Consider the following 72089-nt stretch of genomic DNA (forward strand, 5'->3'; position numbering starts at 1 on the left):
TCGCTTGTTGCAATCGCGCACATCAGCAGAGATGATCGCGCCACAGCAAAGCATCACTGCCCGAAGACTTATCTCTCGTGTGGACTGGACTGGCCAACCAAATGGGCTTCACTCACAGAAAGAAGGAAAAAACGGCAATCAAAGTTATTTATTTGAAAAGCGCGATGATTCAATCCGCAGCCTTTCGATGAAGCAATCAAATTCGGAGTTTTTCGGATGAACAGAGAGATATTGAGATGCAGCGGGCGTTCGAAAAGGAAGACGCTTTTAGACGGTTGAAATTAAATTTATCTCATATTGTCAAGCTTATACGAGATAAATTAGGCATCTAAAAGAGACTCCAAAGAGAGAAGAGAGATGTGTTTGAGTCGGAAGGGAGCTGCAAAAACCGCGTGACGTTGCATGATGTTCGTCGGAGGTGTCTTTGAAAAAGGAAGATTATCATTATTGGTTCGATTTCAATTAAGCTAATGATCGTGCAAACGATTTCCAAACCTGCTCAAACATTCACTGTGTCATCTGTGTCACATCTGTGCGATTGCTTAGTCACCGATTTTTAACTGCATTCGGCACCCAAATGACCAGTCAACGCAACCTAACCGCATCCGAGCGAATAATTGTCTGCTTGATTAATTATCGAGAATGCAAAGCACACAACCACCGCTACACACACACACGCCGTAAACCTGCACCGTCATCCGGTTGTGTGACTGCGAGGTTTGTTTGCGCAAAACGCGAAATCCACTCTACTGCTGCTGCTGCTGCTGCTGCTGCACAACCAGAGAGATGCAGATCTTTTCAAAGCACAGAAAGCGAAGAGAATCCCAAAGACCGACAAAATAGCCGAGAGGAACGCCAGCATTCTTCGCCCGGCCGGGGACGGTTCCCGGAGTGGAGGCCGGTCGAGGAATGAATTATTCACTTAATTAAATGTACATGCACTTTTTGATTGTTTGCATAAATATTTATTATGTGTCTTTGTAAACAGCCGCCATTAATTAGCCGCCCCGTCGGTTCTTGAAGCCGCGCCGAGCCGAGGGCGATGCGGCGCGGGCACAGCAAAACAAAAAGCAAAACGAGAGCAACGTGAAGGCAAGGAGTGCGCACAGGAACGCAAATAGTTGAGCGGCAGAATCATTTTTCGCATTCGTTTTGTTTGCTGAGGAAGGGGGAAAAAAGAAGCCAAAGGAGATGGTTTTTCACGAGAAAACTTCCCCGTTTCTGTCGGTGTGCGGAAACAGGAAGGAAGGAAAATTTCCTGCGCTAGAAATGGAAAATTTATCATATTTCGCGAACATTCCGTGCTTAATTAGCCGACGCATACTGTCGCATACTGTACGGTGAGCAGTAAAAATGTTGCATTTTCATCGTTTGCAGATTTACGATGGTGACAATAAATCATGCTTTATTGTATCCGTGGTCCGTTGCCCCATGGACCAATAATCGCTGCCGGGAGGGGTTACTCTCGACCTAACACTCTTGACCACTCTTCGCTCGCTTATCATATTCTAATCGTTTGTTTACCTTTCTCATTACGCCTCGGGTTTTCATCTCCCTCCCTACTTGATCACACCAAACGATCGAGAGCTTGATTTGCATTAGAACGATCTTTCGTCTCCACTTTCGCAAAACCAGGGAAAACCGGGCACGAAACCCCAACTTTCTTTCTCACTCTCTCTCCCGCTCACGATCGCGATCTTGCCCGTGTGCTGACGATGTAACTCAACTCCCAACTCCCAAAGCAGTTCCACTTGCACCACCCCCCTTCCTCCTCATGGTTTGCAATATTACGGCCACCTCTTCTCAGTTGTGCGCCGTAATGCCGACTGCTGTTCCTGCTGCCACTACTGCTGCTGCTGCTGTTGCTGCTATGTCGTGTAATAAAAGAGTGATGCCCGCGGACCACCCAAGACGCTCGGCTCAAGAGCGCTGCTCGGCTGCTTGGCGAAGCAGTTGGCGCATGACGCGAGCCGTACCAAAAGACGCAAAGCAATGGGTTAGTGGGGGGGGGGGGGGGGCGAGGGGGAGAGGACAGGAGCGGAGCAAAACACTCGCGAGAGTGAAGGAGCAGCATAAGATAAACGGAACAGAATTCAACCCATGTCACTCGTACGGGTTCTTTTCCAAAACGGCAACGGCAAGGAGGGTGTGTGTGTGTGTGTACGCAGATCGTGCCAAGCATCCCCGGCTCCAACACCCTCCATTGCCCTCCAACGGGAAAGGATGGTTACAAGGAAAATGCATGCAATGATGCTAGCGGGCGCGAGCGCGATCGCTCACAAACAACACACACCGTTAAAGGATTAGCGTCGATTTTAAGCCGTTTTATGAATGTATTTACTTTTATCGGGGCTTGGGGAGGATTTGATGCAATGGACGATGGATTGTTTTGAGGGAGCAGAGAGAGAGAGGGGAGTTTGAGCTCGATGGATGACTGGACACGTTCGGTTCATCAGATCTGGATGGATGGATGTTTGGTGAAGCGATAGCCCTCCGAAGACCTCTGAAGCATGTTTGATCTACAAATCGGGGTAGAATGTAGCGTTTGGGAGGTGATGGAGGACCAGGTGGAAGGTTGTGGCAGCTTTTTGCGACATTGATTTTACAGCCGAGTACGGAATAAACGTTTCATGAAGAATGACTGTCGCATTTTGCTAATTTTGATCATAAGTAAAATAATAATTTCAATATTTGTGGCAACAATTCTTTAAAAAATGTCATACTGTTCAACACAATCTGTGTCACAAAACTCGATCATTCGATTTCTAATTAACCCTCTAGGGGAGGAATGTTTGCCTTTTGCTGGGTTTCCATTTCAACATATTTAGATGTTTATATTATGTTTATTTTGATTCTTTCTCCTCTCTCTCTCTCCTTGTTCTCGCTTACCCCACTGCTTCTTCCACCAGACAAGCAGCGCGAGAATGTTGATGCAACTGGCACCGAGGGACCAAATTATTCAAAACAAATCCTCAAACGTCAGCTTAACGCGAGCGTGTCCATCACGGGACCGCGAGCATAGCGACTTGAACAACACCTTTCAGAAGAGTCCAATGCAAATTTCAGTGCATTTCTGGTGCACACTGTTGCACAGAACCGGGACGCCCTTCTTGCTCTACTGTTCGGTTCGATCGAAACGTTTGCCGCTGTTGCATTTAATGATGGATAGACTGATCTTCGGTAAGCTGGTAGATTATTAATAAAATCTGTGTTTCTTTTTGCTTATTTTGACTGTATGAGGATAGGAATTACTTCATTTAAGAAGTGTTTGGGCACATAAGCAGATTTTTTTTTGATTGAAGGGAACGAAGTTACTTGCTCTCCATATGATAAGTCTTACAAATGATGGTTAAAATTATCCTCAAAAACACACACTCGCAGTACAATTGTTTTCCTAAACGATCAATCTGTTAATCAAACAGAATTACAGACCTTCCTTACATCCTTAATCAGCCTTTCCTTCGTTGACAGAAAGCCCTAAAGACACCACACACACACAGCCTTCGGTCACTCATTAGTTGCGTTTTGCTTGTGTGAAGTGTGAAGTGAAGAGCAAACACTGGCCACTTGTCGACGCCTGGCCGCATGGATGGACTGCCCGGATCGGTTGGGCCTCGGCCCCAAGCGGGATGAGCCCTCACGGCTACCGGTGCCACCTTGAATTATTTACTCGCAAAACAGCGCCAGCGTCCACAGGCCTTTGCAAACACACTTCAACCCGGCTTGCTTCGTTCCCTGCTGCAGCGACTAATTGGCTGTGGCCACCAGAAAAGGGTCACCATCGCCATTGGACCGCGTCCGGTGTCTCTTCTGGTTCGTGTGTGCGTGTGTGTGTTTAAGTGTGTATGGCTGTGTCGAACTGGCGGTAATCGTGCGTGGCAAATTGTCTAAACAACCGAACCCCCGAAATGATCACTAATTAACATGTAAATGTGATGGACCACCGGGCGCACCCCGGGGTGGCCGCCGTGCGACCACGGGTGGACAAGTGTGTTCGTCGTGTTTGGCGACGTTTTATCGCTGGCGACCCGGGTTTGTCGCCGTGGTCGTGTTCGTCGTCGGAGCACGCGGTAATCGGTAGCAAAGTGACACCTAAAAGCTTTTAAGGCGACGATCGTACACAGGCGAGCGATCGTGCGAGCGCTTTGAAAGTGCTGTTGTAGCGAGATATGCGAGTGGGGCCAGTGTGGAAGCAATGTAAGATAAAGGGGATTAGGAAATGCTTTATTGGTTCAATAGAATGATGTATTTTGCCGTACGTTTTTAAATTTCAACTCAAAGCACTTATGCTTCATTAGCGAATAAATTACATTCAAACAAACAAATCGACATTTCTCAAGCATGTAAACAGTGATGTAATACGCAATGCGGGGAATTTATTATGATCCGAGTGTAGTTTTGCCGAGAGCCTTTTCACTATTCAAAACGAACCGACCTTTTCCCTCCCTTGCTGTCGGTATACAAAAAGAGAAGAAGGCAGGCAGGAGGGTGTGTGCGTGATAAAATTATTAGTCATGAATTTATTAAGCCTCTCGTTGCTAGAAAACAGTAATTTATCACGACACCATTCTCCACCGTCACCAGCGCCACGTCGATCGGTGTGCGGTGGTGATCTACCGCCTAATCCTAATCTTATGCAACGAAAAGCCGCTTGGCAGTGCCGCTCCCAGCTTTCCGGGGCCAACTTCAAAGGGGAGTTTCGAGGCTCTCTGTGTATACACACTCTCTGTGTGGACTATGGTTCGCCTATTCAATTAGATCAAGAATGGAAACCGTTCGTTTCGTGATTTCTTTCGCTCCGGATACCGCACGGACCGGCGTGCGAAAGAAAGGTCTGCGTTGAAATATGACACCCGGTCCCTCCGTCGGCCGCTCCCGGGTCCCCGGGCCAATTAAATGCTCCAGAAAGCCTGACACAAGGATTTAGGCTATTGAGCCGAACGGGCAAACAGGCGTGTCTTGTGTGCAAAAAAGGGGTGCACGGTACAACACAGCAACAATTATCCAACACCCTCGTGCAGCATCGTGCACAAACTGTACCGACCGTACCGTACCAGGATCTTTCCTTCTAGTGTTGTAGCCTATTCAATCCACTATCTCCCTTTCTCGCTACATGGTGATATATAACTATATCACGCGCAACATAATCACATTAATATTCAACTTAACAACACTTCGCACAACGCTTTTTCCTTCTCCGCGTGACGCTCCTAGTCGCCCACGAACCACAAACAAAAGCCAATCGGTCTAGTATCTAGATCGAAATAGGGGGGAGGGTCATTTGTTGCACACACGCATACTTACACCATTCCAGCGCGATCTGCAACCTATCTGCTCGAGTGCATCTTGTTCAGCAGGGTGATGCAAAACAACAACAAAAAATGGCGAGATTTGCTTCGTGTTCACAGCGATACACGCAGCGACGAACCTCATAAATAATTCGTTATTAAATTAACGCCTCTAAGCGCTATGATTTAAACAATTGAATCATATATTTGTTAAATGATTACACGATTTTGCTTGCATGGTACATTTACAACCCCGTGCCTCGTACTCGTCTCATTCAATACCGAGAGAAGGAAAGGGAGACATGAGATGAAAGACACTCCGTTTTGTTGAACCGTTTTGCATTAACCTATGTTTATTTATCCATTGCACGATGTATGTGTGTGTGTGATTTGGTGTTGTGATGGAGTTTTTCTTTTTATTATTTCCCCCTCGATCACCACCTCCAGTATGATTCATTTTACGCGATCGTGGAATCATAGATCGCACTGCACCTCCCAATGTACTGCATTTCCCATTCTTTTCTCACCACTTGCATGCACACAGAAACATATTTTATCATTGATTTTATGTTGTCCCCCCCCCCACCCTGTTGCTAAAATTGTAGCCCCGTTTAGCTCCAACACGGCCGCATGTGTATGCGCTTGTAAACGCAGTGAAAAGTGTCCATTTGTTATGTTTAATGTGCTGTTTCACATCGATTTCACACCGCCATCGGGATCGCGGTCTCGATCTGTTGCCCGATCGTGCCTGATTTCGTGTTCGGCTGGGGCCCCAGCGTCGAGGCAAATGATGGGTGACGAGCTGACGAGCCGACTTTACAAGCGTGTCAAGCGCGGAATGAACTTTGCCTTTTCGTTGGTCAGCGTTGGTTGAGGCGTTGTAATCGATCCGCACCACCGATCGACGTGATGATGGGTTATGATGATGCGGGGAGTTGTGCCTTTTTTTGATGGAAGAAGAAAAGACAATGACTCATAAACAGTTTTTTTGGGTTAATTGGGTAGTTTGCTTGCTGCAACACAAAAATGAAGCAATGAAATTTAATGTCCCCGGGGAGGATATTCAACCTTCAACCGCTCGTTCCTTGTACAATGCTAGGCTTTGATTGTTCCTCCCGCCGATTAGGAGCATTCCAGGTTTAAGCATGGCTCTATTAAAAGTATAATGAAATCGTTACCCACTAAACGCCGGCCATAAATCGTGAGCAACGAAAAAGCAAAATGGATTCCCTCGAACGTTATTGCGCTCGTTCGTTTGCTGCTGCCTTGCTATAAAAGAAAGTCGTTCAGATGCATAACAAACAAGCTGTAATAAAACGTTACCTTCATACACTTTATCTTTACATTCCACAAATATGAACACGCCAAAACTCACTTCATGTAACGTTGGGCCCTTCGGGGCATAATTAATCACGCACTGATTTTTGGTTTCTTTTTTCTTCCACGCACGCTCTTTGCCCTGGGTCTGCGCTGGGGGTGAGAGAAATGTTAACCAAAAATTTCAACCTCACACATTACGGCTGCTATGGCATGTTCCAAATTTCAGCAAGCCGCCGAAATTTATGCTCCAACTCCCACTACCACAACGGAATGAAAAAGGGGGAAAGAAAGATCGTTGAGTGCTCGCGTTCTTCACCAGCGCGTTGCGTTGTTGTTGATTCGTGCTTTCATTTGTATGCAATACTTGGCGGAGGGGAGTGAATGGGGGGAAAAACAAAATGGATTCCAAATGGCACCCCATGCATAAGGCGAAGGCGGACCAAAACTGTCCATGTCCCAATGGGGCTCGATACCATAAATTCATAACTTAATTTTGTGCCCATTTCCGTTGACGGTGAGACGAAGAGTTCGATTGTCGTTTTCGCCTACACGTTCCCGTGCTCGGGCTGTTGTTTAATGGCAAATGGACACGAAAGCTACCTACTACTACTACTAGCCCTGCAAACCTGTGTAATTGGAATTGGAATACTTTCACGTCACCAAGGAGTCTTAATCAGCATGAGCCGGCGCGTCAGCAGCTTATCGGGGAAAATCGATCCGAGACCTGGCGTCGGGACCTCCTTGCGGTGCAAACGAGACCATTGCGTGTTAAGTGACGCTTCGAAGGAGGGCTTAGTATATGTTTTTTTTGCAAAAACCAAACACAGTCACAGTCACCGTCAAGTTGCCCTCTAATAAAGTAATTGCTATCGGCAGCCCAAGTTCACTGTGTTTGAATTTCTCAAATATTTCCACTCCATTCGACGTCGGTCTTTTATGAAGCAATTCCAGCAACCAATAGAATTTCACTTGATTTACCAAGCTAAATGGGAAAACGATTGATTGATTGCTTTATTGAGGAAAAAGAAATGCCGCTCAATAATGCAAAGCCAGAAGGTTCAAATTTCGTAGAAAAGATGCCTTTAATCACTTACTTACCATGAACTTTCTTTCACTTGCATGTTCAAGTTTCTCATGTTCTGTTTGTTTGTTTTCGTTCTCAAACATCAACACACGCAACCGCAACCGGCTTCGAACAGCTTTTAATTGAACTATGAATATTTTATTACTTCCAAGTTACGGGTGTTTGCCTCCAAACTTGCCAAACCACACCAGCCAAGCAGCAGCAGCGCCTGCAATTTCTTGCTTTTCTCGTTTGCCTGCACTGTGCACCCAACCACGCGCTGTAATCAAACGCTTTCTTTTCGCTTCTGCGTTGCCTCGGTTCTGGAAGGAAAGGATTACATTCAACGGATGATTGTGCTGGTGGTTGTGATGGTGGCCTACACTTTTCCACACGATAAGGTAAAAGTTCATAGAAAGAGACGAATTTCACAAACAACACAAGTTTTCGGGCCTGACTACCTGAACATTCGTGATACCGGGACTCCTTTCCAACTAGATATGACTTAATTTTGGTTTGCGTTTTATCGCTCGGAACGCTTGTTGTGTGTGTGTCTGAATAATAGGACGATTTGGTTTTAATAAGTTCATTTACAGCAGGGCTAATCGTGTTTGTATGGTCGGGTTTAGGTTTGAGGAGAAGAAGGAGCAGCTTTTCCTTTGCGTTTCTCTTTAAGAATAATAAATAATAATAAAAAAACAGAACCATACACTAGCAGCTAAAGATTATCTGTACACACATTGCCCACTGCACTGCACGGAACACAAGGGTCAAACATATGATGTGCCTACTTGCTACATGCCATGGTACTAGTCACTACAGTAGTCAATTATTTAGTTATCACAGATATTTCGCTTCTTGCGCACGCTTGCGCTACGCTTCATATTGCCATGGTTTCTCATGCGTTCTCCTCTTCCCCTCTCTCTATCCCTCTGTTATGCACCTACATCTCGCGGACCCTGGGAGTACGATTAATAAATAGTGTTTAAAGTGATGCAACAAAGGAGGGTTTTTGTCAGTCCGATCAGGGTCCGATGCCCTTTGTGGAACGGAGATTACGCATTCGCTACCGTCGCGGAAGCTGCCGGGCCGGCCGATCCGGTGCGCGATTCGGCTGCCGCCGCTGCTGCCGCCTGCATCTCCTGCAGTTCCTCCTCCTCGCGAGTCAACGGGACGGTCGAGTGATTGTACAGACCCTGGGCCATCAGCTGGAGGGCGAGTGGGTTCTTCTGGCCGGACGATTTCTTGATTTTGGCGCGCTTGTTCTGGAACCAGATCTTGATCTGTGCCTCGTTCAGCCCCAGCTCCGCACTCAACTGCTGGCGACGGCGCTCGGTAAGGTACCGATTCTCGGCAAACTCGTGCTGGGTGGTGGAAGGAGAAAGAAAACAACAGGAAAAGGCAAGGTTAAACTGAAATTCCACACAATTCTGTTCCAATTATAATTATGAGTCTAATATGAACGTTTAGCACATTTTTAAGGCAAGTAGCCTTAGATCACCGTTAAGTCAACCTCAGCAGAACTGGAGCGTTCGTTCTGGAGCATTTCAACCAAAAAAAAGACCACCAAATTGCTTTCCTAAACAATCCCCAGTTGGTTGCTGAAGAAGCTCCCAAAAAAGGCTACCAACCATTTTCCACCTCACTGTTACATTTCACAGCAATTAAAGTATTTAGTGGTCTAAATAAAAAGTGAACTCCCCCCTCAGACCTCTTACCTTTAATCGTGCCAGCTGGGGCCCGCTGAACGCCGTCCGGGGTCGCTTGTCGTCGGCGAGGGCCGCCGCGGAGGCACTCTGTTGTGCCGGGCCGCTGCTACTCTTTTCCGCCGGGCTTTTCTTTGGTTTGCGCGTCCGTGGACCTTTAACAAGAGGGGAAAAAAGGAGGACAGGAAAGATCTCGTTAGTAGGGTGCTAGGGAAGCGGCACGGCGCTGCTGGGAGGGATCAAATAAAAGGAGGCTCGTTGGGAGCGCTCGCTGCAGCACTTCATCACGGACCGATGCGAACGAATAATCAAACGGTAGCGATGCGTAATAATTGATGTACAAATAGCGTCTCTTCCGTCTTTGGCTGGGTAACAGGGCTATTAGAACCTTTCCGTCTGTACAGAACTCCGTGTGTGTGTGTGTGTGCGACTTGGAGAGAAAGCGAAAAGGGAAAACGGAAATTGACCCCCCACCCCACCAAAAAAAGAAGTACGTCTGTCTGGCTGGCAGCTGTGGACCACCGGGATAGTTTTGGGAAGATTTTTCCCGCGCACTTTCTCAAGTGTTGCGTCAAGATGCTCGCGCGCGAGACACCGGGCACACCGGTGTGCCCTATGGCGCCCAAAAGGTGGCCACCTTCGGGCTTTTTTTGTGCTCCCCTGTCCCAGCGCTTTTCCCAAGCGCCAGCTGGGAACGGTTTTTACACCACACGCAACTCCGAACCCAAACCCAAACCATAAGGTCTTTAACACTGGCACTGGAGACAGTTTGAGTGGCCAGAAGAAACTAAGCGGGTTTGCGCACAAGCGGGTTAAAAGTCGTAAAAAAAAGAAGCTGACACAGTGAAGCCAGTCACAGGGAAAACCTCGACGAAAGACGCATCCATATGAGCCTGTCGTCATGTTGTTTGCGCTCATGTTGTTATGGATCGTTTGTTGTTTGCTTTCCCTGCCAAGATGGTACACCCGGAGAGGCGGGGAGGCACTTTTTCTTCCCTTTTCCATGTCTTCCCCAACAGCTTCACCGCACAGATGGTACACACGGATTGCGCGTACACGGGAACAATAACTCGCCCATTTGTGGTATTTTTGTTTGTTTATCGTATGCCACTTGAACCCATCGCGCCACATCGTACGGATCCGAAGAACGGAGTCCACGGGAGATTCTATGCTTCACCCCAGGCCCTCATCACCGTGATTTCGATCGCTGTGTTCTCGCAAAGACCTTCAAGTATCATGTCGTGCATTATTTTATGATCGCGATGATGATCATCATCATCATGACGATACTGGTAGTGTGTTGTGCTGCGTGACTTCGGGCATGTGTGGAAGTGTGCCAAAGGGGCTTTTTTTCCTCGGAAAGCTCTCCACCCAAAGGGGGAAGAGTTCCCAAGGATCTGAAAACTCCTACTCTTCTCGTCTTGGGCTAGACGCCACCGGCGCTGCATACGCTCCGTGCCTTACCGTGTGTACGTGTCTGTTCATTTGCCCTTCAAGAGTGATCCTCTTGCTGGTGGCTTTTTAAACATCCAGACACAGTTCAAGAGGAAAGAGAAACACTGCAGGGAAGGATGTGGAAAACTAGTTACATCAACAAAACGAACTAAACAAACAAAACACACCAACAAAGGTGTGAATGGATCAAGACTGTTGTTTAATATTGTTTCAATGAGCTTGAATCCCTATCGTTTGCATCGGATTTGAGAGAGCGCTGGCCGGATCCGGGCACTTAGTTCGATGTTCGATTGATTGAGTAAAGCCTGATCCTAACATTGTTTCGTGTCGACGGCAGCCCCACCACACAACTGACCAAGGGCATAGAAAAAGGCATCAGTTTTTCAAAAAAAAAGGAAAAGGGCAAACGCCTTGTACCGGAAATGATCGCCAAACAGCGAAGAAAGCGGGCGATGCATGAAGGTGATAATTTTACACCGATCCGCAGTCTGATTGCGTTCGTCACGATGACTTTGTCGTGCGAGATCTTTGTTTCAAATGGGAGATTAGCTGGAGAAGATGGAGTGCTTCAAGATGCTTATCATTATTAAATGTTGGACACGGTCAACGGTAAATACAAGGGGAAGCAAAAGGCATGGAACAAACATTGTTGTCGTCTGTTGGCTGCTTAGCATCACGTAAGCGTCATGGGAAAATGAATGTCACACAATTCATACAAACTCTTTAACTACAAGGGAAACAATTTACGGCCTCTACGACAAATGGTGTTCGAAATGTGCACCGTTTAGCAACAGCGTGCGGTCAACTTTCGTGACAAAAACACGATCCCGCTGGAGCTAAACGATACCGCATACCCCATCCTGTGGCTTTTGTCACAAAATAAATCTAAACATACTAACTTTACCCCACTACTGCAACTTCATAAATCAAACATTCAATATTTTACCCACAGTTCGTTCGGGCCCCAGTAGCTGCCAGCGGGCCAGCTGGGAAAAACTGCTCCACTCCGTTTGTTATGATCCGCAATTGCGCAAAGGAAAAGTAAATAGAACCGCTCGCACGCACGCACCCATTTCCTCAACACCAGAAGTACCCGGGGGCCCTCGGTCCCGTGTGATCGACTGTGCAACGGCCCATAGAAACACAGCCAGCTATGCAGGCAGGCAGGCAGGCACGGCTGATCGACTGGACTGGCTTGCGCTCCTGGTGGGTGGTCTTGGATGGGAAATGATGCCGGCTGTCCGATCGTAAAACTCGGCCAATTAGCATTCCTTACTACCGATCGCGTTCCTTACCACGCCGCCCCAGCTGCCTCCCCAACCAGTAGGGTTTCAGTTTACCAACCGTAATTAATTGTTTTTGAATTCATAAACGATGTTTTATTACTTCATTCAATTAAAAGCCCCGTCCTTCCGGAACGCTTCACACAGTCGCTCCTCTACGCAAACGCTCGCAAAACGCGCTCTATGCGCCTAAACAAAGATGCGCCTTGAAAGAGTAGGTGTGGTACACTGCACTACCTACGCGAAGGGATCGCCGCTTCCCTTTGTGCTGGTGGGTTTGTTGCATTTTTGTGGCAACACAAGAAAAGGAATGTGATCAAAACTCGCTTAGAAGGCTTCGAGCGTCCGTGTTTCCCCGCTCTATTCTGGATCATGTTCACAAACACTCGAAAAAAGGATTGAACGCTCTCGCTCGCCTGTGTTTACTTATTCCTCTGCCGAAGAGAGGGGCGTTTCAAGAGAGTGTTAGAAAAAATACACTTTTGCACTTCTTTCCCCCATTCTAGATCCTTTCTTTTTTGTCTATTCAATAATCTAACACGAACTACAACAATGCCCAGAGTGGTGTGGAAAGGTTGAATAAAAATACACTCCGCATAATGTTTTCATTTCCCCCTTTTTATGATCTCGATCTGTCGATGACGTGCGTTCGGAGTACTGACTGGTGGAAAAGGTTATGTTGTTTCTTTGTGTTTGAGCCCCTTCGTTTTCGAAGATAGACCGATTCTTCGATTCTGTTGCTAATGTTTGCTTTTTCTTCCACTGTCCCAACATCGAAAGGTTATTAGAAGAATGATCGGTACGAGCGCCGTGCAAACACTTCACCGCGGTGACTCATGCACACACGATCGTTGAGTGGTGCTGGGAGGTGATTGGAAGTGGGAAGAAGAAAACAGCAGCAAAAGAAGGGGACCGCACAAGCGACACAAGAATTCAAATATGCGTCAGAACGACAAATTGGAACACATTCAATAAATATTTATCACTGTTTTTAAATCAATTTTGTTAAATTTTCACTCCTTATTCATAATTTAGCTTCTTCCTCGTACTGTTTGCTTCGCTCACGAACAAATTCTTTCCTCGCAAATAAAACTCCCATCCACATTCCAGCCCATTTCTTTGGTTTGTTTTTTTTTTTTTCTCTCGGTCAACTTCCATCATTTCACACACCACAAAGCCTCTCATCTCTCATCGATTTCCATCACATCTTCTCATCCTTCATCGGTTGGGTGCAGCAGCAGCAGCAGCAGCAGTAGAAGCAAAAAAGACACGCACAAAAAAATGGTCGAAATAAAGTGCCACGACCACGAGCAAAATCAAGATACATGCCAACCAGGACAGCATCCCGACAGGCCCGATGCCAATACCGTCGTGGGTGGTCCCGGCCCCAGCAACATTAACCGGAATTTCTTTATATATCGCTTTATTGTAATTGCTCCTGACGGCTGTGGAGCGTTTTGCACGTACCGGTGAAGGGAGAAAGGATCCAAAGCGATACAGACCCCTTCTCTCCCCACGTTCCCCTCTTTGCACCAGTTCTTCCCACCGTTCGCGATCACGTTCGCTATCAGGCACAAACTTTGAGCCACATGTTGCATCCATAAGCGGGACACACATAACACACCAAAAGAATCCAGCCAAGCCAAAACACTGCCGAGCTTTTGGAATTGGTCCCACATTTTTGTGTCAGCGAACCATTTAAGAATGTATGAAAATGTATGCCAGCATCCTCGCTGTGTCCGTCCCCCGTCGGAAAGTGCTTCTTACGCGATCGACAGGTTCCCCCCCATCGAATGGATCGAAGACATCCATTTTGTTTGATTTTGTGGGCTCGTGATGGAAATGAGATTGCCGTCGGATTAACGCTCAAGATCCTTGAAAGAAATGATCCTCATTAGCTCGGCTCTTGCCCAGGCTGCCCGGAGTGAAATGCAGTCGATTATTTATCTGGTATGAGCAGCTACGCTATGCGCGAAAGCAGCACAAAAAAAAACGATCCATAACTCTGAAACTGAAACTGGCTTAAGCCTTTAAACTCGGCCTTTCAAAACTCTCCGTCCCGGTGTTGGCTAATAAACGGTGATGTTGCAATTATTCCACATTTCAGGATAAACAGCGAATGAATTCGCCATTCTGTTCTCCCACCCATGCTGCAAGCTTTCTCGAGCACTGCAAAAATAATCGATAATTTATTGATTGTTTGACCTGCCGGCAGTCAGGCAGCGGAGGGCAACTCACTGTACACAAATAAAGGAAATAACGTTTATATCACGGCCCATCAGCTGAGACGGGCGCCAACAAGCCACCGTAGAGCGGGGAATGAAACCATCCACTCCCTTCCCAACAAAAATCATCCCCTGCCCGAGCGATGGAATTTTCTAATTAAAACTTAAAACAATTAATTAAATCGAAAACTGTTCAATTTCAAGCGGCCGCAACCGTTTGCAGTGCCATCCGAAGAATGTGCTGCTTGTCATTCTAGCTCAAGAAGTTGGAAAACACACTCCGAAAACGGAGCAGTTTGGTTGGGTAGGTTGCACAGAAAGCTTCACTCTGCTCAATATGTCTCAATCGATTGAAGTGTTTGACCGAACGACTAAAGCTGCCGAAAGCCAACAATAGAAGGAGCAACATCCCCAAAAACCGTCCAACTCGTCTCGGATCCAAATCATTTAACTAACATTCTTGAGCTACAGCAAAAAGACAGAACAGTATGTGAGCTTGATGTCGATAGAGCAATCGAAGCAACTTCTTCCAACCATTCCCAACACAAAACAGTTACAAATAGCACAATTTTACCAGCAAACTTTCCTGCCAAAAACCTAATGACATCTGCAACTGTCAAGCGGCACAAAATTGAAACCACAAATAGACGTGTAAAAGGGGCCAGTGTGTATCCTTCAGGAGGAAATGGCCCCATCAGGACGCTTCGAAAGTACTCTTCAAGACATGCACTCGGAGGAAGGTCTAGAAATTCGACAGCTACACAAACGCCATGCTCCTGAAGACGTTCAAAATGGGCCTTCACTGGATTGGCATGCTGCCGTGGGTGAGAAATTAGCTACACTTTTACGACGCCCCAACCCAATCCATGCCGTGCCACAAGAGCGCCCCTAAAAACACTGGGACAACTTTTCGACTCCTTTGTGCAGAGCTGTGAAGAGCTGGAGAGTTATTTTAAGCAGCATTTCCTTTTCCCCCTGACCCCATCAAAAGTGACCCAAAAGAGGGAAGCAATGAAGTTTCAACCAACCTGGCAACCCGCTTGGAGAAGCTCCGGACGGTTTGCTTCCAGTGGCAATTGAAAGTAATGATACTCGTTCGACGTTTTGGGGACGACCGTAGACGAGCTGCTGATTCATGTACCGGTGAGTTATTTGGCTAAAATTTAAATGCTTAATTGCTTTGTGAGCCCCCGACAAACGAACCCAGCGTACCGTACCGCACCCTGTACTGCATTCCTGCACCATCTCTCTCTCCCACCCCTGGAGCTGGACCGGAGAAGTAATGAGCAACATAAATCTTTCCACCGTAAAATCTAACAACCTCGTAAATGGATGGTTTGTTAGGGATGTTTTGGATGCGGGTTACTTTTGGGTAACGAACTCCCGGTACCGACTCAATTCCGAGCTTCTTGTACTGCCGTGGGAGACCTCCCCGTCGACCAACCGTCGTTCGGAAGCGTGCGGAGCGAGCGAATAGCAAAAGTTTCAAATTTAGCTCCAACAATTTTCTCAAGAGTCACTCCAGACCGCACAAGCCCCTTGAAAACTTTCCTTCCCTGGACGGGGTTGTGCTGCCGTGAAGATGTGGTAGATGTGGTAATGGGTTCCGCCATCGCAATCGCGTCGAGTAAGGTGATTGGGATCAGGGCACCGTAGGAAGAGGGCCCTTCGGATCGGGGCATAAATAATCATCGGCTGTAAAGGAAAGAAACGAGGGGTTCAGGACAACCACTCCATAAGGTTGCTTTTGTTTTAAACCTCACCTTTACAGCAAAACACCGATTTTACCCGAAAAGTGGGCAGGTGGGAGGCTTTTCCTTTTTAGAAAGAACACACGCGTCACACCTACACACGCGATGATTGCGCTGAACGCTCTTTCGGAACTGACAAGGTTGAGTCTGCGGGCGGGAAAACAACCAACGCGATGGATGGATAAAACAACACGGCTCACGCAACAGAGATGTCAAACAAATCACACGAATTAAGCCATTTTATATGCACAACAACAACACACACACACACAATGGCGGCTGATCGGACCACCAGCCGTGGCAGAGGTGTTGAATTTGATTTAATTAGCGATCGAGCTGCACTGCCAATCAAGGCGAAGGGAATAGGCAAAACTCGTGTCACAATTTGTGCTGGGAGATTCCCCTTCATCGTTCCCAATCTTTTCCCGTGTGAGTGTTGCAGCAGCAAATCAACATTCCACTCCCGTGTTTAAATATGTCAAAATCTCAAATGCACTCCCAGTGTACGCCGTGTGTGACATGCCATTCTACAAATCCTCTCCCAAAAAAAAAAAAAATCCTTCACACAAACACAGAGCGCTGTCGTGCCGTCTAATCTTTTCAACCGGCACGGGAATGTTTCACCATCATTCATATGCATGTTTTTCCCGAGCTCTGTGTGTGTGTGTGTGGAGATGGCAAAAATTTCGCAAATCATTCATACGGCTGCACGAAATTCGTACAAGTCGAGAGGCGCACCTTCGGCAAGGGAAAGGCCATCCGTGACGTACGAGCACGGCACACAAAAACCCAACCCAAAACTGGGTGAATCTAGCTTCTAGCTTTAATTAACATTTCAGCCAACGGCTAAATTGAGCATAACAATTAGCTCTCTAGCGTTTTTCTTTCTTTTCTATGTTTCGTCCCTTGTGTACACAAAAAAAAACGTTGGTCAATTGCGTGACGATCGCCAAACGTAACACGATGACACTTGTATCGCTGAATTATGAAGCGTTGTAAAATGCACACACCCACTGTAAGGTATTCTCTCTCTCTCCCTCTGTGTGAGAGGGATGTTTTGCAAACTCTTCATTCCCATTACAGCGAAAACCGGGGTTTTGCAAAAATGCGAAATTAAGAGCACCGGTGAAAATGGATTAATTACATCGTCTTGGCAGCTCGACAACGATCGTGCTCTGTGGCTACCGGGAAAAAGGGGCAAGAGTCTCGTCCCTACTCCCAATCGTGACACGAACCCGTGATGCTGACGTACTGCGACACATTCACCAGTAATTAAGCAAATGCGTACTGCCAACGCCAAACTGCTGGTTCGTGAAAAGCTCCCTGCCAAGGATCGGACCAATGCACTAATTGCACCGGATCGGCTGAGAGGGGCAAAGGGGCCAACGACGGGGAAGCATCCCGTCCCAAGGGAAACGTGCTGTGGCGGTTAAAAAATGGTGTTTCATCAACACGCACCCAGCGCGAGCACGACCAAACAGGAACCAAATATTATGGTGTGCTGCTCCCGGTGCAGTGCCACGCTGTGTGTGGTCCAACCGTTTTGCGTCCCGAGAGCCCGCTGCAACAGCAGCAGCAGCCGTGTGTATACGCGGACGGACGATGACGAAACGGATAAAAATTAATTGCGAAAGGAAGCGGCAATTATTGACGTTGACATTTTCTCTTCATCTCCTCGGTTCAAGTGGAGCAGGCTGGTGCAGCGTGGCTGGTGGTGAAAAGTCACTGTCACTGTCACTGAAACGGATCGTTCACCGTGCGCTGATGCTGATTGCACATAGGATGCACACACACAAACACACACGCACACTGCACGCCGTCTGGAGGTGAGCAATCGACTGTGAAATTATCGCACCCAGGTCGAGCCCCGAAGGTTAAAAGGTTTATTTCGACGTGTTGTTGCTGCTGCTGCTGCTCTGGTTTTGTTACGGCCTGTGAAGGGTTAAAAAACCAAAAAACAATATTCAAAATGTCAAAAATCAACCCAAAACCGTTTTGTTGCTGATCTGATGCACTTAAACACCGTTAAGCTTACAACATGAGCTTCCCTTGAGGTCAGTTGCAATAAGAACATCCAAAACAGGTTTCTCCCATGTGACGCACCCGTGACGATCGTGATCACGTAATTACGGGCGGCAAATGGGAATCGATCGTTTGGTGTAACAGGAATAAATGGGGGGGAAACAACCAACAGCAAAAAATCGCTCTTCCCGCCCAGACAGAGAGGTGACAAAAAATTTACACTCTGGCCGACCGCACCGGATTGGTAACTCGATACGTTGACAATTTTGTGATGTATGACATGAAAGTGATATTTTATTTTTGCACATTAAGGTTGCCCCCCTTCCTGCCGCACGATCGGCGATCGAACCGGCGATCGTGTCCGTCAATAAATGTGTTAATGTACTAATTAAATTGGATTTTGTCGCCCGGTGCTCGCCCAGAACGGAGAACGGTTGCGGAGGAAGCAAATGAGCTGCGGGGGAACACCACAAGGACCAATCGTACGAATGCGACTGCCTTTATCGGAAGTGACAACGGGATCACACGTTTCTGATCCCGTCGTCGGATCGGGTGGCCTTGCGCCCGAAACCACAAGCGAAGCGAATGGGAGGAGACGAGGGGCTTCGCGATCGTTGTGCTGATCCGGTAGGTAATCGATCTGTGCCTGGGTGTGTTTGTGAGCGGATTTATGGCCATACAGACTGCCACTCGCTAATGCCATTTGACAGCTTCTCCACAGGTGATGGCTTGATTCCGCAATCAACACCGATTCGGGGACGCGTTGGGAACAGAAGGAAGCAAATTCTATACTTACGGATAGACGATACTATTGAGAATGGGTTGAAGATGTCTTGCTTTGCTCATCGAGTACTTACTTCTTCCTGTAAGAGAAATAGAGAAAAATAAGTTATTATTATACATGTTCTAGACAAAACTCTTTAAAAATACGTTCTATGCAATCTCCTCGGATTTAAAGTCCTGAACCATTTCTTCTCTCCTACTCCTGCGTACCAACACAAACCAAACATTATCTTTCTGCATGCCTCCCTCCAAAACCTTCGCACCCCAAGAAGTCATCAAATCCCGCACTCTATTGAGCGGAAAGATATTACCCCGTTCCAAAGATGCCGTCGTGCCCGTTTACACCCCATTCACCACAAATTGCTTGCCCATTTTAAATGGAGCTCTCGGGCGGAATCGTTCGACTCAATGTGCGTTCTTGAAAGTTTTCACCCGAAAATCCACTCCAAAGCATCCGAGACGAGACGGTGTGACCTTCAGACCGGGAAGCAGAGCGAACGTCCGTATGCTCGGTGTAATAAAGCAATAATAATCCTCAAATTAATCCAATAAAAATCATTCTCCTAGCAACCGAAACGGCAGCCCGATTTCTAAAATTGCCATTCTTCTGCGGGGACACGACACTGCTTCTTCGGAACCGGGGAAAAACCTGTTAGCAGCAGTAGCAACAAATACCGTTTTGCAGGCAGGAAACCCATCAACTTCTTGCTGCCGAGGGTGCACCACGGCCACAACTGCGAGGGAACAAATATCTTTCTTGTAGAACACGTGTTCCCAGTCCCTGGCGTTTATGTCGGGGTTTGGGATAAACAAACAGATCCAGAGGATTTAAAGTGTCATCAGGACACTTCCTCCGCGGTAACCGAGAAGAAAGGAGTTTGTTGCGGGTGTGTGTGTGTGTTTTTTAATCTTTATTGAATTACACGGGTATAAAGTGTCAACAGTCGGCTTGCTGGGACGGGGCTGATAGTACACACTTGTTTCCTTGGGGTTTATCAAGCTATTCACACCCTGTACTGCAGAGGATGGCACTCGGAAGATAGGTTAGGGTTATGATTTTTTGCCCTCGCAACAGTCCTCAGACACAGTCCACTGCATGATAAGCCAGCGAGCATCCTTGAGGAAAAAGGGGTTGCGTGAGCTAATAAATCAACATTCGATTCGCTCTTCAGCAGAGGCAGCAGCTTGCCGGTGGCAGTTTATTGGAAAAGCTAGAAAGGCCCATTCCCGGTGACGTCTGTGTACAAATTCTTTATTTGGTGCGCTTTTTTTTTCTTTCTTTCTTTAAAGTGTCAATCCATCTTTAAATCTCGCTCAAAACTGGAAGAAGGGCGGCCATGTCTGCAGGCAGTGAGATAGAACCGTGCGGAGAAAGAAAATAAAACACCGCTCCACTTTCACTGGTGCTCTTTTGGAGGATACAATTCACTCGGGCCAAAAAGCGTACGTACGCCCTTTATTGGTTGGAAAAATCAATGATCTTGAAGCAAAGCGCAAAGCGGGCAATAAATCTTCGTCTCCATCTTTCGCCACTGACAGGTGGTACGTACGAATCAGTGTGCGCGCTTTTTTTCTTTTGCTTCTTCTCTGCCATTCCTGCTCCTCGAGTCCCCTCAGAGACTGATTGGTATTGTCTTGTGCGGTGAAGAATTTTATCAGCCCGTCCAGTGTGTCTGTCCTGTGTGCCTGTGTGTGTGTGTTGTGAGTGGAATATCGATTGTTTTCTGGCCCCGAAAGAAAAATCAACTCCATACCAAAAATGAAGCACGCTCGATAATACGCTCCGACCCAAAGCACGGACACGCCGGTTCGATCGCGTTTGCCGTGTTTGGGATGGGATGAAAAATAAAATGGCGACAATCCGTAGGTGTTGATTTATTGCTTATTGATTTTACACGGGTAACAACGTCGTCAACGCCCCATCTTACAACACTATCAAGGTGGTTGGATTGGAAAAAAGGCTCCGGTGATGGAGACTCTTGGAAGGCTGGCTTCGCATTTTATAGTGTATTAAGTCAAGCAATCAATTGAGCAATGTTTTGGGAGCTTTGCATAAATTATGTAAAAAATTGAGTTTTGTAGTAGGAATCCAATTTTTGTACAATATTAATTTTGCCTAACTAATGAAGCTTGTCATCTTAAAAATCAATAAACTTGATTTAGATAAAAAGACAAGAAATTCCTCCACTCTGTTGCGTTTGATTCCATTTTATCTTTCCCTCTACAAGAGCTTGTTGTTGTTGTGCCTTTAAGACCACAAATCGATAATCGTCACTCAATTTCAACCAGCTCCGCCAACCATCATCATCATCATCATATCGTTTTGGCAGCATGTCACCGTTTGACAACCAATTGATATATTTACTGCCGATTTGGTCGTAAAAAAGGGTAGTTGGTTCACCCAAAGAAAAGCGGCGTTTCCCGTTCCCAGTCAACCATTCATTCTCTACCGGGGCTGATCCATTATGCACAAACTCAGATGGAAGGAGGGGTTGAGGAACGCACATACCGTAGGGGGTCAACATAAACAATCATAACGATCGGTGGCGGTACGGAACGTGACGACGGTGAATTCCTTACGAGACAGGTGGAATGTCTTTATGAGCAGCCTACTGGCTGCTTCCTTCATTTTGGCTCTCTGGTAGGAACAACGAGGACAAAAACAACCACCCATTTGGGACCTCCTCCTCTGCTACGTAATGCTGGGGCCTTCCTGAAAGGTGAGCGAAAACCGCCCGTTCGGTGTAGAAAAAAAGGTAAATAAATAAAGCACAACATCAACACAACAACGAAGTGGAGTTTATGGGCCCAGGAAACGACCGATTTTTCGTATCGATTTATTCGAAGCATAAATCTGCGTGGGTGGATCGTAAATAGTATGAATTATGAGTGGCCCGCGCCGGGGCTGTACGATAGCGACCAGCGTGAAGCATGAACGATCGATAGAAAACCGTGCCGAATCGAAACACTCTACCTCACACGATCCCACTTCGAACAGCCATTAAAGGTCGTTGCGAGGGCGGCTTTAAGAAGGCCTTTTTCAACCTCGGACGCCTGAGTGCAGAAACACTGGTCCAATAATCCAACACCTTTAAAACATGAGACGATTGTTCGTTTTGGAAGGAAGAGTGGCATAGTATTACAGCAAAGAGGTGTGCAAAACAAACAAATCATACACTTATTTTGCTATTTTTGAAATCAAAATATTCTTCCAATTTAGAGGATTAATTAGCAAAGTCGCAACATGCACTCCAACGCACCTGCTAAGTGAGGTAGTTAAGCCGCTCCGTGTGTCTGTCGGATACTCTGCACATTGTTTGCAGCAGGATTTATTTGTGCGAATTACACATTTCGCTCCGGACTCGCGCCCACACACTCAAACATCTGTTTGCCGCAAAATGTCAACCGTGCCAAGGGAAACGATGATCATACATGCGCAAATGATCAAACACACACATATCTCCCCATGCCCGATCGCAGGTCCTGACAAATGCCAGTAGGCGGCGCAATAAATATCATACTGACAGTTTAATGGCTTTATTTTTGGTCGATTTGTTATTATTTATAGTGGCACAACGGTTCGCCACGGGTGTGAGTGTGTTTGTTGTGTGCTTATTGTCTGCTGCCTGACCGCCTTCAAGCATTCCTCCTTGGTAAAACATATTACCCCAACCAAGGCTCCAAATGGTCCACAGCACATACGTGGGAGATAAAGGTAGCGAACGAGAGCAAGTTGGTGGCTTTAGTCCGACTTAAAGGTAACGTTGCTGTGTGTGATCAGGTTTACTTTCGGACAGGAAAAAAGGATTTAAACGCCATTCCGCCCGGGAAGTGGATTTGCTTATAAATCACGGATTAAATGTATCAAATATCGGCCGCGTGCGTAGTAAGAAGCGAATTTATGTCACCCGCTGAGTAACGTTGTCGAAACGGAAACACATTTAAGCACTGTCGTCATCGTGCAAACGTCTTCATAGCGTGTAGATTGTGTAAATTGTGAATAATTTCAAGCTGCTGTTCAATTTAAATAACTGAAAATTGACATTAAAATAGCATTCCAATAGGACAACCATGGTTCCTCTTGCGTCAATCAAACGAATTGAAAGCATCGAATAGCTCAGAATTAATTAATGCCCAGTACATGTCAACTCATATCAACATCAATCAACACAAACAGTCCGTGGAGCTCATTCGCAAAACAATACCGGCATTCCATTCAACAAAACACAAACGTTTAACATCATACTCACTCCTATTAACGGGCCAGTTTCTTCACACCAGTATCACGCGGTAGTGTGCCAAAAATATCCCAACATTGGCACCAATTTTCCTAACCTAACCGTTCCGACATCCAATCTCAAGAAGTGCGGCTAATAATAAAGCAAATCCTTCCCAAAACCCACCGGCCTTACCCAGGAAGTAAACACGGTGCGAAAATCACTACCGACATACATCGTTTTTTACAAGAAAAGGGAAACCCCCACGGCCGCAGCATAACAACATCGTCAAAATCTTAATTAGACATAGTTTAGTAACTAATTATTTGTATTTTAAGCAGCTCAACATGCGCCCCTTTCCCTTTGCACCCTCCTTTTTGCAAGCCGAAATGATCTTGTTCTTCCGTGCTGAGAATGTCACTACAAGCTCTAAGTGGGCGCTCTCGCTCCCTCTCTGCCTATCTTTGCCCATCCGTCCGAAAAGCGCCAATGGAGTTTATCCCTACGAGAAGCGCAAAAAAAGCACACAAAACATCTACGCGCAAACACTCAACCCAAACAGGTAGTGAAGAGGTTGGGATAAAATGTAATTTCAAACTGAATCTGTCATGTTTTTCCGCTGCCCGTGTTCGCTGCCACGCTTTGCCCCCAACATCCCAAGCTAGTGGCCATGCCAGCTTAGACGCCACACTATTGCAGATTTGAACATTTAATCCTTGTTCGCCTTGTGGTCCATCCTGCCTCCGGGGCGAAAAACGGCAACATCGAGCCGAATGTTCTTCCACCTTCCTCCACGGTACCGTGGTGCGCGAAACGAATGCTGGCAGCCTCACTCAAACTTCCCCCGATCCTTTTCCCTCCTGAATTCAATCGCCACCGGTTTTCATTTCAAACGTCACATCTTAACAAACTGTCATGAAGTTAAATTTAATTAAATCCTTCATGTCGCTGTGTCTGTTCTGCTGCTTCCCGTCCCGCTCTGTGCCATCGCCACGCTTTGCCAGGGAAAATGCCAACATTTTCGATTCGTTCCGTGGAAATTCGTTCCAAACTGTAGCGAAAACAGCGACAATCCGGAAGTGGGCGAGGTGGGATTCGTGCTAAATGTTGGATGCATTTTTAGAGACAGTTCCGAGTGAATGGGATATTATCACATTTTACACCAAACAACCGTCCGTCAGTGGAAGGCGTGAATGAATTCTAAGCTTCCTGGTGAGTGTATTTTGCGTGTAGTAACATCCTACGCCCCCTAAAATGGCTCGAGAGTTCTAAATTTACAGCGAAAGTCACCAATCATTCTACCAGTTTCATCAACGTCAGCACTACTGGACAAGCTAGCTTAGCAGTGGATACAATGTGGGAAACAATTACTGCCCCAAAAGCTACATCCCGAAACAAGAGGGTGTGTAATTTAATTGTGTATTTATTTATTATTCCAACCACACAAAGAACGATGTTTCCAACACAAAACGATGTGGCGCATGGAATGGATCTGCTGCGGTTTTATGTGGTGGCAAGAGAAGAGTTCGTTTAATTATGATAACAGTCTCAAAATAGCAATACAGCAACACACTCAACGCTTTCTTTTATCGAGTGGGTTAAATCACAACTCTAATGATCCTTTGTCCGCACCATACGGACGCCCTCGGACAGACCAATAGCGTTTAATTGAATAATCCACTCACACTTTTAGCTAAATTGCTTTACGACCGAATGGTGGTAGGATCTGCTGCCGATGATAAGGCTAATCGTGTCCAATCCAGCCCAGCAGTCCTTCGTGCCCTTCGTGTGAAATTGCCTCCAAAAGGGATGCGCTCCTGTCCGCTCCCCCTTGGGCTCATTGCCGTTGATGGAGGGGGAAAAAAGCGGTCATATAATACCGAATTCATGAACTTCTCGTGCCAAAAGTGAATCGATCCGTTTTCTGTTGTACGGCACTCCTTCGACCCATCGCCGTTTGGCCCGCACCGATTCCATTTAATGGACGATTGCTTCCGATAGCTTCTTCAGCATTCAGTTCCACCGTTCCCTTTACCCATCCCATCACTTGAGTTTATCTTGCACAACATAATGCTTTTCACACTCACGAGCGCGCGCGCCACAAAAGCGCAACGAGCGAAAACGAGATGCACTGACAAGTTTTCCATGTGCTCTGTCTCTTTTCGTCCCCTCTTTTTTTACAGCACAAGCATTCCAACTTGAACGGTGGCAGAAGAAAAGCATGAAATCGTTTCGACACTCTACCCGCTACCCCTCCCAACGCCGAACGGTGCGTGGTAAACGGCAATGATTTTCAATTTTCCTCTCTCTCTCTCTTGTTCTCCTCTCCATAGCAACGGGAATGCCCTCACTTTAGCATTTCAGCCGGCAACGCAAGGAAGGGAAGGGCGACTTGGACCAACTTGGAAAAATTAGGGCTGTTGTTACCCTCATCCTTCGACTGGTTTATCCAACGCCCAACAACAGTATCCCTTGATCCCATCGGGGGTAATCATCTGGCTGGTGTGTCAGCAGTCACTTCACACCCTCACGCCGAGGCCCGAAGTGTTTTACTTTTATTAAATTTTTACGCACTTCCCCCTTCCGCCACGCCAAAAAGGACGACCGGATCCGGAGGTAGGTTCATGGTGATGTTTGTTTTTCTCCTATTTTGCTTTCGCTGGCAGAAAATTAACACCAACTCCTGCCCACACTCGCACTCTCACTTTCTGTTTATCGATAATTGAGAGCTAAATCTGAAGAGCAGTATCGGTTGAAGTGTCCACACGCTTCTCACAAGGCGCATTTTTATGAGGCGAACCGAGCTGCTGTGAAGGGATACAGATAGGAAGCATATGCTTACGTGGTTAGTTTGAGGTTATCGGTAATGGTGCCAATTTTCGGACCGAAACCCCTGGGCGGTCTGAGATTTTGGCCTGCGTTGGGATAAGGCTGACGTTGATTGAATTGGTTTTTCCCTCGAACGTTCATGAGCCACAATTAGCTAAAGCGTTTAGGTGTTGTTGCGTCATGTTGGGTCCTTTCCTAATGCATGCCATAAACTGCGCCCGAGCTTTGATCGACCATTCCGATTCAACGCTCGTAGTGTTTATGATTCATTGCTCAGATTCATAAACACTTAAAGTGCCGTGGCACTCCTCGCTAGAAATCCTCTTCACCGGGAGGGGATGGACGATTTAAAAGCTATAATTTTATGACCATTTTATGCAACGCTGTATCCTGCTGCATGGGTTTTAGTACAGACAGACGAGCAGGGTAATAAAAGCTGCACAGCACTGCGACACAGGAACGAACGAGCATTAATGTTTTACAGCTCATACAGCGCTATTACTTTTCAACCCAATGATGTGTGCATGTTTGGTTACAGAATGTACAGAATCACTGTTTTATGACTGCCTTGTACGACGATGTGTCGTGTTGCTGGAATGTCGTGTCGTTGCGAGATAATTGTGAACATTTGTAAGTGATTAGATTAATGAAAATGATTGACTTATGGTTCATAAAACAGCATCGAGCATCAACATTTAATTCTAATTAGCGTTACGTTTTGAAATTTGTATCTAATTCCATTTTCTTGAAATCGACACATCCATCCTACGATTGAGACATTAAACAGCTTCAAAATAACCATCCCCAATTCAACCCTTACGCCGCCGCCCCGGCAGGCTGCATAATTGAGCGGTAACCTTGAATTAGCATTGAATTAACCCTTCGAGCGCAAAGAAATCCATTCATCATTGTAAATATGCTAACAAAATCCATTCAAACGGCCAGCCAAACACCTCCCAAACGATCCATTGTGTGGCGGCCGTTCTCGATGACGTGCGCGTCTGATGTTTCCGCGAATCACCAAACAACTCGCGCGCGTGTGTGTGTGTGTGGCGACGAAAGGAGCGATAAATAAAAACTTCCCGTGCGTTTGGCAATTTTTGTTTTTTTTTTTGCTTCTCCTGCTGGCGTTTCCTTAAGCTATTCCATTTCCGCACACCTTCAATCAATTTTCTTTGCCCAGACGACAATTTCGTTCGAAGCTGTGTGTGTGTGTGTTTTTTTTTGTCTCTTTTCGGGCGACGGTTTAATCCACCTACCATGACGCTTGTTCATCAATCATCTAATGGAAGATTCATGAATTAGCACAAACCACGCACACTCGCACATAGATTTGCGCACACAATGGAGGTCACTGAACTTGATCGCACATGCACATGCGGCGAGTGCATCATACCGCGCAGGATGACATTTCAGTTCGCTGTCAATATGCCGCTGTCAAAAAAAAAACGCTCCCACCCCGGTATCCATTACACAAAAGAGCGCCAAGAATGTTTGGATGCTGTTCGTTCGTCTTCCCGGAACAGCACACCCAGCGTGGCCGTCTCCCTGCGTTCGAACTAATTAAGACATTAAAGTTTGGCTCCGTACATCAATCAAAAGCGTGTACGGAGGGGAAAAAACAAGCGACCAAACACAACGGCCACGGTACGGAACGAAGTGAAACGAACGAAGCCGTCGATGAATTCGGTAACCCAACGGGCACCACAACATGTACACCCCGATTCTTTAAAACGTGCGTTCCACCGTTCAACCGATCCGCCGGGAAAAGAGAAACGATTGACGCCGGTTTCATCACAATGTGTACATGTATATGCTGCCAACCCCAAATGCCCGAATGAAGACGATTTTTGAGTAAACGATTCCACCGAAAAAACAGCTTCCATCAGACAGCAGCAAAAAACAAGACTCCCAAAAACCCATTGATCAAGAGTCAAATCTCATCATCGACCGTATTCTTTGCATTGTCTCCCTTTGATTCGCCCCTCGCATCGCACCGTTTGCCAACGTGCAGCGGCAACACTGCAAAACGGACAAAACGCATCATCGCTTATCGAACGATGCAGAAGGCCCCTCGGGTCGCACAACTCCACACAATCGCGATTCAAATCGAGCTGTCCATCCGATCGATGGTCCGTCAGGGCGTTCGATATTTATTTACGCTCTGCTTATGTGTGTAAGTGTGTGTATGTGCGCTTGGGCATGCCCAACCGATCGTCCAGATGATCGTCGGCTCAGTTACGATCGATGGCTTAATTGATTTATTTTACAAACAGTTACACCACCTCTGCCCTCTTTCGCGCTGCTCGGCTTCAACCGGTGTGTAGGCATGAATGACGCTTCGAAAGCCATGCCTTGTATGTCTGTGTGTGTGGCTGTGGGCCAGCGAGCACAGACGATGGGCGAATCCGTTTGACGGATGCATACCTCCCAAGACGATGTGGTTCGCTTGCCGGTGGACACATGGTGCGAATGGCAGCAAAGGGAAAATGCAAAGCTGCTGGGGGATAAACGTTGCAGAATTCACTACATTTGTTACAACACTTTGGAATGAGATCTTTAACATAAGACATCAATTAAGGAGAAAGCAGGTGGAGTTTATAGACATCATTCTAAATCTCAACCAAAGATAAACCATAAAACATATCAAAAGATTTAAAAATGCTAAACAAACACATTCCCCAAAACACATGACACAACGGTTGATGGGCTTGTACTAATCAAAATGCTGCGAGCAAGCAAAAAAGAAACAAAACTTCCAATGTGGCCCAAAAACCAACAACCAAATCGTTCCCCGGTGGGATGAAAACGGCAGGCAAAGAAGCTGAACCGCCCCAAGGCTTTGCTTGATTTTTTCGGATCAAACTGTAATATCTTCATTTTCGGGCCGCATTCGGTGACCACATGCGAGGAGGACCCGCTGGAACGCACGATCGCGAGCTCGATCTACCGCAAACACAACACCGTGCCATGGCTTGCCAGCGGCAGTAGCGATGCTCCACATATGTTATCATAGAAGGCCGTAACATACGAGCACGAGATTAAAGCCGGACGATCGAAGACGAACTGTGTGTGTGTGTTTGTTTGTGTGTGATCCTTCCGATAGCAAACAGCAAAAAATCGCTCTCGCAGGGTACAGGCGATGACAAATTTTGGTGACGAGGCACATTTGCCAAAAAGTTATGTCCTTCTTTGAGGCAACAAAGGATGCAAATCAATACTGAGTTTTACTTTTTTCAAATAAAATATGATCATAGAATTAATTATATTAAAACTCAAAATTAAATCACTATTTTGTGACGCATTGTACGAGACTGGATGCAGCAGAAGCATGCCAAAACAAACCCAAACTTCTGGCTCCTTCGTCCCTTACCAAGTCTCTCCACAATCTTTCTCCAAATTTTCGCTCCAATTCATCCAACCCCAGAAGAGGAGTGGCTTTCCATTCTGCATCGCTCTGTCATCTCTCATCCGCCCCGCTCGATGCACGCTGCCCCATGTGCTCCGCGCCCGAGCCTTCCTTCCGAGCAGGGACCTCACACATAATCCAACACGGGGGGCCCAATTAAGCATGTTCACGGCATTCATTCCGCTCGTAATGCTATAATGTTCAGCTCTAATGTGAACCGTACACCATTTATGTGATTTATGTATGACGGCGAGTTCAACATTCGCGCGCGCTTTTTCGCTGCCGGTTCTCGTCGTCCTCCCGGAGGGGAGAGCTCCACTCCGTCGTACCACCCGACCCGTACCCGGCTTTATTTAATTCCTTCGCTTCGCTTTTGCCCATATTCGACGCAATCTTACTATTCGGCTCATTATGCAGTGCGGCGCGCACACAATCGGTGTGGGATGTGGATGCGAGCGGATTTTTGGCGTGCTTTTTTGCGTTCATTTATTTGCATATACGCATCATCGTCGTCGCCCTTGTCATCGGTTGCGCATGACTGATAGCCGGTCGCTCGGAACGCATCAAGCAAGAGGACGGGGAGAGCTGGATACTGAGCGTTGCATTGTGACTTCTTGTGACGGATTTTGTTACCAAAGCCAGTGCCAGGCTTGATTCTGGGAAGGGATACAGCTAAATTATCTCGCAGTAGTGCATCAAAGTGACAACGTCACGGTGCTCGTCTTTCATGTACCGAGCGCTCCAAGAGATCTTCTGACCTTAAAAGACAGCAGCCGGGAACATATCACTCAATAGATCCGTCTAAAATCCATTCCAACACAAAAAGCCGTCCTCTTCATTAGCTTCTTTTTTCTTAATCTAACGCAACAGTACGAATGCCCTTCGTGCTAAAAGTTGTGATCCTCCTGAATCAACACAGACGATCAACAAATCTCTAGATCTTCCCTTGCCCCTCTGTGCTCGCCCCATCCCCAACGAGCTGCTGATTATTTATCACAACTTCACGTCTTTCGTATTCCTCCTCGCATCAGACATTCGTTTCGCTTCTTTCCCTCTGGTCTGGGGGGCTTTTTCTGGTTTTGCATTCCTATCTCTTCTGGTTTGGGCTCGATGCTCGACGATCGCGTCGGCCCGATCGCACACGACGGGAAAACCGAAACCTAATGAAGACATCTTAAAATTCAAATGAATATAGTAATCATTTTAATGCCCCCATGAATAGTTTTCAATAAAGAAAAACATATATTTATTAAGTCGGAGGCGCGCAACCCTGGTCCCAGACCGTGCCGGTAGCGAAGTTCCCGCGGGCGGAGGGAACGGTAAAAAGGAATCGACACACACACACACACACACACACACACACACACACACACACACACACACACACAGTATCCCATCGACCACCGTGCGCAACGATGGAGGTCTGTCTTCTGGGATGTTTCTTCTATTCGTGTCAGGTTGTCTTGCTCGCCTGGTCTTACACACTCTTGCTCTCTCTATGCCCTCCTGTCGATATGCAGAGGTTAGGGCTTTCTGGCGAAAGAAGCGAAACTTCCCGAAAAAAAAACATAAGACAACGAAAAGATCGCATGGTCCAGCTTGTCTGAACTTCTTCACATCTGCTCTATATACCCGCGAGTTGATGCGGGCAATTCGCGTTTCCAGCGTGGTGTAGGTCTCCCTGAATACGACTCCACTACAAAAACAACGAAATTAAACGCACCCATTCAGGTAATGATATTGTACTCGCAATGCTCCGGACAGATTAAAACCTACAATCAGGTTCGCCGCTTGATGACCGTTCAAGAACTGTCGCTTTGCTGGAAGAGGCTCCGCCGCTTCGTTGTACCATCCAGCACGCCGCGCACGAAACAGCCCGTCAAGGTCGTGTCCAAAGCTCTGACATCTTCATTGGAGCTTCGTTTGCTCGAGGTGCTTCGGTTCTCTGTTCTTCTTTGCCGTAAATCCTCTTAGCGAGTCGATGACTCATAACCGTAATGTGGTCATAAAGCCGGAGCTTCTGAAGAGGAATTTGGAAACACTTCGTTGCGAGGAGGTTGAGAATTAGATTAACCCATTAGACCGGTGGTTCCGTTCGGATTCCTGTTTGATGGATTTACTGACGACTATTATGACAGATCGCCACGTACAGGTGAAATTATCTAAATGTTTTCTTTTCCCCGGGGCGCCTACCCACTTTGAGGATCACTTGGAAGAAGTATGACCGGTTGGGGGATAATTCCTCGTTGGATTTCGGCGACAAGGTCGATGCAAAGGAGTGCCCACCCACCTTGAACATGGCTTGCTGCTGCAAACAGGCCACTAGCATTATCTCTCCCCGAAGAACTAACAAATGTCCTCAGAGGCATCTCTTCCCAGCAGCAGCAGCAGCAGCAGCATTTGCATAGACGCACGTGGATTAATGAACCTTGAAGATCGGTTACCCGGGTGACGCTAATCAATTTGATGGATCGTCCCACTGATTAGCTTACGGTTATGTGCGTGTAAGTTTAATCGTCTGGAAGTCTGGTGGCTTAATTTTTGGCAGCCCTTTTCCCACCCGGCCCCTTTTTGCGTCTCCGCCGGAGGGTTGGGATTGATTTAGATATGTTTCCTTTTTGTTTCTCCCAGTGTCTCGGGCGAACCGGGCAAATCCAGGCCCACCAACGACGCGACTCGTCTCGGTGGCGGATTCCACGGCGGCTATGATCAATGCCTAGCGAACGCGAAGAAAGCAAACAGATAGACGAAGTAAACGAGAGAAATAAAGAGAGAAAAAGAGAGCAAGATTGCACACAACTTGACTGCCATGTAGAAAAAAGGGCAGATCTGCGATCGCGCTGCCTTTGCTGGGAGCTTATCGTCAACCGATAGTTTGCCCCTTTCGCTCGGACGAATCACTCCCAGCTCTCCAACCTCTCCATCACTTTACATCGACCCACAAAAAAGGCACATACACATAGCCAGAGGGAAAAGGGAAAGAAAAATTAGCGGTAAATTTGATTCCCGTAAATGTCCACCGGGCGGCGACAGGGCGCAAGGGAAGGCACCAGCGTATCAAAGACCTTCCGGGCCTTATATGCCGAGCCTTGGGTACGGGGCGCACATCAACAGAAACGACCCCGCGCGATGAAGACCCTCGCGCGCAACGAAGGCCGCCGACGACGAACGGAAACGTGGAAAAATTTACAACTCAATTAATTTACACCTTCGCAATGGCCGAACGTTTGCAGGCTGCACCGCTTGCATATGCACCGCCATGCGATGTCGTGCATATCTGGTTTTGTGACTGTGCACGGTGCATGCCAATTGCCAGCGTGCTGGCCACCCACGTCGCAGTCTCGGGTGCTCGGGTGCATGGCAACAGAAGAGAACGAGCGTGAAAGAAAGGCAACGACTTGAGCGCCCAAAGACGAGCGTTTCGAGCTGCGCGTATAAGCACGTCCCGAAGGGTTGGTTGGCCGGGTTTCCTTCGTCGGCCGGGTCTCGCCGTAGGTAACACGTAACAAAGCCAAACGAAACCGATGCAAAGACGATTTGGCGAATTGATGTCCGAGTGCGAGAGATTTGTGGCCGATTTTATAAACCGTAATAAGCCATTTGTAGGGTTCGCGTTCGAATCGTGACACATGCGAGAGGCGAACGGTTGGACCCGTGCAAATGAGGTGATAAATTTTACTCACGCGGGGGATATTACATGCCTGCTTGTTTGTCCCACTGGAGTAGCGATGAAGTAACAGGTTTGGTCTTTTTTTTATTTTGGTCAGTACACAAGGAAGTCATTGTACTGTTTGTGTCATTAGCTTGTATCGATTCCACCGGGTGGAGGTTCCGGAGTTAATTGTACACCGTGGATTGTGTTGCCTGTGTTTAATCGTCTAAATGTCATGCGTTGCAGGCGATCAATGTCATGTTTGTTAGATGTCATGTCTTGCAAGGTTTTGTTTGTGATCCTTCAAACTATTTATATCCGAATCCCACCATCGAAACATCTGGAATGTTCGGAACTTCAGTATGAACGAAATCTCACAGAAGCAAAAAAGCAGCTTGAAAAGTCAGAGGGATGGAAATGTACACAAAGCATTAAAAACAATACAAAATTGCAACATAAAACACACAAAACAGCGAAGAATTGCATCACGTCGTGAGTTTGCCTCCTCTTTGACGGTCCCTTCCTTCCTTTCGCGATCCGAGCGCGAGAGCTTCTTCTTAATTATCATCTCACATTTCAATTAGCAAGCTCAAAGCAAATCTAATAAAACTCCACCAACGTTCGCTCCCCCCACCCTCCATCTGTTGGTCATAACTCGCGGCACGTTATTATGTTGTAAATGAAACGATCAGCTTCTCGCTCCTAGCCAGCCCACGGGCTGCAACCGCCCGCTTGCACAGTTTCCCATCGCAGACGCAACATCAAACACACCATTCGCTGCACGGCCTCTTCCACCCGAAACTCCCCCGAAAACAGCATTGACGAACTCCTCATCTTCCGCACAAGCCCGGGCAGCCAGATCCGTCTGATGTGTTTACGATTCAATTCCGCTCGCTTGCTCGAACGGAACGCGAGCGCTCCGCACAGCATACGCCACCCGCTCTCTCTCTGCCTGCCTGCCTGTACTGCAGCTTCACCCGAGGGGTGTTGGGTGCGCTCGATTTGGGTGGTCCCAAAATGGTCTCCATATGTTGGCTGTTGTGTTTTTCTCCCTCGACTGAGCGCGCTTTTACAGCCGCTGGGGCCATCGGTGTGGTGTTGAAGGTTTATAGAAGGCCCAACACAACAAAGCGGCCTCAACAGCGGCAGCAGAAGCGATGAAGCGAGCCGGCAACCGTGAGTTACGCGAATGTGAGCGCGCACGGTGGCAAACACTTCTGGTTCCCAACATGGGCAGCCGCTTTTTGTTGTTGTGCTGCGTTGTTCCAGGCTTCGCGTCTTGGCGTTCTCGCACCACTGCCCTACAGCCCTAAATCTCCGGGCTCTTGGCAACGTGCTTGGAAACGGGACTGGCGGGGAAAAGTCCCACCGGATATAAAGACATCGGGTGCCTTCCAGACTTCCAGCAAAAGTCTTTTTGAGGTTTCATTTTCAGCCCAGTACTGAAACAGAGCTCAGAGCTGATTTGTCACCGTGTTTCGTGACAGTCTGGGCCAAAACAACAGCCTGCCTCTGGGCCAATTCCAATCAAGCCGCCCACATAAGGCAAAAGGGAAAAGATTTCGATCTATTTGTCTCTATTAATGTCACGCCAGCAAGTGAAAGCGTCCGTCCTGGGTGGAATGTCACCACGCGACGCCGTTGGCATCAGTTGCACGTGATCGCGATTGAAGGGTGCGATACTTGCGCCAATTGCGCCGGCTTCGCCAGCACGCTTCACCCAGTGCGTGCGCCAGGGAATTGAGCCGATCCGATCGGAAAGCGATCCCCATTTCGGGTCATTTGTCCGTAACAGATTGAAGTTTGATGGGCGTCGAGAAGTGATTACAAAATAGATCCCTTTTCTGTGCACTCTGTTTATGGCAGCGGGTGCATTTCTTCTGCCGCTCGATCGCTCTCCTTTTTGGTAGCTATCATGATCGATGGCTAAAGGAATCTTAATAAGACGGAAAGGTGTTTTCGAGAATCTTTCCGCAGTTCCCTGTTTGGAGAGACGGCCAATAAACCCATCAAATGGTATTCATATTCGTAGTCTAAAACAACTGCAAAATGACATTCCATTCCAAGTGGCTTTATGTTTGCCTAGATGAGCGAAACACGTTCGACCGAACGTGACATAACCTACAAATTGCTGTAGATGTAGTTCGAAAATAGGTTGATTGGGCTTGTAAGCGTCCACTGGCTCATCAAAAGTCCTCTTTTATTGCAATCTCGGGCTTAATCTGCCGGGAGGGATAAATAAAATGAAACGATCTCATCAGCCAGGGTGGCCCAGTGTTGGATAAAGCATCCATAATCTTCCCTTATCCAACGTCCCATGCTTCCCCGTCGCTCTGAAACAAGCCGACGCGATCAATCGATCATTCCTCGCTCGCATCGCAGAGGGGAACGCCGGGATCGCAGGGCAGATCAAGCTCGTCCAAAGCGCATAAATGAATAATGTAGGAGTTTTGCGACGATGTTTCCAGCCAATAAAACGCACAATAAAATCAAACGCATCCACGCACCACAATCAATCAGTCCACGATCGGGTTTATCGTTTCCCCCACCGTTCCTTCCCACTGCGCTTGGACCGCTTCGTCATCACTTGCAACGCAAACAAAACCAAAGCCCGTGGCCGTAAAATTGTGACACTTTGATCGTAAAACGTTTCAACGCAAACGCGGGGCGTGGGGAAGAAATTTGATCTCGGGGTCCCTTTTCGATCCCTACCCGCCGCAGCACAACGACGCCGGCTTTCCTTTGCGCTTTCACCTGTGCGCGTCCTGTGCGAATAAGACTGGCAACTGGCCACAGTAACACTCCCTGGCTTCGAGCGTTTAGTGGCTATTAAAAACACATTTAATGGGACAGCAAAAAGGGTAAGATTTTGCCATTTGATAACACCTGCGATTATCCGCGATGTCCGCTAACCACGCCGTCAAGGTTGTGTGGGTCAACGAACGTGCGGTGATGCTGTGTGTGTTTTTGTGAATTTGTTTGTTTGGATACAGATTTTCCTCTCCGATCACATTTAGCACACATGCTGGCAGTGTCTGTCATCGTCTTGATAAAACCACACAATGCTCGGAACATGACTCATTAAGCCTTAATGAAGACATCAGCCCGCAAATGATTCGCAGGCGGCAAACAGTACTACATACAGCTCCATCAGCACTGTTATCAGCATGACGTCTAATTAAATCGCTTGATTAATCAACGCACGCCCCTTCCGTGCGTCCTGATGCTTCCGTGCTCTCACGCTCTACACGATCAAGTTGTACGCGGTGGTTGCTTTTTTCAATTTCCCTCGATCAATTAGTGTTAAACAATATACTCCAGGCTACACACGCATTTGCAGTAACGAGTTTCAGCTGGATAAATAAACATACGAATGGAAAGTAACGCACATTAATTTCGTGGTTTTGGTGGGAAAAGGGAGTTTTTCATCTCATCACACTTACAAAAAAGCGTTGTTGAGGATCGGCGACATCCTCGGTGCGTCAACAGAGGATCAATTAAAGGCGGTAAAATCTTCGTCAACACGCTGACACGTGTAAAGAGTAGAAGTGGACTTAAGCCACGAACCCAACACTATCCTGTCGCACAGTGAAAAGCAGCTGTGTGAAGAGGCACTGTCCACAAGCATGATCGAGCGTGGAAAGTGGGAAAAGGATTGTGTAACGGTTCAACAAAAACGAACAACGAACAACAACCACACAAAACAACCTGCCAACAACGTACGCACCTCCGACCGGGAGGGCCTTTGGAGTATATTTTCTCCTGCTACCTCCTCTCCCACCTTCCCGTGGAACGCTATCGGACATCTTCGTTCGGGTTTTGGCCGACCGTTGTCGTCCGACCACTAATTAACTCATTAACATTTCTATTTCCTCCACCGCACCTGTCACAGGCTCACGGGCACACCGGGAGATGACGCTCCTCCTGTCCCGGTGCTGAAGCAATTGCCCGTACGAACGACATTCTCAGCTGGAAGGAAAACATGCCCGATACAATGCTACTGTTCACCGGCTAGGGCTACCGGTTTTTTGTTAGCCTCGTCCCGCGAACGGCTTTAATTCCATGAATTTGGGGAACAAAACCACCTTTACCGCCTTCCCTGGACGCGATGCTGCTGGATCATTGGCTAAGCAGCGTCGCGCGTTCGTCCCCGCATCTGGGTGACATCAACGAGTGTTGATCGCCCCGCACAGCCTGCCTCGAATGACGCACTGCAAAACCGTTTCCTTCGTGAGAATGGAAACCTGTCGCCAGGGGGAAGCCGGCAACGACAACGACGAACGAGAAGAAGACGCTGCCAACGACACGCGCAAATCGCAACCGGGAGTGGTCAAACCCTGTACCTGCTGAAAAAAATGGACAGCAATTGTGTGCAACAGTTACAGTTGCAACGAAAAACACCAACAGTTAGCAGGCGACGAACCCGAAACCGGTCGACAGACTTCTCGCCGCACACCATCTTGTTCCCGGCGAGGCTTCCTCCCCGTGCAATGGTGGAATTGGAAAGGAAGAAGAGCTCAGGGTAGGGGAAGTAAAAATTAAAATTTATGAAGTGTGAATCGATCACGATAGGATTGAGTATGACCATTTCCTTTCCAGTAATGTCTCTTTTGCTTTCTTCCTTCTTGTTTGCGGAAAATCTTTGCTATGTGAATCAATACCGCATTTTTTGCTTAGCAAAGATCTCACATTTTATTACAAATTTGATCCACAATGCTCACAACCCCCCTTCTGCCCAACAACCACTGCCTAGAAGCGCGTGATTAATCGATAATCGGCGCGTAGCTGAACCACAAAAACACGACTACGAGATGCTCAACCGCCCCTTGATCGTGCTGCTGCGCCTACGCGCCTACAACCAAACCCACGGCCGCACGATCCTTCGGGCAAATCGGGTGACTTCATTCGGGAGGATTTATAGGTAGAGCGTGTAGCTGTGGCGTAGCGGCGAACCCTCCCCTTGCAAGCCCTCGCCAAATTCGGGCAGGCGAAATGAGCAGAACCTGCCATATGCGCGAGCTGTGGCTGTCGTGCGATCGTGCGATCGGGTGTGGGTTAGCGCTAATGTGGTGCGATCAATTCGCTTCGCTGCGGAATGCGTTCGCCGGCCCCATTATCGGGAATGGGCATCATAAAGTGCCTAATTCTGCGCACCAACCGCTCGATCGAAGCCGACATTAATGTGTGAGCAAATTATCACATCAATCTGACCCGGCGGTGGTGCGTTGAAGCGCTTCATTTTGGTCACTTCTGATGGTGGCAATGATTATCGGCTGGGTTTGTCGGTGGGAGGATGAGCTCGATTGAATGTTTCGTGAGTTTTTAAAGATTTGTGTATCTATTTGAGAAATTTATGTCCGACTTCCAACACGGGAAACGTGTCCGAAACGACTGCACTCAACCAAGAAGCACCGAGAAACGATTTCCAGCAAGCTGGTTTCCAAATCGAATAGCAACTTGTTCTATGCTACGTCAAACTCACCAACCTTCAGCGACCCCTCACAATCACTGATCACTCACGCAACATCGCTCCGCAACCGCAAACGCTATTGCGTGAAGGGCAGCTAAGGGCATTCGACCGTAGATCAGAAAGGGCATCGCCGCTGACGCTGACTGTATTTCCCTCCCCAAAACCACCCGCAGCCCCGGCCAGTCGGTGCATTTTCTAAACGATTTTCCATTCTTACGGACAGGTTCGATTGGGGCTTGTTAGCGCAAGCGCTCACGGGCGAAACGGGTGAGGAAACGTGCCGCGTGCTAGTTAAACAAATTGACATTATAATAAAAATGCAAACTAGACTCGGATTCGCTCGGATCGCCCGATGTCTGTCTAGCCCGTGCAAACAAAAAAAAACCGCTCTAGACGGTCGGGTCATCGGGCAGGGCGCAAGGCAACAGGGGACAGCAAAGTATCTCGCGGTGGAAAAACGTAACGCAAAGAAAATTAAACCTCCAGTCAGCTGTACTGGATCTATCTCGCTCTCTCCAGGGTTTGGTCGCTGCCCAAGACAAGGGAAGAAAACCAACCAGTGGAGTCGGTGGAAGAGCAAAATGGACAGTTTAATGTCTCACGTGACGTAAAGAAGACGGTTTGATGCGAGGGCAAAGAATTCCACAACGAAAACGAAACCCGCCGGCCGGACGACGAACCCCCCGTCGAACCCTGGGGGCGACTTTTCGTACGAAAGTGCATTTTCGCGCGCTTTACTCGAACGCATCCGGGATGCAGGCCGCAACGAGGGAGGTCCGCGCACGGTTGTGTGCATAAGGCCGCGGATACATTCAATTGTCAGAAGCTATTACTGGGCAGTTGGATTGATTAATTTGCGAGTAGGGAAACGAGCGCTAGTACGAGTGGCGTTGTTTGGCTTTGGGATAAACGTTTTCCCCCCCCCCCCCCCCCCCCCCCGATGCTGCATTTGCGGTGGATGGCAGCCCAGCAGAACCAAAGCGTAGACAAGCTTCCGCACACGGCGCGGTGTGCGAATGTGAAAACAGACGGAAACCGCGGAAAAAGAAATGGATGACAATGGTGAAGCGAAAAAAAGGGAAGGTGGAATAGGAAATTGTCTTACCGGGGAGAGAAACATAACAATTGAATTTTGGTTGTGTACAGAAAGTGACGTAATTTCAAGCACAAAACGTGGAAACAACTCAAAGTTGAAGGTTTGTTTAGTTTTACGGTACGATTGATTTAACTCTAAAAATCAAATAAAACTCTTCTGCCCATAAAATACCCTTCACAGTCGGCCATACATTTATGTTCAAGTGTGATACTGTCTGCATCATTAGTTAATTGGATACCTTCCAGCGGCTACAAATATACGATCCTTTCTTCACTTTACTTTAACAACCGAAAGCTCCCGCCAACCTTAACACCGTTGTCAATTATCTCCTTTCGTGCCTTAACTAAGCACACACTCACACGCGCTCACACACGGGTGACGATTTGCGTCGATTCGTTCGCTCCGCTCCGTACAAATGTGATAATTCTTCACCCTAGCGCTTAATCATCGTCTACCTAGCCTTCACTAAAAACCCTTCATTTTGATCCGACCGCGATTTTGATCTATTTATGGTGCGGGAGCCCTGCGGTACACGACTCGACTCGTCACACACACACTCACACAAATCAGCATCATCACGACGCACACGGCGACACTCGCGGCACATTCATCTACAAAAACGGCTTCCTTTTCGGAGGCTCTCCTTTCCGGCCTGCTGCTGCTGCTGCTGCTACTACTCCAAGTGCTGCAGGTGTCGGTTCGTGCCGGTGTGTTGACATTCGAAACACATGGACCGTGAAACTGACCAGCTCGATGGAAACTGGTGCCCAAGTGTAGGACAGTGGTAGAGGGATGAGGGAAGAAACAGTACAAAAACCGCAACCAATCTTCGGTCAGTTGTGTTTGCCGATAATAAATCGTCGCGATAAAATGGCCAATAAAACATTCGAACACACGATAACCGCGACACACCGTTAAAAAGGCACAAAAAAGGGACCGATCGGACGCTTCCGATCGTGTACTTCCTTTTCGTTGCGCTGCGGTCTCTCCGTCGTTGTTTGGGTCATCTGACCCAGTAAGCAAATCTTCTCCCAAGCAACACACACACGCACGACATTGCGCATTCGTGTCAACCCACCCCGGGAGTGCCCGGGCTTTATCTCAAACATTCGACCGCCCAACAGCCGATGCGCTACTGTGCTTAATTAATAACTAATTAATTATAATCCCGTTCGGGGCTATCTATTGGAGCGGCCCGAGAAGCACAGCGAGAGCCCTTGAGCGGCGGTTCTTCTCTCACACTGTACCCTGCTTTCCATTCCGTCCCGGGGAACCCGAACCCGGGCAACCGAATTCCGAACCCGACACAACCTGTGTGCGAGCTCTAAATTGAGCCCTTAAACGGCACCGGCGCGGTAGGTAAATTGATATGTTCCGATCATTTCGGTAGAAAGTATTGCCATCTCTCTCCTCTACAGCGCATATTCTCGCTTTCTCGTTGCTCCGTTTGCGACTTTCCGTCATCAATTTCGTTTCGTTCCAGCTTCATTCATCGCCCCCATTGACCTTAGCCGCGCTGGCACGTGAGAAGCGCCGTTGGAAAAAAGGGATAAACAAAAGAAAATACACGCACACACACAGGCGGGCATGTGCGTGGCTAACACGAACCAGCCAAAGATAAGAACGACGAGCCACAGTCAGTAATTAACGGGCTGGATAGACGTAACCCACGGGGATCGTTATGAAGAGCCGGCGAGGCTGGCGCACTTGAGCACCCAACAACAACATAATTAATTAAGATGTCTGGTACGATAAGCGATGTCACCCGAAAAAAAAGCACTGTTCGTACGACCGCAAATGAGGACATCCCGTTGGAGGTCTCACTAGGGTCTTGCGGTGGGCACAGGAAACACTTCCGCCTGAGAGGCTTTCCCAGGGACGTGTTGACACCTCTTGTGATCTAATTTTTATCATCGACTGATTGTACTCCTTATGAATTCTATGCTCTTATGTCTATTATTAGACCTTCGTTCCAGAATCAATCGACAACATCTCTTACATCAACGAGTATTTTTCATCTTAATCACCCTTTTTGGGTTTCACATTCGCAATTCTTCGCAGAGCACCACCGAACTGTCAAACTTGGCCAGGGCTTCTCAAGTTCCCGGCAGGGGGAAAAGGGAAAGTGAACCTCCACCCAAAGACATAGCAAGAGAGAGAGAGCGAGAGAGAGAGAGCGATAGAGAGAGAGAGAGAGCGAAAGAGCAAGCAATAGGGAAGTCAGCATTCCCTGTGCCCTGTGGGGGGAAGGCACCCCGAGGGAGCCCCAAACTCTGGAGCCCGAAGCCTCGGACACACAACCACCGGTGCACGCTGGGTGGTCCGAGATGTCAGATGTGTGGTCTTTATTAATAAACTTGTACCACAATGCTTCTCGATATCATTCTTCGTCTCCGGCGCTGGGCCCGTCGGCGTTCTGGGGTCTGCTCTGGGACGGTTGTTGCTGTTGGTTGTGTTATTGTTTTTGATTTGTTTGCTTCTCTTTCTGTCTTTCTGCTTTATTCGCTACGTGTATTCACTCTGCCGCACTGGACATTGCCGTGTGGAGTTGCTTAATATCTTATGTTTTTTTTCGCTCTATCCGTCGTTTTTTTCGTTTTTTGTTTGCATGTTTTGCTTCCCGTGCCTTTTTTTGCTTTTTGTTTGTGTTTGTATTTGCGAGTGTTTGTTGTGTGTGTGTTTTTTGCCTTTTTGCGTGCCTTTGTATATAACTGAACCTGGAGAACTGGAGGATCGTGGAGATTATGCCTCCCGGACTTCCTTATTCGTGAGAGACGCTGGCCGCCCCAAAGGCTCACAAAATTAAGTAATTATTTTCTGCTGCCCGGGCCGTGTTGCATTACAAATTGTTTACGGCCGAACGAAGGGATTTATAGGGCAAATTTCAAAAACCAACATTGAATTATTGTAATCATTGCCATTGCAGCCGAAATAAATGTAGGAACATTTGAAACAATAAAACAGTCCACGCCACACGCAACGGCCCCCGGTCCGGCGTGACTCACCGGTGGTGCTGCTTCGGGATATACCCAACGGGCGAGTCGGGCGACGTTCGTCTCAAAACAGAATCGTCAAGAAGCGCATTCGTAGCGCTCGTTTGGAGGAAGTATCCAAACTCCGGGCCGAACGTTTTGCCGGATGAACGAATAAATTTCCATCTAACTGATATCAACTAATTCCGTCCATCGTTCAAACCGTTCGAATTAGGCTTTAACGATCCGGTTGGTGAAGTCAAGCGAACCACCCAAGTGACAGGAAAGGGAAAAGAAAGAGAGAGAGAGAGAGATGACAATATAGCAAGAGTTTTAATTAAACAGTTAAAAGATTGTCAACAAATTAAAGGTTTTCAGGTTTCATTAGTCGAGCTTAAGACGATCGTTCGAGACTTTACAGAAAAGTTGATTATAGTTATTACAGTCGTTTACAGCTTCTTTCAAAACACACCGTAAATAAAGTTTATCAACAAACCGACTGAAATCGGCAATTATTTCTCTTGTGGTCTTTTCTTTAATGTCCAACGTTTTTTTGTTACAATCGTTTGCTTTAATGCATCATGTAGTTTTTCGTCTGTAATTTGATAAATGCGTTTAATGTCTTGTACTACAGAAAATTGATGTTTCAAAATTAAGACAAAGACTACCGGTCACGGGGAAAATGAATCCCATCGATAAACGCGGCCTGGGCAGAGGAATAACCACTCATGACAAAAAGGCAGAGAAGGAGAAAGCCACCCATCCAACATTATCGATCGTAATTGTTAGCAGCAATTAATAATAATTATGATTATTATCGCACTAATCACACACATACACACTCGCTCCCGCGTACTCCACTGAAGGCGGCTACCGAAACGTCACGGTTGGATTTTGACGCTTGGTGCACCACTAGCAGGAGGGCTACTAGCCAGCACGTATGCGCCAGTAAGGTATGGCGTGAAAGATAACAGTTTACCGTGGAAACCTGTCCACCCTATTTTGTCCGCCATTTGCTAGTGACGCAAGCGACGGGTTTGCGTATCCCGTTTGCGGAAGACATCGGACCGCATGGAAGGGGGCTTAGCAAAAACCAGTGCCCGGCGGCCAGTCCACGCCTTGGCGTTACATTTCTCTTCCTGTCTGATTGATTTACAGCAAATGCTTGACTAGCTAAAATGCACCTTGCGGTGGCAAAAGGCATCGGCTCGGGGCTATCTATCGGTCATTTATCAACCCGGGTCGCCCCATCCTGTGTCTGCAAATGGCAATGCATCACTGTATCGATTCGATAGTTACCATTAGCTCACGCATCTTCGCGCGCATGTCGCCCCAAGCTGACTGGCATTGGGTCCAGTGGCTAACAAGTACGTTATGCTAATTTCCTGTCTTTTCCCTAAGCGTGAGCATGGTGCTGTGTGTTTTGCACCGACACGTTGCACGATGGGTGAGATTAATGACCGGGCCGACCCTAATTCACATTGATCAATTGGTGTTTAGTTGATCGAGACATCAGCTAATTAATGTGAGTCCATTAAATCTGGACCGCTCTGGACTGGGTGGCCTAATCTGTGATATCATTCGCGCTGCTCTACTAGGGCCCTAAACGAATCTTTTCTTGGCTATTGTAGTCAGTTTTGCAGGTGCAAACAAGTGTGACATTGTTGCTTAAATAACTTGACAACTTTCCCTTCGTTCAGCGACATGACACCATGCTGAACTGATTTATTTGTCACCTGTGTAATCTTGTTCTACTTCCACTTCACGCTATCCCCAACACCAAATCTAAGCGCCACCATATCTCCGCTAATATGTTTAGCTACATTCTTGCACATGCTAAGACCACCATCGCGCCAACGACCACCTAGATCGACGCCGATAGTGATAGACCACCCCCCTGATAGTGTGAGTGTCATATAAACACGCCACTTGGATTGCTTGCGCTGCGTTGTACAGGCGATCGTTCTGCCGAAACCACTTATTAAGTGTGCTGCAATTAAATGGCTTAATTACCGACCGGCGCACCGCATCGACTCCCTCATTTGTACACTGACGCCCATTTATAATCCACCCCGTTCGGAGGCGGTCGCGCTACAACCATTGGCACTCAGTTATCTAAATTGATTTCTCTTTGCTTGGAGGTACCGGGGGGGGATGGGATGGGGTTGAAAAGTGGCCCCTAACAGGTCAGCTTCCGGCAGCTTCTCGCACGAAAACATCGGCGCCGATAAGCAAATCTCCGCTAAGGAGTATGCAGCCGCCGCCAAAGCAAAAGCACCGAATGCACCTGAACCACCGACGAAGCTGGGCCAAAGCGTCTGCAATTCGCGTGCATATTTGTGATTTAAGCTGACAGTCCTCACATAAACCAGCTGTGATCGGACGGTATCGAATGAATGAAAAGCATGTGTGTGTAGTGCGGCCTAAACCGCAGACGTTGGTCTCGGGCCGGTTTTAAACGATGCGCCAAGTTTGTCCACTTTGGTGGTCACTGGAGTTAGCTTTCTCTCTCTCTCTCTCTCCCTCTGTCTATCAGACTCGTCGATTACTCTAGCATGCAGCAGTCACCAGTCCGTCCGTGCTGGCTCAAAAACCTGAACCAAATGAGGAACCACCGCAATGTCAGCAAAGCCTCCGACCCCGAAAACGAGTTCGTTTCGAGCGGATTTTAATTGGAAGATGAGAAATGAGTTTATATTTTGGGGGATTATTCAAATTTATTTTCAATTTCCGCTAATTTGAATGCAGCCCCCACCCGACAAACGGGGACCCCGGCCCGACGCACGCAAGCTTGGGTTGGGAATAAAATAAATAAACAAAAAACCCCCCCTCCGCCGCACATCTCGCACAACCAAAACGCAGCTTCCGAAACGATGAGAAATTTATAACGCTAATAAATTGGCAACACACAAACATTCACACACAAACACACGCGCAGAAGGATATGTGAGTGCCCTTTGCGTCGCCCACCACCCATTCCATTCAGCGCTCCTCGAGCATGCTGAGGTTCAGTTAAGATTGGCGATTAAAAATTATTGTTAATAAAAAACGATATCTTTGCGGGAGGGAGAAGTACAGCTTGAGTGGAAATTTGACCCCATAACTTCAACGTCCGAATGAAGATGCATTCGAGGGAATTGTTTCGAAAGAGATCAAATGCACTTTTTCGCTGCACCTTCATATATGTTGGTTGTTTGTTGCCATTGCATCTCAATGAATGTCAAATTTTGAGAAGACACTCGGCACAAAAACTCAGCTCAGAATATCCGCTTTCCTTCCAGCAAGTGAGCTGGCAGCTGGCAGCTCCCGATCAGCTACTGGGCGGTAAGCTGGGTTGTTTGGACCCTAGCTGGGAAATAAAAAGGAAACCGATCATATACATATATTTTACATCCCGCACAGCAACACGGGTTGCGAGGCTGGCAGCAATCAAACATCGCATGAACCATCAGACCGAAGAAGTCGTCACAAATAAAGTCCAAGGTGGACGGAGCGAAAACGAATATTCAAATCGATAGGGACATAAATTGGGTATTTAAAAAGGCGCACCATATTAAATCATCGCAACGATGAATAACGGCGGGCGGAGCGGGTTCATGTATCCCGGGGAAACAGCGGAAGCCGAATGAGTGAGAGAATAGAGTTGCAAATAAATATGTAAAGATATACGAAATAAATCAATTAATATCTATTCTTGGAAGTAATAAAATAATATACCATTCAGACTTTTGTTGATTGAAACATATAAAATATCAATTTTACTTGACACTGGTATCAGTTCATTAATGGGGAAAGACACTTACAGAAACCTTGAAACGCGGTTTAATGTCTTGAAAATGAGGTAAATAATAATTAACTCATCGCTTTCGGTGGACATCTACACGAGGCAACAGCAATACCGCCCATTAGTGCATGTTCATTAGCTCCCGAATGACATTTTGCTAGGTCAACATTGTTGCCTCTAGCGCTCCGTTGGTTAATTGCAGCTACGGTTAATGTCAGATCCGTTCCTGCACAACTCACACACACACACACACACACGACAAAAAGCCCCCTCCGGCCTGGGCTTCCAAACCATTAAACAATAATCATCGCGCAGAATCCAAACATTAACCGCTTCCCAAAATGGTCAAGCGCCGGACGCCCCGAAGAAGGGCAACATTTTGTCGTTTCGGTCTAGCATTTGCGCTCTCGTTGCACATGCGCGCGCGCGCGCCCGCTCGTGAGCTCGCTCGGCTGTGTTGGTGCACAACCTGTGTGTGCCGACCGAAGTGCATGCAGTAAAAAAACGGGAGTGGAGCAACAAAAAAACCAGGCGGTGGGGGCTTGATGGTTGACGTCTCGGAACGTCGCGGATACAACATCAAAAAAAAAACGGCCGCAACTACTACAAAACCCGCACCAAACTCTGCAGCAGCTGCGATGCCGAAATGCTCACACGTTCGCTGGTGGTGTGCGATTTGTTGCACTGCCAATGCATGGTCGGTTTGTTGCACTTGCACTGTGCGGACGTAATGGACGCACACGAATGCAATTGAACGCTCTTTCGCAAAACGGTTGTCATTTGCCACTTTCGTTTCGCGAAAACCATGATCGCTCGTGCACTCGTGCAGCTATTTTGCTCCAACTTTCCAACCGCGTCTAGGTTGTGACTGGGGGCTGACTTTATCCCGTTCCCACACACGATCGGGTCTTATCGGGTAGCAAAAAAGCAGTACATAATATCATCACGTATTGGTTGGTTTGCTGATACGAACCTGCTGCTCGTAATAAAAGTCATCGATTGACGAGATAAAAGAAACACAAAGATATTATCCCTTTCCATCAGGTTTATCCTTTGAACTTTCCGAGATGACCTTCAAGGTTTAGCTTGACCGACAAAGATTCAAGCCTGTTTTACTCTTTTCTTTATCTCCACATTGAAGTATCATTTGTGCATCAGAAATATCTTTCAATTGCAAAGATTGCTTCATTACACAGGCTGTAGTGTGTAGAGTAAGAGTGAGATAGGTTCAAGCTTTTCTCTCTCCTGCCCGAGCAACATATGTTGCAACCAGACCGGATTTGACTGCTGGTAGAGACATTGTGTACCAGATTTTTCGTTCTACCAACCCATCGCTGGATCGATCGTAATTAACCTCATCATTATCATTACCAGTCATTAGCTTCCCTAATGACCGAATATCAAAGTCCCGCATAACGAACGCATCTTTGCGCTTTTCTCCCTTCCGGCCCCTCTTGTGGTGATCTATATCTTGGACGGATAACAACAGCAGTTTGATGTGAAAACAGGACCCTGTCGAAGAATCTCTCCGCAATATCAATGCAGTTGCAAATCCCATCCCAAGCAGGAGGGAAAGAAGGGTAGCTGCAGCAGCAGCAACAATAACCATCATCACCAGCAGCAATAACAGCCGTAACGGTGGTGGTTAGTGTGGCGCATCTGCATCTGTACACATGTGGGAAATGGACAAACCAGATACAGAAGCAATTGATGAAATCTGAAGGTCCTAAAGCCCCTCAGCATGCAAGTGATGCCACTATATCCCAGGAATTGAAAGTAAAACAGTTTTAAATCCTATCAAAATAGGGTGGACAAGATCGATCCGACTGAAATGTGCCAATTTGTGGTTTCGCTAGAGGGTCATAAATATAAATTGCTTCCCATCATCACGACGAAGGGACACTCTTCGATTCAATTAGAGAGTAAACTGGCCGGAAAGGCGAAAGACAGATTGAGTAGATTCGTAAATATTATTCTAATTATTTCCCCAGCATTTCTTACTCCATGCTGCTAAACGTCCGCCTAGCTCATCTGATGATTCCAATCGTCCGGTCTTACCTGCAAAAAGAAGAAATAAACGAGAGTCCATTAGAATCGATTCTATTATTTTGCCATCAACTTAGTACGCACACAGAAGGCAGCCCCGGGGACCCTCCGGCCATCCAGGCGACAAGTCAATCGACGGTGAAATGTTAATGATTCGCTTGCCACCGTCGGTGGCCACAATCGCATAAATCCATTACTCACTCGCTCGCTCGTGCCCCTTCCCAGTGCGTCCAGTTGGGGGCCATTGAACGGGGCAAGTGCAGCAGCAACAGCAGCAGCTGCTGCTGCTGCAGTTAGCGTCCCATTGTCGGCGTACGATTTCCTCTCAACACCCTTGAGTCTTGTTAAAAACGCATAAATCTTGCCATCGAATCCGTGAAGCGGCGTCTCCCACCAACCGAACTTGCCCGATTATTAACAGCATTCTGCAGCCGTCCCTGCCAAACTGCCAACTGCCAAACGGGTGGACAGAAAACGGAAAGCGGAATTCGTCGATGCGGTTTGCCGATGTGGTTTAATTAAATTTAGAAACGAACGCCTAACCACAAAACCACCAGCCGCTGATGTGTTTGACATTTGCACCGCTAATAGGAGGGCAGTTGGCGAGGGCAGAATACATATAAAATAGGGCAAATTTATTTTAAATTTTAAATTATTTTGATACTACAGTAAGTTGGGCGACCCTCAAACTGTTCGCAATACGTTCTCTTTCGCTTACGTGTTGCCATCAATAAATTAAAGCAGCAAAAAAACGCTTTCCAGATCCAGCAATGCTAGGTCAGGGTTGGGAATAGCTCTGTACCACGGTAATGACCCGTCCTGAGCAGTCCCAGGACACAGCGACTTTTGCTTAACTCCAAACACAACACCAACGCGGTACCAATTGAGGTCGATAAATTATTCAGCTTTATTTTGTTTCAGCTGTCCCCTTCGGTTGGGTTCTGTCCCTCAGCGGCGATGAGGCGCACAGTTTTGGCGAACGCAACCGGTAGCGCAATACGCAAGGCATTTTATCCACCAACCCCCGTCTGTCCTTGGAGTGATTGGCTAATCGGTGCGAGCTCAGCACAGAAACGGAAGGACGCACCACGCCAACGGAGGAAAACAATGCCGCGTGCAAGGATGGTGGAGCGTAGATTATTAAGCAATTTTTATGCGTGACAGTTGCCTCGCTGTCGGTGGTCCAACGGCACGGCATGGGAGAGCTTTTGTCGCGTTTCGCTAGGGGCCACGCATAAGCCAGCAACCTGGAAGGGCACGGCACGGAAGCGACAGCTGATCTATGACTATGAGCTGAAGGAATTGGATATTGGAACTGGAGTCAGTAACTCATCGATAGGAAATTTCTGTCCCCTGACATCAGAAGGTGTATGAATCATTCTACAAACCAACTCACACAACCATTGGACACACCATTGAAGTACTTGGGCTCACTCGTCGTTACTCGTAACTTCATCAAATAAAAGCCCAAAACTCCCATCAAATCAATTCCCCAAATAGTTCCATGAATGATGCCTCTTCTCTCGACCTCCCATCGAATCACTTCATCCTTTGATTCGTTGATTCTCCCTTTCTCGTCCCTCTCATCCTCTATTAAAACCTTAATGCGCTACCCCACTTCGTCACCCATCAGATCTTCGGTGCGATCCCGCAGAGACTTTATTTATCTATCCCGGAAGATCATCTAAAACCGTTCGTAACATCTTAATCATCTAAACCTTCCAATTCCGAGGTCCGAAGATGCTCGGCCCCGACTTCCCCCGACGGTTCAAGAGGCGGCGGACATGTATACACACACGCGCGCGCCAGAAGGTGCCTGTCGGGTTACATTGTCGTGTGACAAACATTTCGTTTTAAACCGTCCGCGGCTCTCGTACGGATGGAAGGCAGGGCCGAAGGCTGCTGGGAGTCGTTCCTTTTGGTCAATGATATCTCTCTTTCCTTCTCTCCAGCTCAGTGGCTCCCTTTCGCGCCACAGAGCCCACTGTGTCGACCTACTGCTCCGGCGAGCGGGTGTGCGATCACGATCTCCACTGACACAACAACAGCCGCGACAGCCTGCGAGGGAAGGGAGACATTGGAAGTCCAGCCAGCCAAAGACGGCAAAACCAAAGTCTCTCGCTCAAACCCATATTCGGATCACCCAACGCGAACTTGCTGGGTGTCCTCGGTTGATGTGCGTCTTTATCTCGTTCTTATGTCCGTTCTCATTCGTTTTATGCCCGCAATAACGTCCGTATCTTGTTCCGTGTACCGTCCACCTCGCCGGCCGTGTCTCTCGCTCACCACACACTGTCCTTTTGCGTGTTGCACAACGCTCCCGCTGCGTCTGTGACCACCTTTCGCTGGGATGTTTGCCAGGGGTTTGCGGGGTTTGCGCTGCTTGCGTTCTTAATCTGGATAAATCATTTCCTAAATGGTTTATGTCTGTTTTTCTTTTCGATTGTATTTCACACCAAATCGAAACTACCGAAAAAGCGCTCAATCCCGCCCCGCTCCGCACGGCTGGGGTTCGGGGTCATGTTTCTTTCGAGTGTTTTGGAAGAAAAGTTTGGCACTTTTGGTTGAATAGAAAAGCAGGGAACCACAAACACACTTTGGAATAGTTCCCGACAGCACTGGAAAGATCAACGCGCACTGCCCGAAAGCGTCTTGCTGTACCTTCCGTCAGGCATAAGCAGGCGGGAGGGACGAAAGGAGGGACCCGTCAAGACCGAAACGACAAGACACCGACCGACCGACCGTCGGCCAGCACAGACAAAACGGAACGGAGAACGGGTGACGGTGTGACTCATAAAAAACAATATTTTGACATTTCAATCTAAAGAAGATTATTTTTTATGCTCCGCTTGCAGTTGCAGTTGTTGGTCGAGGTTGGGGCGCTGGGGCGTGGTGAAGGTTGCTGACTGCTATTGTTATTGGCACTGTGGCTTAAGCATTAAGGTAGGGGTTAGGGTTGTATTTTAAGATATTTGCTGTTGTGCCCATTGTGTTGTTTTGCTTAAAAAAAATACTATAAAAGTAGATTCAACAGTTTAAAAACCCATTTCCACAAATTTGATGATCATTTTAAATTAACAATAACTAAAAATATTATATCTTAACACATTTTATTTTTAACACAATGGTTTCATTTACTCTTCCAAAATGCATGCAAAATCGCGATGAATGAATTTTTGTTTTATTACTCCCCTCCAAACACTTTGAACTCCATTTAACCCTCCCGAAACAGGCGATGCAACAGGATCGCATATGAGGCAGCGAGACACAGGAGGAGAATCACTTAAAACATGATACGGTCGAGCATAAAACTCGGCAATAAATTAATTCTCAATTTTCGAGAGTGAAGCGAAAAATGACCTGGCCCAACCAGCGGAAATGGAGAGAAGCAGCGCACACAAGCAGCAGTTCGTTCGATTCGACACACGATATCGAGTCCGAGCTGATAATGGTGGTGAGAAAGTGGCGAAAGGAAAAAAAAACAGGGGGCAAACGGGATGAAGGCTAACGAGCGGACAGCATTAGTCATGAAACAGCATAGTTATGATCGGATGCAAAACGCACCGAAAAACCCGGCGAGCTTTCGGTGTGTGTCGAATTACATGCGTGAGTGACCGTTCCGATGTGTCGGTGAATATGACAGTGTGCACTACCACCCCATCATACCCCCCTGCATCTAACCGTATTATGACAATTCGTGTCCAAATATGACTGAAATGAGTTTGAAAATGGAAAGAGAAGGAAGAAGCCATTGAAGGGGGAGAGCCCGCTCCACCCGTTTGCCATGAGCCATCAGGGCTTGACATTGGGCATCGTTAGCACATTCGTTCGTTGCTCGGTACGCGGTACGCGAAACTTCCTTCCGTTCCTTTTTCCCGTGCCAAAGGCGAGCAGGATGAAAAACGACGCTACGCTCCAACTCCGAGACCACCCACGAAGCCGTGTGGACTCCAAGACAGCGCAAAGTGCATAGGCCGAAGAATGGAGGGAAGACCATTGCGAACACGAATACGACGCGAAATGCACTCTGTGTACGCAAGTTGTGCCCGCGGACGATGCAGCGCAGTGCATTCAAGTGCATTTCACCATACAGGCCCCGTTTGTGTTTTGCCTTTCCGCCTTTGGCCCTAGAGCGTCGCGCTCGTTCCATGCTCGCCATGCTCGCAACTTCCATACGGTACATAGCTTCGTGTCACTTTTTATGAGTCGAGCCCATTAAACTCGTACGTCAGAGCGATCAACATTTGATTCATATGTTAATTAGCGTTGTCAGGGTGCACTTTGTCTTCTTTTTGTTTGTTCGGTGGAAAGTGTACAATATGTAAAGCCGTCCTCTAGGTGGTAGTTAAATTTGGTCCCAAGGACGCACCATGCGAAACATGAATCTTTACTTAAGCTTTATGTTTACGATTGAAGAGGAATTTTGGTTGCATAAAAACGCACAGACTTAATGATAAATTGTGCCTCACTGCACTCAACAGTCTAATCAAGTCTTTTAAAACGCCTGGCATGCGTACAAAGTCGTGATGATTGTATCTGCTTAATCAAGATCTTTACGATACGATTGCCAGCAAGCTGGGGGACCCCGGGTCTTTGGATAATTTATCGACAAGATTATTAATTTCAATCAACACCAAAGATTCGCCCCTCTTCATCTCGACGAGCTGAATCATGCACTTGCCGCAGCCATACTGTCCCCCAGGCAGCACTATGAATCTACCAATTCGCATATTTTACTCGCCACAACCAGCAATACACACGTACACACACACGAGTCGGTAGCGAACACGAAATGTCAACCAGACTGGCGCACGATCGATCAAACGGTTCTCCCTCCTCTTCGCGAGCTAATAGATTAATCATCGGCATTCGGTTTCGAGCTAGACGTCGATTTTCAATTAAAACATCCGCTAGGCACGCCGGCCTACTCACGGGACCTGTCACAGCAGCACCGCAGGTGATCTCACCTGTTATTAGAATTGTTAATCACGCGGGCGAGCGCTCGCGCGCGGACGCCGACGAGGACACGGACACGACTGTGGCTTATCGCAATCCCCGCTCGGCGTCAATGCCGAATAACAGCCCGGAACCGGATCCGCGTACGAGCATCAATCGAGCGGTGCGGAAAATCGACAATACAAACAAACAAAAAGGCCTCAGACAACACCCAACCCAACCAGGCAAACGGAAGGCCTGAGTAGTGTGGTTTTTTTGTATGTATTGCCCGCTACCGCCACCACGATTGAGCAATTCAATCCCGTCCAATCCCGGAGGCGGCACTTAATTACAGACGGTTGCAATTATTAAATTATTCCACCATCATCATCATTATCATCATCATCATCTTGCGCGATCGGTGCTCGCTTGCGACGACCACGCCGTTGCACGCACACCGCACACCGGATGTGCCAATGGGATGTGTGTATGTGTTTTTTCGCACACACATACACACACACTCATCCTTCTCACGTGTGCACTCGCATTTTCTCGCATTTTCCACGCCATTTTCCCCGTGCATCGTGAGCATCGAACCAATTGCGACGGGTTTTTGCGATCGTTCGTGTCCCCCGCCATTGCTCCCCCCCTCGTCAGCTGCTTCTAGCCAATGATTTATGGATTAGAAAACGTGAATTAATCATCGTCGCATCAACACGTCGTGGCATTTTCGCGCACAGCACACGGTGCGGCGGCCACTTTTCACGGCACGATTAAAACTGATGTACGCTGGCGAGTTCGCGAGGCCGCGGAAAAATGCAGTAACGAGTTGGCGAGGCAATCTCCGACCCGGTCGGTCCACTGTGCGCCGACCATTAGCAGGTAATGATGAAATTATAACGTTCTGTCGCTACCGTGCTACATTTGGACGGTAAATCCGCTCCACGGACATCACGGACGACACCGGCAGCATGGGATCTTCTCGATCTAAACTCCCTGGGAAACGCGCAATACGGTACGGTACGGCTAGCGAAACAGTTTTAATTGAGATTACGCAATCATCGCGTGATCATCGTTGGAGGAGCTTTAACGTGCCTGCACGTTGAGTGATTAGCCGCTCAAACGAGTGGAATGAACCGGCTGAGACACACTTACACTGATATCGATTTGCACAGTACACCATCTTATTGACAATGCATTGTGTTAGCGATCGTTTTGCTAGATCAAATGTCACCGATCGGCATTTCAATGTCGCATTGTTCAATTATGGCATCAATCTTTTGCTTATTTATGAGCCATTTCACAAACATTCTTCACATTCAGCTAATTAACGCAATCAGGAAGACTTTGAAGGTGATCAAATGCTTCGAAGCCCTTGATCGCGTCGTCGTAAGGGTCACATTTGCACTTTAACCTACATTCAACCGAAACGTCACTGTAACATTTGGTCCTTCGAACCGGATTTATGTGTGATAATTGGCACTGCTTCTGCTTGCTCTATTTCAACACGCCCAATAATGCGGGTTTAATTTACTTCCGGTGGTTTTGCCTGTTGTCCTTCGCCTTACAAGCAAATGAGTGTCACTTCTCCAGAAATCCTTAGCACCCTCCAACGGCACTCCTTCGCTCCAAAGCCGCCACCGGATTATGCGGAAAATAGCGCAAATTAAAACACCCCGTTACCAATTCTCCGAACAACCGTGAAGGCACTCGTAAAATTGAGGAACCGACCCAAAATACAGACACACAAACACACACATTAAGACTAGGGGTTTGCCTGTCCTCGAAACACGACCTCGAGAACAGGCAAACGTCCCCCAAAAGGTTTGTGCGCAAATTCCCCCCCTTGTGAAGTTCGTCAAAAACTGCAACATGGAAGCAATTGCCAAGTGCGCGACCTGGGTGGTCCTCCAGGTCCGTGCGTCCGCCTCAGTACGTTGACTCACTCGTGCTCCGGGGACTGATGCTTTGCTGCCTTCGCTTCCTGTTGCCGTAATATCCGCACAGGGAATCTCCCTTGTGTGTGTATTTTTTTCTCTCCTGTTTGTTGCTCTCCCTCCCGCCAAAAACGGCTCACACCCGACACACACACACACCCGAAAGGGTCGTTACCGCAAGGTCCCCTTTGCGCCCATGAAAACGATGTTTTTTTCTTCTTACAGATGGGTTTTGGAGTCACTCAGGAACTGCACTTAAAATGCATACATTCCGGGTCCGACCCGTCATCCGTTTGGGCAGTCGCTTCTTTCTGGAGAAGGTTTTTAGTTCGACTTTGTTTCGGGAGGGGCATCTCTCTTTCTCTCCGTCTTCCCGCTCTGTCCGAGGAGTTCCCATCAAAAAGGGTTGAAGGGGTGCTTTGCATTCGGTAATTGACAAATGAATCATTTGCGGAGTGTAACGGACCTGAGCAGATAATATCTCGTGCGCCACAGGAGAGCACTGGGAAATTTGCCGCACACCGGGACTATACGCCGAGACATTACGCACTACGTTGAATTATTCATTCGATTTATTAGTTCTTATTGTGCGCGTTTTGTAGCTTTTTAATTAGACTCTTTTTCCTATACAAGCTTATTTGTTTTAATATCTTTTCCTATTGTGTGCGTTAGAATTGCTCTTTAACTGTTATTACCAGCTTTTGAGTAATGTTTTTTTGTTGTTTCTTTTTCGCCTCTTTTACCTCTCTTTTACCTCTCCTTTCCATTGCTTACTTTCAATTTCATTTTCACTAAAACCACATTCCACCTTTCTTAAGCCACTTCAGCCTCTTTACGTCCACCTTCGCTCCTCTCTCTCCCTACAAACCGTCTCCCAACCGCGCCAAACTCGAGCCTGGTTTTATGTCTCACTTAGCAAAGCCCCGAAACTGTCACGTACCCATCGCATCAAAAGCACGCACAAAAAGTGACAAATTTCAAAGTGTGCCGGGTGGGTGGGCAAAACCACAGCGAGACCTACCGAGGAGTCAAACGGCGGGGATTCGGAGTCAGACAACAGGGCAGGAGTGTTTGGAAAGGTCCAACCAGCCCAGAGACTTCATTGATAAGCCGAGCGAGCCAAAGAATTGACCGGTGAAGCAAACACGAGAAGAAACTAACCCAGTACCAGCAGCTTGGCACCGTTGCTCTGGTTCCACCTTCGGCTCAATCAGTGGGCTTGCTCACTCGTGCTCTTCGTTTGAGCACTTTGGTCTGGTGCTCGATTCCTTTAGGTCAGTTAAGTCGTCTTTGCCCGAATTATGTGTATCTTTATGACATAATTTATACGCGCGCTTGAACGAGTTCGTGCCCAAAATAGAGGGAACAACAGTCAATCGTTCCCGTTTCGAGGCTCATTCTCGCCTCAACGATTGATAAGTGACTGGAAGAGCGCGAGCGAGGTAGCCATTATAACATGCAATTTTCCATTTAAAGTTTAATTTCTGCTTGCAAAAACACAGATTAAAAAATACCAAAAATTAATCTGATCAAGCACGAATGTTCGTGATCATAACATCATAACGTCAATGGGTGACTGTACAGCATAATTAATTTGGGGAAAATAATTGCACCAACATGCATGCTTCCCTCTACGAACGTTTCACCCAGCCACGGTGCGGTGAAGAACTCTTCCGCCAGTCCAGGGCAGGCGAGAACTTACTTCCCAACTACAACGACAACAAAGAGCAACCCCCTTTGGGCACATCCCGCTGGCAATGTTACGGTATTTTCCCTATCTTGCTTGAGTTTCTCTCTCTCTCCCTCCCGATTCCCGTCGAAATATTGTCCTGCCTTTTACTGTGTCTTTCGTGTCCATTCTCGCCGCATCACCTCCGGGTGGATGTCATTCCATGTACGCTGTGTGAGCCAGACCCCATCCATCCTTTCCTTTTCCCGTTCGATTTCCCAGGGTAGCCCCCGGTTCGAACCATTTGTGATCGGTGGATTATGATAAACGAAGCGATTAGAGCGTGCGCGCTCGCCGGCCGAAAACGGATGCCGAAATTATGCTGACGGCGTCATCCATATCCTTGCTGGGTGGTCACACGGTGGGTGGTCGGTTGGAGATATGTTTTGTCGTTGCCTTTTTGCCGTCTCGGAACCGTTTTAACGCGCGTTTTTTGCTCTCCTTTTTTTGCGTGTTCGACTTTTTTGTTGTTGTTTTTATTGTGTGTTTTTGCTTCTCTTTTCCTCTACCTCGAGCGTAGAGTGGTGCATTTGATGTAGACTGACAGAGAGACAGATAGAGAAGGAGAGTTCATCCAAAGCCGAAACGATACCGCACAGAGCGGGAAAAGGTCCGAGGACCATAAACATTCCAAGGTGCCATAAAAAAAAAACCCTTCACACCTCAGCACCTTCGGGAAGCGAAGAGAGCGGCACTAACTGCAAAGCGAGTAGAGCGGATAGTCACACATGCACACCGTAAAACGAAATTTCCTCCAAAAAAAGCTTCATCTGCTCATTAAACCCCAAACCAAAATCCCCTTTAGGCAGGCCCACCAAACAAACAGACCGCCAGTTTATGACACCCGGGCTAGTGTTTGAGTCTTTCAGTTGTCCAGTTGTCTAGCCTTCGTGTCATAAATTAATCATAATCAATCGCACCACTCCGCAGACGCATCGTTTATGATCGCTGCTTGATTAGCACAGTCGAAAGATTCCACACAATCTATTAGCCTTTCGCAAGTTGATTAGTACGTTTTGTTCCTTTTTCTTTGCCTTTCGCCCTCTCTCTACCATCTACCATCGCCCAACACACCTCGAAGATGCTGGGGCTTGCGGCGACATATTAGCTGGAAGTGCACTTCACAAGTACATGACGATTTAATTGACGACTCCCGTTGCGTTTGCAATCACAGCGTACACCTCGCTACTGCCACCACCACCACCACCAAGATGCATGATTGATCGATAATTAATCTTAATGTGTGCAGCGGAAGCACCGTACCAACACACACACACACAGGATGCGTGGTCAGGCCCTACTGGGGAGGGTGACGCCACTAACATCCTATCATTACTGGAACCAGAGCCGGCCAGTGCGTTTGTCTCGCGCGGTTTAATTAATTCATCAACCAATTAATTACCACACACACACACACACACACACAATCCGTTCAGGTAGGTAAGCATGCGGCGAGGATCGGAAGCAAGGAACCCAGTGTTCCAGTGTCCCTGCGTGGAGCGAGTGACACAAAAAGGCACATACAGTCGAGCGATAAGTCGATAAAAAATGTGATCTGCGAATGAAAAACGTTCAGATAGCGCAAACGAGTGCGGGAAGGAAAATCATAACTCCGGGTCTCGGAAGGGAGCAGCATAGCTGCATGAAACAGGTGCGATAAGATTAGCGTCCAGCCCGACGTCAGGTATCAAAATGCCACGGTTTTGCAAGGAGTGTGAGCGATGAAAAATCGTAATTTAATGCACGCGGGCGGCCTACGAGTGCCTCTAGCGATGGTGTGTGTGCTAAATGAATTAATTCAAGCTGGTGGAACGTTTTATGATACGTCACGACGGGCCGGTGGTCATTAATCTGCCGTCCCGCGTGAGTCTATCGCGAAACTGTAAGCGCCCATTAAGTGGGTATGATGGAATAGTTTAAACTATTTGCGGGCAGGATGGACGGTTGCTTCCGATGCAACCTAGGAGTGGACCATTTTGGGACCCATAAAGTTGTATAAACTATACGAAGCAAGATAATTTTATACAAATAAACGCATCAATCTCTTATCTTATCTCCAGCAGGCTTTGTTTGGACTCGCAGCCAATTAGAACGAGCTGTTAACATTAAACAACTTTAAATGAAGCTTTTCATATCTTCGCAAAGTTCGTTTACTTTCCTCATTTATCTCATCCCGAATCGAATAATTTGCTCCACAGCACAGGTTTCATGTTGTTACATAAAAATTGGATTAAACAATGGCGACTTGTCAGCACGTTCCACCCACCCCCAGACAAAGAGCGCTATCGCGAGCGCCAGATCACACTCAAACACAAATCAACATTTTAACGCTCGCGGCGCGTCAATCGGTCAGGTTGATTCACCTGTACCACCTGTACCAGCTCAGCAAGGGGCCTACCAGTGATGGCAATCGGCCACCCTAATGCAACGATTGCGTTTCGGCTGCAACAGAACGAACTTCCAGCATGGCGTTGAGTTCTTATCGCAAATTTCACGCAACGTTCACGCCATTGGACGACTTTGGAGGACTCCCCCGAGCTACCTTGTTTAAACTGCAAGTTTACTACCAGACCCGGACGACTGGCCAACCACCCAGCGACCCAAAGGCAGTAGCTTTGGCGATGTAGTAGCATTCAACCACTCACCGGGACGCACAGATAATCTGCTCGATTTGCTGCGGCTTCTTGCTCTGCTGTCGTCGCCAGTTTCTTTACTCTGGTGTGTGGCTTTCGCTGTGATTGTGTTTCGTCAGGCAAGAACAAATGCTTTCCGTTGTACAGGAGGAGCTTCACTGCGTCTCACCGACCCGACTGCTGCACAGTTTGATGATTGAATTAACCTTCCTATTAACTCGCGCCAATGTTCATGCGCTTGCCTAGCGTGCCTCCCCCGCTGGGAAGGTTACTGTGCCAAACTCATCCGTCGGTTGAGGGAAGTTGAGCACTCCGGCCTGAGTGAGCCAACGGAATCGATTATTTACAATTTTCACATCACCCCATCCCCAATAGCGAACGAGGCCACTGACTCCAATAAATCTGACGCTTTTAAGAAGTGGAAAGAGGAACAACCAAACTCTACTCCAGCTGGAATGCATCAATCGAAAATCAATCCGAAATGGTTGCACTTTTATTGCACCTTTCGGTCCCCGAATGTCGGCATGGCGGATTGCATCTAATCGCATCAGCTCGCAGCTCGCAAGAACGCGATACTGCAGATGAAGACGACGAACGAAGCTACTGCCGTGTGCCGCAATACAAACCAAACCTCCCATCTTCTAACCCTCAACCGTAACACCGGTAGGCTTTGGCGGCTTCGGAGGCTTTTGATCAGAGAGCAAGAGTGCGCGCGCGCGAGCGCTAAAGAGCAGCCCGCCCCGCTCAACCACTTTGGCATGGCATTTCCACCCTGGGTATGCACCGGTCGGTCCACCGGCCGGACAGATCGATTGGCGGTAAATTACGCTCAAACGACACACCAAAACGGCGACAAACGACGACAACACCGACTACGACGACGACGGCGTGATGCAGGCTGAATGTGATTAGGTTTTATGTAATTGATATTGTAATTGATACGGTTTTGCTTGGTGCTTTGCAATCGTTGCACTGGCATTGCGAGTGCGGCACGGTTCAAAGGCACTAAATTCCGCGAGTGTATGTGTGTGTGTTTGCGGGCGGATGACTTGATTTGTCCCGAGCCCTTGATGCACGGGTGCATTACTTTGAACGGTATTGGCAATCGTGCCCAAATGGTTCGATTTCCGCTCTGGCACTAATATTGTGACTAATGGTTAGTCATGAAAAACCGTCAATATTAGTGCGCGATTTTAATGAAACTTTGTGCTGCATTGGTACTAATAAGGCAATGGAAACTTAATTAAGCGAAACCGGACTGCCGAACTTTCAATGAGGAGTCGCTCATTCGTCCAGCAAATCGCCTTCTTCGATCAGAAAGCGTAGACAGCGAAACCTTGGAAGCGAGCTTGTGACATATCGGCCCGCTTCAATCGGCTCGCACTGCCCACCATTACGCCTCCAAGTGTCATTTAGCAATTTCTCCCGTTCATTCACTCGATCGATCACGATACATTAGCCCTCCCCTAATTAACCGAACGCAATCGGCACGATTGCTGACTGCCTGTCTGTTTACCCGAAATCCAAAACTGGATAGCAAATCTGCCCCATTCCGGGCGCTTCTGACTTGTGATTGACGTTTATGCACTACCTTAGAAATGCAAATTGCTGCTCGCTTCCCTGTCCACCGCGAAGACACAGAAAACCGATCGAAAGGCGTTGCACAAACTGAGACAGAATTATCGGCGCACACACAGATGCACACCGTTGCATCCACTTCCACAAATGGACCCAATAAATGACAATTAAAACGGAAACACGAAGGAAAAGGGAAGGAAACCCCCGTTCTTTGCAAAGCGGGGAAAGAAGGTGACACATGAATGATTTATTTTCAGCCTAATGAAATTTCCAATCGACATCCTCACCGGGATCTTGTGCGTGGAAGTGCGATTGAGCCATTCGAGCCGGCGGCAGCGCGGAAAGCCGCTGTGAATGGAAAACCACAAAACTAGACGGACCCAGTCGATTGCAGGTCCCGCACTAAACATTGCGTCCACTACCATCGGCATCCAACAACAGCAACAACAACAACAGTTGCAGTGCAAAATTGCATACAAGACAGCCAGACAGCACGGACACGGCGAGTGCGGGCTACCACCTCACCGGAACATGAGCTCCTGTGGCTCTCAGTTTGTCTGTGTGTCTGTGTGTATGTGTTTCTGAGCAGAGGAGGAAGAGGTAAACACAAAAACGCAACGGCCACGTTTTCCAACACCCCTTCCCCTTCCCCTGTAAAAACGGATGGGTGTAAGGGGTCGCCGGCAGCGAGATGGCGACGCTTTTGTGCAGCCGAGCGGCACGCAATGTCCTCCGGAACGTGTTCCACGCGGGCTTCACAAATGAAGTCAGCTGCCGTCTAATCGTCGTGTCTCGCTTGCAGGTGGGGGGGGGGGGAAACAAGGGTAGGGGATAAGCGGGTGGGGAGGGTTTTAAACGAGGAAATACCGTGTCGTTTCCATCCGCACACTTTTCTTCGACTTTTCGAGCCGAGGCCTAGAGAAGCTTGTGTTGTTGTGTGCCTTTTTGATGCCCTAGCGCAAGCACAACAAAAACGGTAGAGATCGTTTATGTTTTCGTTGGTAGTGTTGGGCGTTTCGCTCCTTTTCTTCCTGGCTTTCTTATACAAACACACCTTTGGTTCGTTGCATTTGAGGTGCTAATGTGTGCAGTATAAAATGACAACGATAGTAAGTGGTAAGTGTAGAAGCATTTTTGTTGAGCACTGTAGAGCTCATTGAAGAAATTAGGACCATTTGAGTAACAAATTTAACATTTTCCCCATGTTTTCATAAAAAGTATAGTTTTTCTTTACTTAAACGTCTTTTAAACCCAGTTTAAAATATATTAAGTTATTGTAAAGTATACATAATCCTGAAAATTCATATTCCAACGAACTCATTTCTTCCTCCAGCGGTACCATTTCCTCACTATCGATTGGGCCACACTGTACCTGCTTTTCCCTTTGTGCTTGAACGCCGCACCATTTACTGCAAACCCCCCCACCCCCCAAAAGGTGGCAGGCGGGAAAATTATTACTCTTTTGACCGGGGCGCGTGAACTGCCGAGTCCAAAGAGACCCCACCACCTTGCAAAAGGTGCGAGGCAAATCCCTTCCCTTCTATACCTTCTCACCGCTCCATTTTCGTAAACGAGGCTTCACAGTGCATAAATAAAACATTTTAATTTTCCAAACGGCACATTGGCATGGGGTCTCTTTCGCTTTTCCACTCTCTCTCTCTCGCTGTTCACACACTTGAGAGAGACAGAGAGGTCAAAAAGATGGAAATAAGCATGCACACAGGAGCCGTTTTCCTTGGGGGTTCTTTGGGTTAATTTCAATAATCGGTAAGTACCCCCGAGCGGAGGTGAAGTTTTCCGTTTTTCCCGACCAATAAAATTATTTCATTTTTTTTCCATATTTTTAAGTATTCATACATAGTAACAAACTACAGCAAAGAACAACGCGTACGGACCACAACTAAAAGACAAAATTGACAATAATAACGATACACTTTTTTTCTTCTCTTGCTCCCACTTTTTGCCTCTTGCACACATTACCCCCCACCCCCGGTTTGCATATCATATTGCACGATCAAAAGGAAAAATAAATCGTGACCCGCGTTCACTCGTGCTAAATGATGCGTCTTTGCGAGCTCTCTCGGTCCAGGGTGAAAGCACGGGGCCGTGTTCACGCTGCCTTGCGTCAGTGTGAGAGATAGTGTAAATTCGCACGCCATCATCCAACATCGTTTGGGCTACCGTTTGTCCGGGTCCTGTCTGTGTCTCATGAGAATGCAATCGTTTGTTGTTGTTTTTTTCTGCAACTTTGATTTGCCGCGATTTCCAATTGGAAGGAGGCACAGTGTTTAGTAGGACTGGGTGGTTGTTTTCTTTCCCGTTCATTGCGTACAAAGGCAAAGGGAGAGACCCGCTCGTACCACTTCGCACACTTAATTGCCCTCACCAGACCCTCCTGGCATGGCGTGTTGCTCGATGCAGTATGCGTAGCTGCATGTTTTAATTTGTTTGTCTAGTTTGTAGTGAGTTCCCTCTTTTTCACCCCACCGATCATGTAGTCCCTTTCTTTTCCTTTGTATGGTTGTGTTTTTTGTTTTCTTCTCCCTGCAACCTTTTATTCATCCCTACTGCACCTTGTTGCACCTAGCACATCCAGCAAATCAAATATTCCGTTCCATTGATAACAGAATCACGAGGCAGCAGTCGATCAAAGCGAGCAAAAGAAAAATACAAATCCACACAAAAACACTCACGCCGAGTGCGGCCGCTCGGTCTTGTGATCTTCGGAGTAGAAAGGAAACATTGCACACATGCACGCACGCGTGCCTCGGCTAACCCACTTCAAGCAGTGCCCGGATACCGGAAGAAACGCATTCTCCAGGTGCGTGAAACAATGTCCGTCGGCGAAGGCGAAGAAATCAAAACGAACAAAAAAGCGACCAACACAAATCGGGAGACTCTTTTTTGTTCTCTTGCTGGATGGATGGAACAAATGGAACAAACGATCGTAAGACGCATTTGATAAATAATGCACACTCACAAACAGTTGCCATTTGAGTTTTGCCAACTGGTTTGGTTCACAAACCGTTTAACCATTTGACCTGTTGCAGAACAGGCAACAGATTTATGTATAATATATCACAATGCTGCGCGTTAAGGGAACCTGCAACAGATGCATTTTAAATTATTTCTGCACTTGAAGAAACCATTTCTACACCGTTTGTCTTGAGTGTGTCCAGCGCGGCAATTAAAATAATTCTCAAACTGACCTCGTTTGTTTTTGCACTTGTGAGCGATACATGTCTGGTTCAATTAAGCCTTCCCGCTTGTTGGCTGCTCTATTACACATTCAACTGGTGTTTTCTTATGCTGCACAACAGGGGCACTACGTCGTTCGGACCCAAAAACTGCACCGCATAATTAGGCTTCTTCCAACAAAATAGCCCATAAACAGCCCAGCTTTCAACTCTTTTATGGTGTTCTCCATCCGCAAGGGTGAGGACAATTCATTTCCAATCGCATTTCCGCAACCATAATGAATGCCAATAGTTCTCCCGGGGATGTCACGATGTTGGGTTGGGTTTGTCCGTAAAAGCTTCAGTTCTTGGTGTTCCACGAGACACATCCACAAGCCGGTTCAAACCCGCAATGCCTCCGAATGAAATGCCAAGCAAACGGTCAAAATTGATGACAAATTCCCCGTGCGACCGTTTGACAGTGCAAAAAGAGTGAGAGGAGCCGGTACGGTTGCAGGTGATTCCGAGAAATGCTCCCAGAATTCCTGTCGCGTCAGAATACACAAAGTCAGCAACGAATTTCTTCAGAATTGAGGCGGAGGTTACACGCAATTGCATGAGAAATCGTTTAGAGTTTGGGCGGGTTTGAGTGAAGCACCAAAAGCAGTGTTTTAAGAATCGTGAGACATTACAGGCAGTCTCACAAGGTTTTTCTAACAAAATTTTACATCTCTTGCATGACCCTTTCTCCCCAAGGACTTTGAAGCATTGAACACTAACCTGAACTAGGTCGATCGCTGTACCGCGTGCAGTACACCCAGGCCGGCCACACCATCGGCCCACCGGAACCGGATCCCGAGCTGCCAGACCCGGAACTGGACCCGGCACTTCCAGCACCACCACCACTAGCACCACCATTCGCTCCCGTTGCACTCGAACCACCTTGGCCATTCGACTGATGGTCCGCACCCTTCAGCGAACCCGTCGACGAGAGGGGCGATATCGGGCTCACGTCCTCGCTGCCCACCGAACCGACCGAGCTGACCGATCCCGAACTGGCCCTGCTGCTGCTGGTCGTCGTCGTGCTAACCGCCGTGCAGAACTGCTTCACCGTCGACAGTGCGCTCGCTATGCTGCACGGCACGCCACTTCCCGTACCGGCCAACAGGGGCGCTAGCGTCGCCATGGAGGAACCTTGCTCGCCACCGCTGAGATCGATTGCCGACGGGCTTTTGCTGGCCGGCTTTCTGCTGCCCGATGCACCCGCCCCAGACGGCCCATGGTGCTGTTGGCCACTCTTGGAAGTTCGCTTCAGCAGCAGTGGATCGGTGATGCGGCGGCCAAAGTCTGCCTTCAGGATGTTGTCGATGCTAAACTTGAGGCTTTGGTCGTTCAGCGCCACGGCAATGTTGTTGTTCAGTGCGGCCAGCGCTAGCTGATGATGGTGATGCTGCTGCTGAGCCAGCTGGTGTTGCTGCTGCTGCTGCTGCTGGTGGAGTTGATGCAGCCCGTGAAGGTTTGCCCCCGCCGACGGAGGTGACTGGGAGCTTTCGCGCGACGTACGGAACGCCGTCGGTGACGTTAGCTTCGAGAGGTCGCTGTTGAGATTTTGCGTGATTTGCGATATTGCGCTGAGATGCGAATGGATGCCCCGGAAGCTTCCTGCCCCTTCCCCTGGGGAGGATGCATCCTGGCGGTAGAAATCACTCCGATTGCCACTACCCGCCGGTCGAAAGCCCATCCTCGGTTCGCCCGGTGTTGGACTACGGTCGGACTGCAGCCCACCGAGCGCCGCTTTGGCCGGGCTCATGGTAAGTCCCCGGGCGGCCGCTACAATCTGCATCTGCTGGCGCATCAGCTCCTCGGCGTAGAGCTGCGAATTGCGAAGGAACTCTTCGTGCAGGCGGGTTGGACTCGGTCGCAGCATGCTCGTTTGCTGCAGTCGAGCCGCAAACTCCAGCTCCGAGGGAGTGTCTTTCGAGTAGCGGGATGAGTCGTTGCTTAAGTCATCCGGTGGACTGTGCAGGGTTGGCGGTGCACGCAGATCATCCGGCACCTCCTGGCCCACGGACAGTTCGCTGTCGTCGCTGCAGCAGCTCATCCGATCGGTTTCATCGTCGTCCGCCGGCAGTTTGGGACTTTCGTGCGGTGCTTCGGGTGGCGTGGCGGACGATTTTCTCGACTCCGGGGGCACGGCAAGCCCCAGCAAACCGCCGGCCGCTCCAGCGCCGGGCAGCATCAGGCTCGCCTTGGCCAGGGCCACTCCCGCCTTCAGCGGAAGCGGTATCAGGGGTAAATTATGCGACATTATGGTGGCCATTGTAACTACTACCCACTGCCGGGGCTTTGGCCAAGATACATTACAGACGCAGCGTGGAAAAGGCCAACAAATCCGCACTTTCCTTCCACTAGAATGTTTGTTTACTTGTTGGTGCCTGTTCGCAAGTTCTATTCCCTCATCTACCGTCGCTTCATGCTTTAATCAATTTGGCAACACACACACACACACACATACACTTCACTGTTCACCTCTTCCAGTACATTTCTGTAATCTCGGAACACATGTTCTAAGCCACATTTTCACAATCGCAACTTCCCGTGTACAAAAGCACCCTTAATGCTCGCAAACCTTCCGGAACCGTGTGTGTTCGTCACGTTCCAAAACAAAACACTAAACAATGATCGCACCACACGCACACACACACACCGCACAAACACTCGCAAAATCGGCGCGGTTAAGGTGAAAATTAGCTAAGTAGCATGGAGCACACCGCGTTAATCGTTTGTCCCGCGCACTGCCGTGTCGCCGTGTGCTTCTTGTCCCACCGGTCGGTCCGCACTAACCACACCGCGTTTCCCTTCGAGCAGTGGGAAAGCCCTTACCGAGGGAGGGGAGTAGGGTGCGAAGGGCTTTAAACGGTGCTACGGGATGGCACGGGATACGGGACCGGACGGAAGCAGGGACACTGTTCGCGCGTGGTACCGGCAAGCGCGAAAATCGAACGCGAAAACAGTCGTTCCATCGCGGTACACTTGAGCCAACTGAGGACCGTTTCCAATAAGAAATCCCCACAAGCAGCAGCAGCAGCCCGTAGTAGGCGTCGTCCGACAGCCGTACACAGCGCGGACACAATGCTTCTCGCTCGCTCTAACTCACACGGTGCGCGCGCATGCTCGGCTGCTCTCTTTCCGGTGCGACGGTGACAGGCCTTTTTTCTCTTTCGATTGCGCCCTTTGCGTTGGATTAAATTAATATCCAACACACTAAAACAAACGGGCAGTGAGCGGGCAGCTCACCAACACACCGTGCGCTCGTGTACGCAAAGCTCGGTAGGAGTGGTTTTCGGCCCGCTCGAGGCGGAGCATAAGCATAATTCTAATTGGAATTATGCTACACACACAGTGAATACGCACACCACTGCAGGCCGCAGCAACACATGCGCAGCAGCGCACCAACTTCAATCAATTTCCCCCACTCTTGACAGCATCATCTCGCACGCACACACGCACACTGTTGTGTTCGATGCGATGATAAAAGCTTCTCGATGGAAGGAGAAAAACACCGCCACATGCGTTTTTCTGATGGAGGGGTATGCGTGCGATTTTATTTCACCCTCCACCGTGTAGCGCTTATGTGTTTCGTTCTTTCCCTTTGCGCCTGTTTTATGTAGCAGTTCTTATGTTGAGCCATCATTGCTACCGCTCTTCACCTCCTGCACCCATTGGGGATGAAAGCTCAAGCGGTGGCGCTGCAGAATCTCGTCTCCCTTTTGATGGCACAGCACAAACCGTAGGCACAACAGAACTACAATTAGGGGCATCATGTTTTTTCAATGTGCTGTTTTCCCCCCTCTTCATTCCCTCCCCTCCCCCCCCCCCCCCCCTCACGTCCGCTAGCAATTGACTTTAAAGCTTCCACACACCGACCGCTGCCGACGAAAAGCTAAATGGTAAATAGGATAGCTTTTATGGCGTAGCCGTGTCGGTGCCGCGAGTCCTCCAGCGGGCTAATGAGCTCTGCCTTGTGTCTGCCGCTCGCTTCTTTTACCCCTTTCGTTGCTGGATGTATCGCATTGGCCAGGCACGAGATTCGAAGCTTTTTGGGGATATATAGCGTAAGCTAAAGCCAACCGAAATGAGGAATAATAAAAAAAGGTTCGCTCTGGTATTTGCTCAAAGCATTATGAAGTGTTTATACATATTGTCGCTGTTCCTCTCTCTTTCTCTCTCTTTGCGTTTTCGCTGGCTACGTTTCAAATTACCTCGTTTTACTTGTTACTGATTTCGATCGTTTGCTGATTGTCAGCATCAAATAGCGAGAGATTGTTGATTCGGATACAAAAAGCTTGTGAAAAACTGGATAGCATTCTTTGTCAGGGAAAAGGAAGGATTAAACCAAACAGTAAACATCCGTTAAAAAAAATCATCATAAAATAAGCTTTTGCTGAAATCATTAAAAAAGCTTGAGTGCCTAAAAACTTATAAAATTGATTTTTGCAAATATAAAAAATGAAATTTGTTTAGTAAGTTACTAATAAAATTAATGCTTTGACTAATAATCTTATTATGGAGTTCTGCAAAACGGTTCAATAGCTGGTAAAACGTCAAATTAAAGCCTATAGCAGCCATTTGAATCTAACCATGTTATTTTGAAAGTACCGATTAAGATAGATTCGTTTGAAACCAGTTTCAATTAAATCCATCTATAAATTGATAATCAAATCTGCGCAAAAAAAACAACAACGTTCAAATCAAACTAAACCACTGCTTTGTGTCGTTTCTGCTCCGATCCAACAGTTCCAACTACACTTGAGCTCCACTCATCGGCCAACCACCACCAACCATCTTCATCCATCCTCCCATCCATCCCATGGAAAAGCGCTACCCCTTTTGTACGATTATTTCCATTCAACAGTGTTTGTGCCGAGTTTTCCTACTCTCCTGCCGCTCTCACCAACTACCACCCCCTTCCCCATGCTCCCAACGCAATCCTCCCAAGGAACCGATGTCGAAGATGATAAAACATGCCCATGATCATGATTACCATCATGTGCACAACTTTGCCGCGTTGTAGCGATTTTCCTTTCTTTTTGCTTTGCTTTCGGCTTTTTGTCTCCTTCAATCTCGCCCCCCTTGTTTCTGTGTGTGTATGTGTGTGCCCCGCAGTTGGTACTAAATTATCGTCGACGGGTCGACGTACACCGTCGTCACGACCGACCTCGCTGCTCCAAAGCCTCCAAAGCCGATGGAGTCTGATGGAGAGATGAATCTTTGGGGCTTGACTTTTTGGAATGCCCATTGCCCGCAATCTTCCCCCCCCCCCCCCCCCCTCTTTGCTTGCGCATTTGTAGCGAGCTGCAAGTAAATGCTACAGATAAATGTAGTACAGCGACTGCAACGGATTGCTCGCACTGGGGGAAAGATTAAGAAAGCTATCGCCGAAGCATAGACGCGAGCTGGAATGTTAAGTAGCAGAGGGTTGCTTCAGGGGCCGCAGTTCATTAAGTGCACTAGATTTGCAATGGACATGCTGATAGCGGAACGATTAAGATAAAGAATAAAGCGTTTCAAATCAATTTAGCTCATCAGCTGGGAAAGAAAAGTTCGCAACAAAAAGGATATAAAAATAGTTCAATAACACAACACTTAAGTGTCTCGTTTATAAAACATTGTTATCCCTTCTTTTTAACCTTTCCAGTCCGCGATAAAAATAAACGATTCCCTCCAACGCACACAGCACGTCCATCAAATTTGATGTTTCCTTAATTTGCTTAAATGCAAATCGCGTTCCGATCGCTACAGGAGCACGCAAATTCCTCGCTATGCAAATCGACACAAAAAAAACACGCAAACAAAAACACCTTCACCACCAAACGCAAACGGGAAAACAAGCGTTAAGGAATCGATCATATTGTTCCCATGTAAGGTCACCATCGCTCGGGCCCAAAAACTCCGCCACGATCGATCGCAAAGCAGATGCAACCAGCAAGGGAAGGGATTGTGTTGTGCCCTCGCGAACCTGACAACCATTTCTGCCTCATTAGACCAAACATGGCCCCGCCAGGGTACGGTATTCGGGAGCCAGTTGGGCGTCAAGCTCAACCCCATCCCGGGGCCCCAGCACTGGCCAAAGGGTAAGAATAATGCCACCAATAGACAGCTTGACGACTGCTCCGAAACGGAGGCAAATTGAATTAAACCAAAAACAGAACACTTCTTCATGCATTCTCCTTCCAGTTGCATTTTTTTGTTTTCTCCGCTTTTCCTTCCGCTCGGTTCTGTTGTCGTTCCAGCAGAGATCAAATATCGCTTCCCTTTCCCTTTTGGAGCTTGTGAATTTGTGTACATAAAACAGCAGAAGTATCAAACGAAAAAAGGGAGCTCGAAGAAGAGAAGGAGAAAATCCACCAAATCCTGACTGAACAGCGAAACGTGATCGTGCATAACGTGGTTGCGGGAAACGCGGGAGCGTTACTGCCCATTGTCACCTTCTTCTCTGCTAGCGTGCTTATTATCCAAGGGATGGCACACAATCCCTTCTCGAAACATCTTCTCCACCTACAATCGTACCAATCGACATCATGAATTCGATTAACGAATTTTGCATAAAGCATCCTCTCTCGGCAGGGCAAGGAGGATCTCCCCGTTTAACGATCGTGTTGCATTGTGTTGCATTCGCGTGTGTGTTTTTCCTCCGTTGGGTGGATTGAGGAGGTGGCATGATTATGTTTTGTGCTTATTATTTGTTTGCGCTTCATGTCGAACGTTGCTATTGTCCGCTGTCGTTCTGGCGTGCGTTCTCTGCTGCCGTTGGCTTGTTCATACATTACACAAGCGCGCGCGCTCAGGGAAGAGTCGTGATTCTTTGCTAGTTGATGTTGTTCCCCTTCTTTTGTGCAATATTTATAAACTCCTGCATTATTTTGTCATCCATTTCCTTCATCCTATTTTAGCTGTCTATAATTCCTCCTAACACCGACCGAAATTATCAAATAAATAGAAGAAAAAGAACCTTCAAGACGCCGGTTTCTTCCTCAACACAAAAAAGGTCTATTTTGGGCAAAATATTTACACTACACACACATCCCGCATCATTCGCTCGCCATCAGCCAAAACAGTTAACGCCCAACTGCCGCCAGTGCCGACATAGAACAGCTTACCAACCGAGCACAACAATCGGTTCCGATCGGTCCCTCCCGCAGGACACGTCGATACGGTTGGTCGGTGAAAATTGCTTCCAAAAGCCACGGGACATCCGGACGCCCAAAGGGCCCGAAGGTTTTGATCCCGTGTGTTTGTGTGTGTGTGTGTGTGTATGTGTCGGTGTATGTTATGACAGCCTAACCTTTCCCAAACGGTCGGATAAATGCTGAGTGTGAGGTTGGAAAAGCTAATCGCCTGACCCGGGGGAAAAAGGACGACAGCCTGCCGATCAAGCGTATCATCAAGGTTGAAACAGTTTAAAAGTGTAGTTAAATGCATTGTTTTACCGCAAAAAAAGGACACATAGTCACACCGGCAACACCTGCAGTCGTCGGATGAAAAAGGAGCTTTTTTTGTTTGTGTGTGTTGAATTCGTATGACGCATGAAATTCGCCTCAGAAACAACCTCAACCTCCGCGCTATTATTGCCCAGCGAAAGCGAAATATTTGCATGCATAGTTTGTGCTCGTTTTAATCGCATTTGCAATCCACGAATGGCGGGATTCATTCCGACCACCAAACTCACT

The 72089-nt window shown here is 47.7% G+C and overlaps 2 protein-coding genes across 2 annotated transcripts; both read right to left on the reverse strand.

Annotated features, from left to right (window-relative positions):
* Positions 1-7808: 7808 nt before the first annotated feature.
* On the reverse strand, positions 7809-37462 carry LOC3291638 (homeobox protein E60). Its single transcript, XM_317437.5, has 4 exons — positions 37427-37462; positions 18910-18949; positions 9390-9532; positions 7809-9035 (listed from the first exon to the last, which is right to left on the reverse strand). The coding sequence occupies exons 1-4, from the start codon at positions 37460-37462 to the stop codon at positions 8727-8729; spliced, it is 528 nt and encodes a 175-aa protein (XP_317437.5). The 3' UTR covers positions 7809-8726.
* Positions 37463-65107: 27645 nt separating this feature from the next.
* LOC4578357 (homeobox protein invected) lies at positions 65108-67422 on the reverse strand. The gene has a single exon (XM_061657293.1). It carries the CDS (start codon positions 66677-66679, stop codon positions 65135-65137), a length of 1545 nt encoding a protein of 514 aa, XP_061513277.1. The 5' UTR covers positions 66680-67422; the 3' UTR covers positions 65108-65134.
* Between the last annotated feature and the right edge of the window lie 4667 nt (positions 67423-72089).

Source organism: Anopheles gambiae, chromosome 3, assembly GCF_943734735.2.
Source record: "Anopheles gambiae chromosome 3, idAnoGambNW_F1_1, whole genome shotgun sequence".
NCBI classification, from domain to species: domain Eukaryota; kingdom Metazoa; phylum Arthropoda; class Insecta; order Diptera; family Culicidae; genus Anopheles; species Anopheles gambiae.

Coding starts and splice junctions, on each gene's coding strand:
- LOC4578357 (XM_061657293.1), bottom strand. CDS start 66,679: ATGGCCACCATAATGTCGCATAATTTACCCCTGATACCGCTTCCGCTG.
- LOC3291638 (XM_317437.5), bottom strand. CDS start 37,462: ATGGTGTGCGGCGAGAAGTCTGTCGACCGGTTTCGG. Junction 18,950..37,426: donor AGTCTGTCGACCGGTTTCGG/GTTCGTCGCCTG, acceptor CGATGAGCAAAG/CAAGACATCTTCAACCCATT. Junction 9,533..18,909: donor CTCAATAGTATCGTCTATCC/GTAAGTATAGAA, acceptor CTCTTGTTAAAG/GTCCACGGACGCGCAAACCA.